The 52,842-nt window shown below is 41.6% G+C and overlaps 1 protein-coding gene across 1 annotated transcript; it reads right to left on the bottom strand.

Moving 5' to 3' along the window:
• Nucleotides 1-7,188: 7,188 nt before the first annotated feature.
• On the bottom strand, nt 7,189-51,219 carry col18a1a (collagen type XVIII alpha 1 chain a). The gene is made up of 40 exons (XM_012879624.3): nt 50,728-51,219; nt 39,124-39,665; nt 36,134-36,214; nt 33,346-33,417; nt 28,862-28,940; nt 26,668-26,792; nt 26,121-26,147; nt 24,921-25,118; nt 24,792-24,818; nt 24,621-24,683; nt 24,459-24,536; nt 24,334-24,381; nt 24,113-24,226; nt 23,856-23,918; nt 23,165-23,209; nt 22,712-22,852; nt 21,772-21,843; nt 21,295-21,321; nt 20,709-20,807; nt 20,263-20,298; nt 19,958-20,047; nt 19,343-19,378; nt 18,903-18,962; nt 18,747-18,824; nt 18,612-18,647; nt 18,483-18,536; nt 18,327-18,398; nt 16,266-16,331; nt 16,141-16,171; nt 15,898-15,951; nt 15,780-15,814; nt 15,563-15,694; nt 13,615-13,774; nt 12,513-12,577; nt 12,258-12,386; nt 12,085-12,117; nt 11,816-11,995; nt 10,354-10,551; nt 8,546-8,661; nt 7,189-8,434 (listed from the first exon to the last, which is right to left on the bottom strand). Exons 1-40 carry the CDS (start codon nt 51,065-51,067, stop codon nt 8,224-8,226), a joined length of 4,113 nt encoding a protein of 1,370 aa, XP_012735078.2. The 5' UTR covers nt 51,068-51,219; the 3' UTR covers nt 7,189-8,223.
• Between the last annotated feature and the right edge of the window lie 1,623 nt (nt 51,220-52,842).

Raw genomic sequence — 52,842 nt, 5'->3', positions numbered from 1 at the left:
GAGAGGCGGGGAACACCCTGGACCGGTCGCCAGTCTATCGCAGGAACCTGAAAATTAACAAGAAATACCTACACAGATAAAAGCTGAAGTATGTTGGTTCTGTTTTCTGAGAGCCCAGAATGGACCCATGCCAGTTTCTAAGAAAGGCTGAGGAATGACTGCACTTGCTAATAAAGCCACAAGCTTAGCACTAGATCATGTTGATGTCCCTGCGTTACATGATCAGAGATATAGGACACACGCAGAGTCAGGGCAGTTTTCACAAAATCCATACGACATGATTGGAACAAATGGTTAGATGGACGCTGACTCTGGATTAACGATTGGCATAAACCACCCGCCTCATTCTTAATCCAAGTTGCCATGTTTACATGACACATTTTTATTATTACTTATGTTCATGTAGACATAGCTAGTGATAGGTTTTAATGGACAGACGGCCATGATCCACAGCTGTTTCTATGCATCAATTCTAGGCTGTTTCTTTATTCTTAGACAGGTCTTACCATGTTCAGTTTTTTTTGTTGTGTTTTTCTATTATTGTTGTTAGGGTAGTCTATGCATACGTAGTTTATTCCTTTGAGTTTCATTCTTTACTTCCCCTGTGTCTGTCCTTATCATTATGGTTTAGACAACTCTGTTAATGTTGTGCTTTATATTGTAGATCCTTTGCTTTTAACACAACTCTGTTTGGAATAATTTTCCTCCCTCGGTTTTCCTGCCCTGTTCAATCCTACAGTTTTTCAGGATTCCCCTAATTAGACTCTCCTGGCTTTTGTAAATTTTTATGTAGTGCTTTCATATATCTTCAGTCCTGCTCCGTATTAAAGCTTGCTGGTTTTCATTGTTCCTTGCTGCTTTCTTCCATTACACCCATGTTGGTTTGGTCCTGTTCTCCTACCATTTTTTGTAAATCCATTTTGATTATTAGATCCTTAACTTACTGCGCGGTTTCTGGTCTGCCTGCATTTGGGAATATGTACTATGACAGAGAGGAGCTAGCAAAGAACAAATAGATACGCAAGGAGATGAATAAAAGCAGGTGTAGTTGTCTCAGAAATTAAAGCTGGCTGTGTTAAGTGGGCATTTCTGTGAACTCTTGCCCATTATCTTTGGACCCTATGAAATAAAACAGTTACACCCTTATGTCAGTTTTTTATGTTGGTGCATTCACACGGGATAACCGAAGCATATAATTTTGCTAAAATTTACGAACATCTCTGCTGCGTTTTGTGTACGTGAGTGGCTGTGTGACAGAAGCAGTGCAGCCAGTGCAACTCTGCTTATAAGCGACTTTGAGCTTTCTGTTTTCATTTGTAAATTTCGTGAGCCAAGGTTTTTGGGCTCGTTTGTGAACATGTTTGGGCTTGTCTTTTTTTTTTTCCCCAACAGAACTCCTCCTGTCTATTGCACTGACTGTGCAACAAGAGCTAAGAGACATCGAGCTGCTGCTGCATTACAGCCAGTTAAAGGTAGAGTCTGCAATGTTTCCAGAATTTCCCCAAGTCCCTTTTTTTACCCGCTCTTCCGCTCCTCAGTGGGATTGTGTAAAAAAAAAAAAAAATCTCCGAAATCTACTCTGGTGTTATTCCTTTCAACTGAGGCCTTCCTCTTCTTCTCATAAACTTGTATACAGTTGGTATATAAAAGTTTATGGGGAGAGCAACGGCGCTACAATGAATGGCTAGCACAGAAGCTAACCGCTAAGCTAACCGGATGCATAATAATAATAACTGAACTTTATTGATCTCACAATGGAGAAATTCACTTCTGCATCTTAACCCATCCCTTGGGGAGCAGTGGGCTGCCACTGTGCGGCGCAATTGGGGGTTAAGGGTCTTGCTCAGGGGTCCAGAATGGCAGCTTGTGGGAGTTGAACTCAGAACCTCTGGGACTGAAGCTCTGTGCTCTGACCACTATGCCACCACTTCAGCTTAGAAGAAAAGCACGCACACTGATGTTACGTGAGCGCGTCAGAGTGATTGGCATATGGGACAACTAATAGATAAGGTGATACCAGGCCTGCAGCTCTCTGCAGATCTAATTTTTAACCTCCTTTTTCTGAATACATAATATATTAACTACTTGCAGAATGAAAGGACCATACTACCCAGTATAGCAAAAAGTGTTTCTGAACAGGATTACCAACTAGAGCTTTAATATCTTTCTGCATACATACCCACCAGCCCACCCCACACCCACACACAACAATTTATACTTTATAGAAACAGGCCTTGTATTGCAGTGCGGTGGGTTTCTTACTGGGCTTCTTTTCCAAAGGTTTTCTAAACACTCCAATGCAGCCTTCATTCTACACCAAAAGCAAATAAAAACCCTGCCCATTTCTGTTCAAATCACAGAGATGCCTATTCACACTGGATTAGTAATAACACAGGACCTTGTAGTTCAGCAAAATATAATAGGTCATTTTCGGGGGAATTCTTACTTAACAAATAACTGACATGGCCGATTCGCACGGGATTAACAACACATATAATTATTACAAATTCCATGTGGTCCTTGGGTAAAACTAATCCCGTCAGAATAGGACTTCAGATTCATTCCTAGATGCATGATAGATGTTACCTGACTCCGCCAGATAGATTTGCTTCGCATATCCATCTGGAAACCTTCCGTTGAAGTAATTTTGGGAAGGGGCGAAAATACTGGTTAGCTGATTGGCCTATGTTGGTGATAGACGGGCCAAATGAACCAATCAGATTCCTCGTCGCTCGTAACAGAGCGACAACGAAAACACAACCACAAGCCAAGCTACTCTTGCTGCTGCAGGTAAAGGCTCGTTAGCTCAGCAAAGAAATACTCTATAATTCCGATAAAACTTGCTTGATAGCCACGCTAACGCTAGTTTCATCGGCTGAAGCCGCCATGTTCTTTAGACTGAACTGTCGCGCTTCCCGTTGCGTCACACCTCAACCCGCCTCAAAGCCAACGCTGATTGGACGTTCGTTTGGTGAACGGCTCCAAATTTTCTTTAATGGAAAGTAGCCAGACTGATCTGCGAGTGAAACCTTGAAAGCTCGCGAGATCAGGATGGTCTCATGAGGCTATGATAGATGTATGTCAGCTGAGGAATGATACGGTTAGTGAGAACAAGGTGATGTTGGAGGTGCCTCGTTCTTAAATGGAGATAAAAGTGTTTGGTAGCAAGTTAAGGTCAAAGATAACCTGCCGGAGGAATCTGGGTGACAGATGAAAAAAAACTGTTTGAGCTGCACAGCTCCTGGTACAGGATGGCACAGGGTTTAAGTTTTTGGATTTTTAGCATCTGGTTCGGTTCTTGGCTATGCCTATCAGCATGGTAACTCATACCCAACACTATTCTAATTTGTCCATCTTCTATTTTATTTAAATTATACTTAACGTCAAAGAGCAACTGAATCACAGAGTACGACAATTCTTTCCTTAAATTAGATTTAACAAACGTGTGTTGGACAGATTCTAAAATCAAGTAGAAAACTCACATACAACAAAATAACAAGGTTTCAAAAGGCATTTCTGTTCTTGGTCCAAGGACACATTTTTGGTCATAAATCCCTTTAAATTCTCTATTGCTCACTGGTTCCACCATATTTAAATGACAGTGTGGCAAAATTCACAACATACAGATGGCCATTTTCATCACTATAGTACAAGTACAAATGAATCATTACTGAAATGGGCTAAAAGGGAAATATACACACTGCAAAGGCTGCAAAATTGGGAATCAAACTCTGTATTGCTGCACCAATAACTGGTAGTGCCAGAATTGTATCCATGTTTTCTGCACTTGTGGATCATGGTTCTCATTTTTGTTTTTGCTGAAGTCCCAAAGCTTTTCCCAAAGCTCTGCTAGATGTCAATAGTCTTATTTCTTATATTTTTCTTATTTCTTATTTCTATAAGAAACAAGATATTATTTCAGATAAGAAATAAGACATTTCTTATTTCTTATCTGTTTTTAAATGTATTGGTTTGGGGTATGTATTTTGTCTTTTCATATCACAGAACTTACATCATGTTTTTATCAAATGCTCATAAGCAAACTAAGATTTACATTTCAATTGTTTACTTTTAAATCACTGCTGCACTTTATCCTGTAATTTACTGTAATTTACTGTAATTTTCCTTAATTTTCAAGCTGTATGCAAACGAAATTTCGTTCTGTACGCACTCTGTGCATACAAAATGACAAATAATGTTGTCTAAGTCTAAGTCATGTTGTCAGGCAAGTTCTATTTAATTTGATTCTTGATTTTACAGGTCTGGCAGTAATCAGGCATTGCTCTGGCTTTTAAAATTAATAATAACAAATAGACTCAATAACAATTTATTGTTTCACCTAATTAATGATATCATCATTTAGATATTTTTAAATTTACTCCTGTGGTCTTTGTCTGACATTTAACATGTTCAAAACATGTAAGGGTGCGAATACCTTTTTCACATAACTGTATAAATTAAAAGAAAACTAAAGCAGTCCCAGAAAAAGTAAAGATATTTATTGATAATGTAAACTTGGAGGTCTTTTTATTCTCTAATTCTCAGGACACAAGCTGTGGTAGATAAATATATTAGAAACTCCGAGAACAAAGCGGCTTTCTACGTTGAGTTAATCTCGGGTTAGTTGTTAGGGAGTCAGAAGCAGTGAGTAAATACAGCTTCCACATCTGACAACTGCAGCGTTTTGTTTCCGCCCTGAATGTAATTAAAGGCACTGAATACGTGGTTGTCGCGTGGTTGTGTCATTACCCTCACTTCACGGTTTCACAGTACTTAGTTATTACTGAACCTCCACTAAATACAGCCGTCCTCAGGCAGCCTGTGTGAATCCAGTCCACAGCTGTGGGTCAGCGTACGCTCCCACTCAACCGACTTTAATAAATAACATGCCATTCAGGGAGTTTTGCGTCTCTTTCCTTCAGATTCACCCAGGCGAGGACAGAGAGGAACTTAACAGGAAGTTATGACGCTGGTTTATTTTGCTGTCAGTCTGCAGGAACACTGAGCCCTCCGCTCAATTAATATAAGCCTTCTAACCGCTCACAGCTGTAAATCTTAACAAGCAGATTGGATAAAACTGAGTGGGAAGTGACAGCTTGTGCTGATTATTTTTAGGTTGTCCTGCTATTTATCATGCAGTGGGCTAATGGATATATTTGAGGCTTGATCCTTAAAATGATGCCTTCAGGCTCCAAAACTTTTAATCCCATGACGGCACGCCGTTATTTCCTCTTGACTGACAAGCACAGATCTTAAAGTTTTAATCTTTTATCAAATGCTCATGAGCAAACTTAGATGAGTCTGGCTGGAGCCAATGCACGAAATAATCTATATTCAGATAATACAGTCAGTCACACAGAAACACAGTAGGGAGTGAATACTACTACTGATCTCTATACAACTATTTATTATAAATTAGATATAAAAAAAGAATAGAATATAGTTCACAAGTATTCGGAAGTGGATGGAATCAAAAGTCTAATTCTTTGTTTGTACCCACAAACTGTCCATCAGTGCTGATTTAAATCAAGATGCTCCAGCAACGAATCTGTAAAAATGCAAAACATTAGTAAATCTGGGATATTAAATGTTTGCAGACTACAGAAGATGGGGATTGGCTAAATTGAGCTAGGGAGAATGTCAACGGAAAATAACAGACTAAACTCTTGGGGGCCAGTGGTGTTGTCACCTACTTTGTCACAATGACATAATGAAATCACAGATTTATGTCCCTTTATATTGGATATTGCAACTTCACAACTCAACCTCACCCTTTTCCTCTAAATAAAAAGTGTTTTTTAATGCATACCAAATGTATGTTGGGAAGACTGTAACTGAAGTCTAATTCATGGAATCGCCGTCTAATCTTACTCATTATTTATACATGGAAAATAAATGTATTTTTCATTAAACAAAAAAAAATCAAAAACATGTCTAATGTGGGAAAAAGTTACGACAGCCTACCTCCACGTTTGGGTGAAGTCTCTGACCTCAGTCTGAGGAAGGTTCTGCCACACTGCTTACTTTCACCTGGGACATGTTTGAGGGATTTCTCGTCCCTTCAGCCTGTTTTCCTATGCTCCGCTCCTATGCTCCGCTTATCTGGAACAAACTTCCAGAAAACTGTAAAAGTGCGGAAAGCCTGAGTTCTTTTAAATCAAGATTAAAAACACATCTGTTTAAAATTGCCTTTGACTGTTCTAGTTAAACAGTTTTACTGTTTTTAATGTTCTTTTTTGTTACTACATTCTATCCCTACTTGCTTTTATTCTATTTTCTATCTACATTTTATTATTATGCTATATCTTAATCATGTAAAGCACTTTGTATTGTCTTGTACTGAATTGTGCTATATAAATAAATTTGCCTTGCCTTGCCTTGTTTCAAGTCACCAGTAAAGCGTCTCCATGAGAACAACATCTGGGTTTTGACTAGGCCTTTCCATTTCATAACTCTACGCCAGTCCGTGTTGGATTTACTGGTCTGTTTTGGGTCTAGTTCACCTTCATCTTTATTTATTTATGTTTTTAACGTTGCCTCACATCTCACTTAAACATTTATGGCAGATTACATGATGGTCAGGTCCTGTAGCAGCAGCTCCCTGCTTCCCTGTTTTGTCCTTTCTTCATACTTACAGAAAACATTTTGTTCTTCACTTTACCCTTTTTGGTCCAAAGATGATTTTTTTCCAGATGTCCTGGTCTTTAGAAAGCAAAGGTTTCATCCTTGCACACCTCCCATGAAACTTAACCGTGTGCAGTCTCTCTCTGGTTGTACAGGTAGTAACTTCCACCTCAACAGGAGCAGCGTTCTGCTGCTGGTCCGCTGACGAGTGTTTGGAGATTTCCTTTAGCATCCTGCGCTCTGGGTGAACCTGCTGGAGTAGCAAGACGTGGGCATGTTGGCAGCTGTCCTCAAATTTAAGACTATTTTCTGTATATTGAAATGGCTGATTCTATATTATTTAGATGTTCACCAAATTGGCAGGCTGCTATAGTCTGCTCTGAATCACTCAGATAGCTGTTTGACAATTTATTCCTGACCACAAACTGCAGTTTTTATTTCAATTTACTGTTGGAAAAAAATAGACGAAGTAAAAGGCAAAGAGTTTATGATCCAATTTAGAAGAATTTTAACACAAAAGCGAATACTTAAAGATTTAAATACAAACTTCTAGATAGAAAATCGCAACAGTAATTGAACAAATCTTTAATTCAGTGCCTGGGTGAAACAGTACAGCACAATTTGTCATCCAAAAAAAAAAAAAAGTATATTCACAGATACAGTTGAAACGTCTGAAACACTGAGGCTACGTCAGCCTGTGAAACGGAAGTGAAAGAGTATGAAACTCTGACCTCAAAAGGCTGGTTTTCCTGAAAAATATTAGCCAGTTTTGCTCATATAAAGACTTAACAAGTTGGTAAAAGGGCAAAATCATTATCTCAGAATAATCATTTTCAAATTTAACAGGAAAATTGCCCCTAGATATCCAAAATGAGTCACTTTAATTCAGTAGAATCTACCAACATCTGAAAAATGTCACCAGAAAAGTCCTTAGTGGTTTATTGTTGTCTGTAAGCAAACCTAGGTGTGTGATAAGGCACAGCTTCTCATCAAAGCCTCTTTTTATGTTGTGTGGAAATAAAATGAGTTTTAATGTTCCATTTTTTTGTTTTATAACTTCATTTAAAAATAAATATCTATTATCATTTTTTTCTTATTTTAAAATAATCCTTATAAATTTGATGCAATCCATCATTACCCCAAATCTAGACTGAAACTGAGAAGAACAAAAATCCAAAAAGCTAAATTCCTAGAAAGAAAAACAAAAAGCTGAGGATGGATAAAGACAAAAGGAAACGTTCCAAACATAGATAACATAAAAATGACCACAAATAACAAACATGTAATATACAGAATTTAAAAACACAAGATTCATTTTGAGAAAGACACCGTTCTGCACTTAAAGGAAAATATGTGCCAATATCCTGGGGGAAAAATGACCAACGGCTTCCTGTTGGAGCCGTTTCTTTGGCGTTTATGGATGCCAGGCAAGAAACTCCTCAGGGGCAGTTCATCCGATGCCACATGTTTACAAGCTGCGTTAGCATAAAAAATTAAAAGGAGAGGGATAAAAAAAAAAATGTATCAGCTGAGTTTACAAAAAATGTGTTAACTAGGGCCCTGAACACAGGGGAATGACAGGAAAGGAGGATGGATGCATCATTTGGAGGGCGACGTGAAGGCGTTCTCGATGCAGAGGACGACGTAGGAGCCGGAGCAGCTGCTGGGCGTCGGCTGCAGGAGGCGGCCGCTCTGCAGGGACGACGCCAGGCCCGTCACAGCGCGCTCGCCCGCCCGCCACGTTTCACAGTAATGATCCATTTGCCGGTGGCCCTTTTCGCTCGATCCATGCCAGACCATCTTCTCTGGCCTGGAGGAGAACACAACAACAACAAAAAAAAGATCAGACAACAACTTTAAATCCGGCGTGAAAACAAACACGGCCGCTGATTAAAATCTGGCCCGGTTAACAAAGACTCACCATGCACTGTCCCTGAGGATGTCTCTACCATCAAAGGAGTATAATGGCACGTTCTCCCTCATTTTGCTGCTGTCCTCGCTGAAGATGGACTCCCAGCTGCTGAACAACACTTGGTTCTGCAAGGAGAATGACGGAAACAGGAAATTAGATTCACATTTTACTCATGAAAAGAAAGTCACATAAATAAAAATCAATTCATTCAAATCCAGTCAGGTTTTAGAAAATAACAGCTCAATAAAAGCCACTGTTAGAATGGTGATTAATCTTATCAATGCAAATGTTTGCAAAAAAAAAAATTGTTCTTCTTTGCCTTGATTTGTCGAAGCTTTTCAAACAGTTGACCTCACTATTTATGGTAACAGTCAGCAATATGTAGGTTTGTTTGTTGTGTTTTCAAATTACTTCCCAGAATGAGCACAAGCTCACTGCAAAAAGAGAACTAAAAATAAGTACAATTTTGTTGAAATTAATGTATTTCCCCTGGATTTGAGCAGGTAAATAAGATTATTTGCCAATGGAATGAGTATCTTTACCCCTAATATAAGATAATTAGATATACTGCACTTGAAATAAGACGAAGGAGATGAATTGTTCCTATTTTAAGTGTAAAAATCTTATTCCATTGGCAAATAATCTTATTTACCTGCTCAAATCTAAGAAAAATACTCTAATTTCAAGAAAAATTTTCTTATTTTTAGCTCTATTTTTGCAGTGCTGTCAACCATTTTAGATCACTTACCTCCTTACTCCTAGTACCCAAAGGAGTTCCTCAGGGCTACATATTAGGTTTCCTGCGTTTCTCTCTCTACATAAAGACTCTCTCTGATAACTTTTTAGAAGCTAGAAGTGTTAGTTAATATTACGTTATGCCGATGACACAATTACTATAATTAATGTTCAGCTCCGTCAGAATTTCTCCCCTCTGCCTTTAATGCTAATAAGTTTAGTCAAGCACAACTTGATTTGGTGCTTAAATACAAGATATTTGAGTTATCTTGTATTTAAGCACCAAATCAAGGCAAAGAATTTCCTAACTTCAGAAGTGTAAAGTTTTTGAAGTATTCAACAATAATTATTGATCAGAATCTATAATTTAAAGTGTCTGTGAATAAAAAATTAAGTGTAGAATGTTTTTTAAATTCTTGTAGAATCCTTGCCTCCTTTCCTCAGGTGAAAAAAAACGTTTATGGTGATTGATTATGGACAATTATGGTGATCTGCTCTTGGTGAATGGACGTGGTCTGTACCTGAAGACGCTGGATACCTTCTACCTTTGTGTTTATTACTGCACATGGAAATCATCCCTGTTTTCTTAAGGCTGCTGCTAAACCTCCTTCCTTGCAGACATTCTCATTAAGTGGATGAAGATGTATAATGCTTGGGCTGTTAGCTTCATATCAGTGTGTTTATATGTATCCATACCACACCCAGAAAGAGGCACACTCTAAATATTTTACTGTTCCCAGACTCAGAAAGGACTAAAACTCCAGGAACCGGTAACTTTAAGGAAGTTGAAGTCCATTTAATACAAGAGAAGAGTTTCCTACTTCAGTGGAACTGCATTTCATGTTTTTCTTTTGTTGTTCACTTGCCTAAATGATTAGAATTTATTTTGTATTTCTTCTGATCCTGTCAGATTTTAGTTATTCTTCTACTGTGTTTGTGACCAGTTCTCTTGGGGAACAGATTTTAATGTTGTTGAGGCTTTTTATGCTGGATAACTAAAGGATGTAATAATGAAAAAAAAACAGCTGAAATAACAGAGATGTGATCAGAGTGTTAGTACATCTGGAGAGGTTTTGTCTCACCTTGAGGTTCATTATAGGGAATCCGTTCCTGTCCGACCTGCGGACGATAGTATAGAGGTCTTGGAGCTTGGAGGACAGGAAGGCTCTGAATGTTCCCTTCAGACCAACAGCACGAGCCTGCTGGAAGCACAGGAAGTCCGCGCCGCGAATGCCTCGCATGTTTCCAGTCTGAGGCGCGTTCAACGCCACGAGGTGGAGCTGAAAAAGAAACATCTTCTCTTAAAGTCCAAACCTTTTGCTTTGCATTTTTAAATATTTCCTCATATTTTAAATTTAGATGATGAGTGATACAGAAGTTTTAGTTATTGTCTAAAATATTATTCTATTGGGAAACAAATGTAAAAATTATTTAAACAATTATGCAGTGCGTTTTCTCCTCCACCAGTTTTTGAAAGGATTACAACAAAATAGCAGAACCTCACATGCAATACTATTTGGTGCGGGAGTTTTAACTAAGTCACAATGCTTTAAATCTAAATTATCTGGAGAGTTTTACTTCCAGAAATCTTTGTTTGTCATTCTTGAAGAAAACGGTTTGCATGTTATTTAAACAGGGTCATTATTTTTAGCTGAACCACAAAATGCTGCCAATAAAACTGTAATTCTACCTGCATTTAAACACTCTGATTCTAAACGGTACAAAAACAGGCTAGTTTGAAATGAACAAAAATCCATAATCTCTAGATAGTCCAGTGTCCTGGGTCCTTACTGGTGCTCTTGTCTCTTTAAGGTTTTCAGACTAAGCTTAAAGAGATTTAACCATCTGTTATGGATCAATATGAAGCTGAAAGAACCAAAAGCTTCAGTTTCTATATTCTGGAAGAGTCCACTGCCTCTCACCTGACCACTGGAGACCCTGAACAGATAAGCGAGTATAAAAAAACGTATGGATGGATGTTCTTGTATTTCAATGCACATTAACGAGGTTCTCCTGTTTTTCTTGCAGCCATTTCCTGCCTGATGAACATCAACACACATTAGCCTGAGTTGCAAGGCAGGTTCTCTTATCTTTCCCATTTTAAAAAGTGTCTATGTGAAAGGGTTCTCTGTGTTTTGTCATATTTTTATCGCAGCGAAACAGTAAGTCACGGTTTACAATTTAATAATTTACTTGACACAAAAAAAATAGGTGTGCTGGTCTTATATTAAATTTATTTAAAGCTATTATTAGGAGAGTCCATGATTGTGACAACATGGATTTTGTTTGAGAAAAAAAGGCTCTGACTTAAATAAACAGACTAAAGTTGGGCTTTTTTCCCTTTTTTAATTGAAATGAAGCGGCATCATTAGAAAATGTAGTTATTTTACAGTTTCTTCCTTTTTTGCCACAGAGTCAATAATGGCTGATGGTCCTGTAGTATCTGGGACTAACTTATCACACACCAACGACCGTTTACAGCCCCGAACATCCCTCTGACCCACAGTGACGTGCTTTAATCTTTGTTTCATCAGATGCACTCACTCCTGATTCTGATGATTCAGCTGCAGCCACGGGGGGGCTGGGCCGCTGCAGCGGGGGCTCGACGGGTCGGAGGACCGCGCTGCTCTGGGAGTAATGACCCGCTCCGTTGTTGGAGGTCTGGTCTGGGGTGTGGGGGTACACAACCACCGGCGGAGGCTGGACTTCTGCCACCTCATTGCCCTTTACATGAAAAGCAAAGAGATTCAGTGATCAGACACGAGTCAGTAAAAGTCACACTGGGCTGTTCTTGTTTGTTCTTCAAAACGCACCAGATCTCCAAAGAAGGTTCTGTAGTCTCCGAGCTGAGGAGTAAAACTGTTGTTTAGCGTTTTATATTAAACTTGTTTTATTATAATAACACAGAGGCATGGTAGCAACTGTTCAAACTGCTTTTCATCTAACTTGGTAGATGGAAATCAAAGCCGGCGTTGAAAAGACATACAAGGACTTGTCGGAGTCCATCCCGCACTCTCAGGTAAAGGTCGGCTTTGTCCATGATGTATATGAGGCTGCCCTCAGGCTGCCTCCTGGCTGTAGCCATCATGATGTCATACGACCTCAACACCGTCACCTGGGGACATCATTTTTTTATAGAACAAAGCAGGAAACAGAAACTGGATTTAACTAAATGCATACATACACAACACATGAAGTGAGAGACATAAGGTGATTGATCAGATATTTAGATGACACGTACCCCAGAGGAGGACCCAGGACTTCCAGGTGGCCCCGGGGGACCAGGAGGTCCAGGGACACTGACAGCTTTAAGTCAAAACACAAAGAGTCAGAAGTAATGAATCATTTGAACATGAACAAAAACTACAGACGGGTTCCATTCAGGACTGTAGATGTAATTTAGTATCAGTTACAATATGGAATATTAACATGTCATTTTCAGTTTAACATACAACACTCTGACGTTATCCTGGCCCATTCTTCTCTACCTTTTGACTCAACAACCCTTTGGACTACAGAAGACTTCATGGTCCACTCAGAGGTTAATGCTGACATGCTGCGTTTGGTTTTCTCCAACCAGGATTCTGTGCATTACGGTCTCCCAAACAGCCACGTTTTCTGTTTCTTTTTAAAATTTTTGTCCTGTAATGACTTCAACATTTAACCTACTAACTGAGGCCTGTAGAGACTGAGATGGAGATGTTGGGTTTTTTGTCATTTCTTCGAGCATTGAATAGGCTGAACTTGGGCTGGACCTGCTTGTTGGTCCACCCCTGGGAAGAATGGCTGCTGTCTGAGATGTATCCCAGTTAGGAATAATTTTATCTGTGTTGGACTTCAGATGGTTTGGAAATGGCCCAATAACCCTTCCCATATTGATGGGCAGCAACAGTTGCTTCTCCGAAGCCATTGCTGATGTCTTTCCATTTTGCTATAGTGCTGAAAACCAGCTGTATGCATCAGATTAATTGACAAAAGATCAATTTATATGGTGGTGGCAGAGGGTGTAATTTATTTGTAATACATTTGCAACACATTTTCTAATAGCCCGGTTAGTTTCTTGGTAAAGAAGTTTGAATCCTTGCAGAACCTTTTTGTTGCTTCCATTGCAGCTCGTCTAACAAGGGACAGCTGCTGCTGAACATATGTGACCCTTGGAAAGGTGAGTCTTGAAAAAACATCAACTTTATTTCTAAGCATCTGTTGTTTCTGCTGCAAACAAACCAGCTCTGTGTTTTACACGTTTTCAACGACTTATGTATCCTGATTAAGGTTTGGTGGGTCAGGACCAGTGTTTTCTACAACCTGGATCTGATATCTGGGCCTCAGGAAAAGCTACTTACGGTAATTGGGCCTGTATGTTCCAGAGAATGAAGAAGAGCCTGGAGGTCCCGGAGGGCCAGGTGGACCTGCTGGACCTGGACGTCCATCATAACCAACCCCCGGTGGTCCAGAAGGTCCTGGGGGTCCAGGAGGGCCCACAATAGAGTCCCCCTTTGGACCCTGGCAGGAAAGGGGAGAACAAATCCAAGTTTAGGTTCTATACAAATTCTGCTGCTAAAACTATGAACAGAAAAAGCGTCATACTGATGACAAAGTTTTCTAGAGCTGATTCTTCTTTGGGTTAGCAGGCTGAACAAAAGCTGGACCTCTCAGAGTTCTGGTGCTGCACCGGGGGGGGGGGGGGGTGGGGGGGGGGGGGGGGGGGGTCAATGGGCCAAGCGTATGGACCAGTAAATCAGAAAGTATTAATGTTATATCACATTATTAACTGATTTTATCTGTTCTTTACTCAGGGTGGGTGACTGTACAACATACCGTTGCAGGGCTCCAGGCCTTATGACAGAAAATCAAGTGATGAGGACATTATTAACAAATTATTTTGATGACAATAAACTGCCAAGCAATCCTCAGTTTGGCCACTACTTTTCTTTTATTGCAGAACTCATTCTTTATCATATTGGACTCTGCAATCTGAGTCAGATGTCGGTATCTACAGCTAGAAGGCTCCATCCGAAGAGTTATATGTTACGTCATCAAAGTTTGAACTCCTGGAAAGCATTGACCAACAAGCATTACATTCCCAACAGTCTAGTGTGATACTAATACCTTACATACCTACAATGATGATACATTTGTGATCCAATGTACAACCCAAGTACATTTTTAAATTTACTGTGGATAATCCTTATGTAGGATCAAAATTCTACATAAAGGCTTGTATATATTTCTAGCCCCATTAGTATTTGGTTGAATGGCTGAAGTTGCATCTTCACACCGTTTTTGCATCCATCAACAAGCTTCTGGCATCATTCTGGCCAATATTTGATCGCCTCCTGATCGCCAGAACTGATTGAGTTTATTTCATCTGGCTGGTTCTCTTGCACAGACCTGGCTTTTAAAAAGTGGCTATACGTTTTCAAAGGTGTTAAGGTCGAAGCAATTGGTGTTGACATGCTTATGCATTCCAGAACCAGTTTGGATCTGGTTTTGGGCTCATGCTCCAATCAATTGTGTCCAAGTTTTAACCATCTAGCCGTAGATTTGAGGGGAAGTTTGAGTTTCTGAGGGTAATCGTCCTTCTTCGATGTTACAGCATCACGATGTTACAGCATCACGAGCAGGAAAGCAAACCCCATTATGTCTGGTGTCCCATTATGCTGACACCAGACATTATAGTTGGTACCATCTGCTTAGGTTTAAAAATGTCACTTTGACTCCTCAAACTTATTTTTGTTGGCATTGTGGTCAATCTGTGTCCTCTCTCTGATGATTTGAGACCTTCAGCTTGTCCATTGGATGGCCGGGAGATTTAAAAATGGCTTCCCTCTGCACAGGAACCAGTTCAGACACTTCTAGTTGATAGCAGGTTTGAACCTTGGTAACTTCTGGATAGTTTCTAAACATCAAAACCAATTTCCTTAGTTTTGATTTGATTAGTTCTGCCAAGCAAATCTATTTTATACTGCAAAGAGAAGCTAGCAGCTACGGTCAATCCTGATGGCTGCCTGGCATTTAACAGGCCTTATCAAGTTAAAACACTTTCTAGAACCTCCAGAACCACTTGCTAACCGATTTAAGCTAATATTTGTTGTTGACTGTTTGTTCAATCTAGAAACTGAAAAAAGATAATCACTAAAGTCATTGATGCTGGCCACAGTTTCATGTGGAACCAAGTCTCAACAGAAAACCGCTGATGATGATCATATAGAGTCTTCACAACAGCACAAACTCTTGATTTTGAGGTGAACATTTAGCATCAGAAAAGTGTGCCGCTCTCTGTGAACTCACTGGTAGGCCCGGGTTTCCTGGAGGTCCTGGAGGGCCCAGTGGTCCTCCAAAACGTGGGTCATAATATCCACCACCTGGCTCTCCCTTCTCTCCCTTCACTCCTGGATCTCCCTGTTCTCCCTTCATCTCATTCTGTTGAAGAGCGTTATGACATTTTATCAGCTTAACACCATCCAGAACATCGTAAAAAACTGACCACTAAGATGAGGTGGGTTACCTTAAATGTGTAAACATCGAAATTTGACACCGTCCCTGTAATGAAGAGGAAAATGCGCTTTAATGATGAAAACACTCCTGAGGAGGGATACGCTGTGAGCTGAATGTTTCTGGATTACCTGGGATCCCAGGAGGTCCGCGGTCTCCACGTTCTCCTTTCTCTCCTTTTACCACTGCAACAGAAAACAACAGTTTACAGCAAAGTTACACACAATCGATTTAGGTGGGAATAAAATCTACAATCTCCTCTTTTTCATCAAAGCGTGTCCTGATTTAATTTAAAGAAAACAGTCTGCAAGTTTTCTTAAAAATACACGTTTATGTGGTTTAAAATGTGTTAATTTTTGAAATCACACCCATACCTTGATAGCTCCTCGAACTTTCATCAAAGCGCTAAAATGACAAAAATTAACACAAGAACAGAAATCAGTTTGGAGGTAGATGATAACTTGACACTTATTACCAGGTGTGGCTCTTATGGACTCACGTTAAAGCGATCCAGAGGAATGGCTGGGCCTGGTGGTCCAGGAGGTCCTGGTGGACCGGGGACACCCTACAAAAAACACAGTAGGTTACTCTTTGGTTGGTGGAGATTCAGAACGAGATGCTCTCAGGAGCCTGATGAGCAACTGCTGCCGTGTTTTTGATGGAAACACACTCCCTCTGGAGAAAGAGCCAAGCGTTGAGGCTGTTGACTTGGTGTGCGTGAGCTCCAGACGGTGGCGCTGGTGAGTAAGGAGTGAGGTGCAAGGATAGACGGATGGAATACGAGCAACGGTTATTCTAACTAAATGAAGATTTTAAAAAAATGTAGTATGTTCCAGGGCAGTCAAACTTTTTTACAGTAGCAGGCCACACACCTTCAGGTAGGAGGGTGCACTTATGCCAGTGCCCGAGCCCCGAAGGGGAGAATTTTGAAAAATAGAGTCTTCCTGATGTATTTTGGAAGCTTTCAAGACAGGTGATTATTTAAATAATCGAGTCAGAGTGCATGTTTTAAATTAAATAAAAAGCAAAAAAAAAAAAATCTATAGAACTGCTATAGACGGCGATTTGCCGCCGTTGACCGGCTACTTTTGACTGCCCTGGTATGTTCTCAATCAGAACCTCAACATGTGTTTGATCCTCATTTTCTATGTTTATTAACAACAGTTAATTTGGCTACAATTGATTGACCTCATCCGATCAGACCAAAATCTGCGGGTACAAGAAGATATATTCCTTGCCTTTGTCCCTGCCTTGTAATCAGTGGCTTCAATGGTTACAAGGTTGTTGGAGAGATTTAGGAATTGTAGTCGTCTTTCTTTTATTCCGCTTCAATGTCAGGGTTAATATGGCTGCTTTGCACAGGCTAACAGGTGTTACTTAGTGTTTATCAGGACTTCTGGCAGTTTGAATCTGATTTAACTAGTGGTAGACGAAGTGCAGTTCACATTTATCTGTCAAAATGTTCCTTTAATACGCAGAACAGAGAGAAACGTTGTTTTATTGGCGATAATAACACAGGCTGTGTGGTGGGGCAGATGTCTGCATTGTTAATTAACACCAAGAATGTCCTGGGTTTGAATCTGGTCTTTCTGTGTGGAGTTTGCATGTTCGGTTCCTCAGCAGATTCTCTAAGCACTTCCTATCAAAGTCCAAAAGCATCTCAGGTTAAATGGCTTCCCTGAACTGCCTTTAAACGGTGGGAATATCTGTCTGCGTGTTTCTCACTCTACCTGCCTGTGATGGACTGGAGGTATGTTGGCGGCGTACTTCATTTCTCTCCCTCTAACAGCTGGAGATAGGCACCAGCCCCCACCCCACCCAACACCATGCAAAGATTAATAGGTTTTCGAAGATGGGTGGAGGGAACGTAGGAAGAATTGCTAATAGTTGTCAGCCTGGTCGCAACAAACACCAAATCACTCGTTTTTTTTTATTTCACAACTGGAACAGCCTCAACTTGGATGTGAAATCCTTCCCAGGTCCAAACAGAACGAAGCACAAGCCAGGCCCGTTCTACACGTTACTGTTGCCTTATTCCAACATCTTCATCATTTATAGCTATTGCATGACCTCCATGTTGTGGTAGCCGATGCACATTATATTCAGCGGTCTATCTTGCAGAGAAAGCGCTACTCATTAGTGCCACCTTATGGTAGCTGCCGGGAATTACAACAAGGGCACAAAGTTCACAACAGAAACTTATAGATTATTATATATGCATACATTTATACACGTATAAATGTCTATGTCTGTTTACTACCACCATGAAAAAGAAGCGATGAATTATGACCAGGCCCCGCAGCAGAGGCTCTGCTAACCATCGCCACCTTGAGGTGGCAGCAGTAAGTTACAAACAGCGGGTGGACTGGTTTCAGCAGTGAATGTGAACCAAGTGTTAGACACTTTGGTCTATTTAACTTTCAAAAATGTTATCTCTAACACATTAACCAAATCCAAAGTTGTTATGATAAGAAACAGATAAACTGCCTTGTTAATTAGTTGCAAAGTAAAAAGAATGATGTTACCATTTCTATATTAAAGGGAAAATAATGCAACTTACTGGGTAGCCGTAACCCGAACCGCCTCCTGGCTCTCCTTTTTCACCCTTGTATCCATTCACACCTGGTCGACCCTGATGGATAAAAGTTATTGCATATTTTTTATGCACTTTTTAAAGCTTCTGAAACTCAGAAATAAACTTGGAAACTGTACTTACAGGTCTTCCAGGCATTCCTATTTCCCCTTTCAGTCCAGGAGGCCCCTGAGGCCCCTGCAACAAGACAAAATAATGTAATAAAACACGAAAGAATGGAAAAGATTGAAAATCTTCCAAATGCAAACCTACAGCAGGTCCAACAGGTCCTGAAGGTCCCCTGTCTCCCTAAAGAAACAAAGCAGAGATGATTACTTTAAGCACTAGTGCGGCGCCGTAACAAACAGGAACTAGAAGAAATAAACAGAGCGAGATGATGAGACTCACCTTGGGGCCGCCTAAACCGCCCAGAAACAAAGCATTTCCATCAGGTCCAATTATCAAGCCTGGCTCTCCTTTTTCACCCTGAACACACAAGCTGATGATGACCACGACGATGATTACCGCGTTGATTATCAGCTGAACTAAATAACCAGCGTTTACCTTCAGGCCATAACCTGAGGGACCAGGGTCACCTCTGTCCCCCTTCGGTCCAACAGGACCCTGGGAGGAGAATAAAAATATTCAAGTAGGAACTGAATATTACTGCAGTTAAGCACGAGTTATGTTGAGTCAAGAAATGACCTTTTTCCTTGTTCATGAGCTTTAATGTTATGACATAGAAAAACATTTGTTTTTTTTCTGTAAAACAATGTAATTTTTTTCCAAAATTGCCTCCTGAACTCATTATTTTTAAAAATGTCTTCACATACAAACATTCACACCAAAACGCTGTTGTAACTCTGCCAGACCTGTATGTGGCACTCTGAGGCCACCAATGAACAACATAAAAATACAGAATGGTTCTACAAGAACGGCAGAAATGATGAAATGACGAGGAAAGCAAATAAAGTAAAAAATAATTTTAAATCTTAAACACTTACAGGAAATCCAGCTCTACCAGGTAAACCAGAGGCCTCCTAAGAAGAACCAGAAACCAGCTTATATCAGCCTGTTTTGGACCAGTGTTCAATGTTTTCTTCTTAAACATTCAGGATTGGATTTATAGACAGTTTATCATTTCTAACAGCAATCAATGGGCTGATCTCCTCATGATGGAAAAAATACATAATTTTCAGCTGAAATTATTTATTTCTTTGGTCTTTCAATCAGTCATTGGGACTCAAATTCATGTGCTGTGTCCACAAGCTGCAGCTCCATAAAGAAAAACAAAAACTTTATCATTCTATACTATGGCTAAATATTTTTGTCCACCTGTCAGCCAAAGTCAAAGGCAGCAAGCTCAGGACTTTTTAAAAATGTTATTTACTGATCTGTGAACATAATTGCAAAGGTACAACTTTAAACAAGTATTAGAGTTATTTTGCCCTAGTTTGTGTTAATGTTACTTAATAAACCAGAGTCAGAGTGTTTTGTCCATTGAAAGTATCTACACAGAATGAAGTTAAAATACAACACAAGTGAACAGTAAGCAGTCATGACATTAGGAATAGCGGTGGGAATGGGCTGAAGTTTAGACTTGTTTTATGTGAACTCACGCCGTCAGGTGTTTGGTAGATTATCTGTCCTGGTGGTCCTGGCGGACCCGGTGGACCTGGGAGTCCAGTTCCATCCCGACCGGCTTCACCCTTTTAAAAACAAATGAACCAAGCAACAAATAAATGTAATATTCCATCAGCTTCCACATCCAAAACCAAGCTAACCAACTCCTTATGTACCACACAAAACAACAGGAAACATTTCTTAACAATGGTAGATACTGTATAAATAACAACAAGCTTTAGTTAGAATGTTTATCACATTCACCTGCAATAATTTATTCAGGACCAAATATCATATTTACCGTCTCTCCTTTGTCACCTCTGTCACCCTTTTGGCCCTGTGAAGACAACGAGATAGATAATTACTTGATAGATCAGGAGAAGCACCGCTCCGTGTAATAACCTGGTGAATTAGGGGTACATCTGAAAAGCTAAATAGACAAAAAAGGATGTGTTATGTGTGTTATTTCTATCACAAAGAATTATTTAACAATTTATATTGGTCCATCATGTTAAGTACCTTTGATGTGAGGAGTGCATCAAGGTTGAATACTTAGACTTGTTTTGTTTTCTTTATAAACTAAATCTGTGTGTTTTATATAGATTTAGAATCTATATTTTTACAGACAGTTGTAGACATTTAAACATGTTTTTGTCAACTTATTTAAACCTAAAAAGAACAGCTAATTATTGTGCACTCTGTCAGACTAGGTGATTAATGTGTGCATAATCTGATTCAGCACCATACCGGAGGCCCCGGGAATCCGTCCAGGCCTGGCTGTCCGTCTCTTCCTGGAGGACCCTGCTCACCGTTCGGACCTTGTGTACCAGGCAAACCGGGTCTGCCCTGCAAATACAATTTCATATTATAGGCAAAGAGACTCAGGAAAGACACCCATGTTCAGAAAGATTACTTGTGATAGTGGGATGAAAATTAGTTTGTTTTAAATAAATGGAAACGAATCCCTATCGTTAATGGAATTTTCTTTAGGCCAAAATATAGAAATAAGTATAAAAAGAAGATGAAATATGTCAAATTAACAAAAAGGCTAATATTAATTTATCTACTTTGGCATCAGCTTTCCAGCCCCCAACTTTCATGTTTTTAAAACCTAAAGATGATCACTGAATGTTTACAGCAGATTACATCTATAAACTGCCAAAAGCATGAAAAACTCAAATTCATAACCCAGAGCTGCACCTTTATGCTTGTAAACTTACTACAGCATGTCACTAAAACCAGCAGACACCTTTGGCTTTTAGTTTTAATTTTTAGGGCAGGATCAACAACAGTTAATCATTACAAAATGAGTTTACCAGAGCTTGTTACTCACCGGTTGTCCAGGAGAACCAGGAGGACCCTGAAAGCACAACACTTGCTTTGGTTATTTGAGGACTCATAAAATGTTCACACCCAAAAAGGATATTTTACCAATTTTATTTTTGTTTAATTGTTAACAGTCATGCATGGATGTCATGCAATAGATATAAAAAATCCATCTCTGTGTAAGCTGCAGGCCTGTAAAAACTCTGACCAATTGTCAGAGTTCTGGTTCTGGAGATTTTTTTGTATGTGACCCCCCCGATGGGCGGAAGAGCAGGTAAAACGGTGTTTGCGCATGTGCAGGAAACTTCTGGCAAAAATCACAGATTCTACCTTTAAATTAAATGAGACTAAACTTCTTTTTAAAATTTTGATAAAAACGTTCCGCTTCAACAGAGTTAACAGATTTGGTGTAAAGATTGTTCTTCTGTGGCGATTCATATATTCCAGGTTTTCTTTTATAAGAATTTAGGAGAAATGAAAGTACCTGTATTCCTTCTGGTCCTCTGATCCCAGGAAGTCCGTTAGTGAAAATCCCACTGGAGTCCTCCATGTCATCCTGAAGAACCAGAAAAAGATTTATTTCATAAAGTTACTCATTATAGAGTGGTTTTTTTTCTGCAGGTATTACTGGAAACAACCCTTTGTTATATATCCTAAATAATATATTCCATGTTGGCCCGAGTATTATGGGAGGGCAATCTGATTTATCGTCTCAGATATCTAGTATTTCCAATGTTCCACTTGAAGTTTTAACTAAAGGTACCAGAGCAGAAGCATTTAAGTAAACCGATTGCTATTTCCCTCCTCATGACTTTGTGTTTGCTTCTCCTCTTGCAGTGATAAAAAACCCAGATAAAGACAAAAACACCAAAATTTGTGGCTCGATGAAGAAAGGTGTGCTTTTGGGATTTTCATTTGCACAGTGTTTGTGACAGTTGCAAAACGAAAACAGATTTTTTTTTTGCCACAGACTGATTTGGACATTCGTTCAAGAAGAAGAAAGCTCAACTCAACTTCTGGACAGAAAAAGCGTTGGAAGTTCAAACAGCTCACAGAAAGTTGAACTGCACTTGGCTGAACTGGCTTTTTAACAACTTTTATTGTTTTTACACAGCCGTGTGGCATTTACAACTTTCTGCACCTCACCATTCAAGATTTGTTTCATTGTGATCTAACAGAAAAGGCGGGAATCCCCATAGCAACCAGTTACTAGGCATTTTAACCGTCTTTGGCATTTTTTTTTTCTCATGCCATCCTGTTGCCCTCACAGGTTTATGTCTTTCCAAAGTAGGTTCCATCTTGCTTTGCACTGGAGCCTTTCAGCATTTCTGTATGTTACTTCACTAGTTCAGCAGGACCTGAGCTAATCCAGAAACAACAGCACCATAGAGGGCATCTTTACAAACACCTAAAGCAAAACTCACAAATCCAACCCGATGACCCGGTCCTGGAGGCCCTGGAGGTCCTGGAGGCCCAGGACGACCAACTGGTCCCATGGGTCCTGGCAGACCAGCCAGTCCAGGTTCTCCTGCAGGTCCAGAGAAACCAGGTTCTCCTTGAGCTCCCTGTGGAAGAGAAACATGGGTCTTTGAAATTCATTTTGCTTTGTGGAAATCAGTATAATCATTGAAATTAAGATGTTCAACACAAGATAAAACCCTTCTGCACAAAAACAGCCAGGCATGAGACAGCAACTAAACCTCCTAGATTAGTCTACAAATACAAATTGTTGTACCTCAAACACATCTGTGTTGTGCTAACCTATAAATACCCCATTTACTGCATGTGTAATAAAATTGTATAGTTTGTTTTAGTCAATTTTGCAATAAACTTTAAAGCACCTCAAAGTTAAGATGAAAAATAAAAGTGAAAATGACCTTTTGTCCAATTGCTCCTGGGAGTCCCAGCTCGCCTGAATCCCCCTAAAGACGTAAAAAGGACAATGAAAAACTTTATCAGTCACAACAGGACTAAAATCTGAACTTTTTCCAGTGGAAATAACTCATTATAATACTGTTATAACTGAAATATTAAGTTTTATTTATTTTCTGTGAACACAACCTAAAGCTGCAGTAGGAAGTTTTAAGAAAAATGTGGACTTAGTCTGAACATTATGAACAAGCACACCTTACAAAGACAGGTGGGGAGGGGGTGTGAGCAGCACATACACAAGAGTGATTGACTATGTTAACAACCAATCAGAGCCAGGCATTCTTCCATGCTCTGATTGGTTGTTTCTGACCAGGAGCGGTGTATTTCGGCAAATGGCAGTAGGACCACTGGAAGGAGCCAAAGGAGCCGTATTTTAAAACAGATTGTCTGTCTCATATTTACTGTCAGGACATAGTGGGAGTTTTAACAAATACGTAAAAAAAATGCATTTATATAAAAGTTACCTACTGCAGCTTTGAAGAGCTAGTTCTTTCAGTACAAAATGATTTCCAGTGTTTTCTGGATAAGTTTGTTATTGTTAGTACAAGTAAAAAAAAAAAGCAGCATTGTAATTCAAACATTTAAACAGAAATCTCAGTAAAACTCCTGATAGGATCAAAGTTTGAGAACCAGTACCTTTTCTCCCTTAGAACCAGGAGCTCCTGGGAGACCATCAGCACCAGGTACACCAGGCAGACCCTGAAATCCAAAATATTTGGTTGTTGGAACGTGATTTAGTTAGACCGTTCTATCATCAGCGTAACTGTTTAGGCAGTGTGTTGGTTTGGTGAAATTAACAGCAAGAAAACAAGAGAAGATGGGTGAAATGCTCCTGATTACATGATGTGGTTTCTGATTAAAGTGGAGGGTAAGATGGAAACTGTTCCACTTACAGGTTGACCAGGTGCCCCATCCTTTCCCGGGGGTCCCATAGCTCCAGAGTTCACGTCTGAGGGGGGCCCCGGAAGACCGGGGGGACCAGGAGGACCTGGTGGACCTGGAATCGCCTGCATCAACAATATTGAAGACTCACACCCATAAGAACATATTTTCATCTACAACAGAGTCCTGTATGATTCAGGACCACAGAAAGCAATTTCTAACTTCTTCTCACCCGAAGGGATAAATCAGGGAATCCAGAGGCCTCCATGTCCTCGAATGTCTGAAAGAGTTTATTTATCAGCTGCAGGAAGCTGGAGAAAGTTCTGTTTTAACACAACACCACGTAGATGAACTCACAGATCTGAATCCGGTACCCGGGGGCCCTGGAGGCCCTGGGGGTCCCCTGGGGCCGGGCTGGCCGTCTCCACGGTCACCCTGTATGTGCCCAGCCTCGTTAGGACAAGATTCTTCTGCACAAGACTTAAAATCCTTTCAACATTTCACGTAGATCTATCTAACCTTCTCTCCTTTCAGTCCTGGGTCACCTGGGGTTCCCGGAAACCCTGGAGGTCCCTGAGGCCCCTACATAAAAAAAAAAAAAACGTCAAAGCTTCAACATCCAGGTGAAGAAGGTGCAAAGCTAATTTTCAGTTTAGCAGGCGTTATTGTGAAAAAGCAGAAGCTGCTTACAGTTTTTCCATCTTCGCCAGGATCGCCCTGCAGGAATAAAACAAGAAAAGCACATCAGTGACTTTTTCCTTCAGGTTCAGACTGTAAAAAGGAAACTATCTTTAAAAAAAAAAGTAAACGTCCACTCACTGGTTCGCCATCTTCTCCTGGTGGTCCCTGAGGACCTGGAGATCCAGGTGGTCCTCGGGGTCCAGGAACCTTTGAAACAACCGACCCGTCCCTTGAGACTGAATACTCTGTCGCGGGCCCTGCAGGACCAGGGGGTCCTGGTGGTCCTTGAGGGCCCGGTTCACCCTTTGTGCCAGGATATCCAAAGCCTGCGTTGCCCTGGGAGAAGGGAAACGTTTAAGAAGGTCCATACCATGGAGCTCTCATACAGCGCTCACTGGACCAGGAGATGTTCAGTAGCTGAACAGTTGCTAGTTCTTCAGAACCGTCATGCCTTTGTTTGTAGATACTTACAACACACTACAATAATACTATTATCAGTGTTATTATTTAAAAAAATAATTAGTACAATTATTACCTCCAACTCCATTGCTTAGAACTTCGTCTTTCTTTTATGGCAGCTCTCACAATACCGGTAGCACACACAATTTATTCATTTCAAAGTGGCGGACCCAATTGGTTTTGCACGTCTTTTCCATTGCAAACGCAATCTTTGTAGATCGCCCGCAGCACGGCCATTTGTTGTACGTTCAATTATTGTTTGTTTTTTTGTTGGTCCATGCAATTTATCGCTTGTTATTTGGATTGTGGGAAGTTCAGGGGCGTTGTTGGCTAACATCGCTGCCTTGGATTTGATGCGGGTGGCTAAGGGTTGCCAGTGGAGCTCAACGAAGAAAGGGAAGATGAGCTATTTCAAGCTGACTGAAGATGTGCTACATGCTCAAAATCTCCGCAAAGGTGTCACAGCACAGACTGGGTAAGGAAGGGAGCTACAGTCGTCAAGATGGGACATGACCATAGACCACACTAGGAGCTGGGTGGTGTGTTGGGTTAGGCACGTATGGGTTTTTCTTGTGTTTAGCAACACGAAGCGGGACAATCGAGCAGCTGAGGCTACATGATCTTTAAAGGGCAGATGGTCATTGATAATGACACCTAAGTTTCCAGCTACCTCTGACGGAGCAGGAATTAGTTTGTATGTTCATTTTCTAAACACCCCCCGCAAGCTGCCGGGCAAAGATTTAATTAGAATTAAACGAAGCGTCAAACAAAAGTTTTTATTCCACTAAACATTGGATCAGTTTAGCTCTTTTACAAAAGAGTTTATGAATGTTCTTCTCAGACTTCACCGAGAAGAACAGAGAGGGAACTGCAACATACCTTTGCTCCTTTGTCACCAGGTTCTCCCTGAAAATCAAACAAAAAGTGACGTAATGTTGAATCTGCCCTGCAGTGCAGAAACATTTGTTTTTTACTCTCAGCCTCTTATACAGTGGATGTCAAACTACTATATATTTGATACATATGCTCATCTTACAAAGTAAAATTACATTTCATTGAACCATAATCAGGCTTTAATTTTCATTAGCTGAACATAAAATGTTTTCTTGGACTGCAGGAAATAATATTCTAACTAGCAGGAAAATCCCTACGAACAGCAAGAGCATTTCCTCTAATTTCCAGGTTATTTATTCAAAATCAGATCTCTACAATGACCGAAGTCCATAAACACACTAACAGCTACTAATAGGAATAAATATTGCAGTTTGTAATAGAATAAATTATGTATTTTGGTTGTTTGACTTTAGGGCATCCTGCGCCCCCTGCTGTTGATTGGTGACACTGCAGCTACTCTGCTGAATCAGCTCAGGATTTTGCCCTTAGAAGGGAGGCTTGGATAAATATCGTTCTGACTTTTGCGGCTGACCTTGAGTCCACGGGTTCCGCCCTGCGAGCCGGAGCCTGCTTCTCCCTTTGGCCCCATCGGGCCCCTGTCTCCTTTCTCTCCTTTGTCCCCTCTTTCGCCTTTTTCTCCTTTAGCAACGACTGCACCTGGAAAGCATTACCAAGAGACACATCCATTAATATCCACATGAAAACCTTCTATCGGTGATTAATGGCTGTATCCCAAACAAACAAAAGAAAAGAATCCCAACAGGAGAAGTAGCAAAGGAAAGGACCTCCTGCATAATGGAGCAGCAGTCCTGCGGCGCTCGCCTGTAATTCTGTAATTTAGAGGCAAGGTGAAGATTTTCAGGTGGGAGAAGATCTCACATCACACCTGAATGTGACGGCGTCCTGATTTGACCCAATTTGACCCGCCATGCTTCATGTCCCCATAAATGAGACTTTCAGTGAGCATGGGATGAAATTCCTCCTGCTGCTTTATGGAATGAATTCTGGAAACATGACTGATATGACCGTATGTTAGGTTATCAGTCAGAGACATTACGGCAGCATGAAATAAACCAACAGCACCTCATGGTGTTATTAACCTACTTTAAAACATCAGTTTATATAAGAAAGTTTAGATTCTTCCCACTCCAGCTCTTTTTTCTTTGAAGATTTTAGATAAATCTATATATTTTTAAACAACTTTCTGTCACAATGTTCAGTTTTACGTGTCCTCTGACCAAACACAAACATGTTTCAGAACCCTGCATGATTTCACAAACTACTATAAGGATTTAGTCATGAAAAAAAGATTATCTACTCCCTCCTTCAGGGTTTTATGAATCAGGATATATAGATCCTGCATACAAACAGCATTTAGGATCTATACTAAACATTTTTGTATGCCCAAACGTCAAAAATGGCGAACACAAAAACAAAATGATTTATAGAACAACGCACACATGCACACAATTTTCCTTTATAAATCACAGCTACACCTGCAGGTCTGGTACCAGGTTGTGCCTCATGTTCTCCCCTCTACAGGCCGAGATTCCACCAGAAATGGTCGATGCAAAGCACCTCATGAATGCAAATATGTATTTACAGACCCTCTAACACCTCCACCGTCACTGTATTATGTTCCCACTGTATAACAAACTTTTCAACAAACTGTTGTTGAGAAGAACAGAACAAAATTAATAAAAAAGTCTTAAATGTGTATAGTGGGAAGGTGGGGCCATATGCATGTTATTGTCCAAGAGTAACATGTTACTTTGAAGTGGAAAAGTCAGAGTCACACAAGAACGTAGGAATGCATTTCAGTACCCTGTCAGCAGAGGTGGGATAGTCCTTTCTTACATAGTTAGACAGGAGAAGAGCCGAAAAGTTCAGTTTTCAATGTCCTTGAGTTTGTCATCTCAATATGATTATATATTATAACAAAAATAAAAATAAAACAATTAAATCAGATTTGATTTAATGATAATGATAAAAAAATAGTTAGATTTAAATTTTTTCCCCTTCTTTCCATTCAATTTTCTGACGGCCTTCTAGCGCCCCCTGGTGCAGCCCTGCTTTGAAAACTGTTAGCTGGTCATAATCATTGGTAGGGAAATCTTTGATCCCTGAAGACTAGTTCCCCTCTAACACTCCCATCTGTAATGACGTTTACTGTCTAGCACTACGCACGCGAGGCTATTTACATGTTTACAGCAATTACAGCAATCAATCTAAATAAAAATCATGTTGTTTGGTCCCAATTTTATTATGATAAAGTTGTTTAAAAGAAAAAAACGTCTTAAATACAATAGAAATGTATTATAAAATCCTATTTTTTGTCATACGCTGTGCAAAAGGTGAAAAAAATATATTTTGTTTCACAATTTGAAGATTATTTTCTTTCTGTAACTTAACGTTTCTTTGCTGCACTACTCACAGTTTCCACTAGAGGGAGACATTTATCAGGTAATACATTTCGTCAGCTGTACTGATCTCAGTTGTTCCTGCTACACCATGTGATCACAGAGGAGGGAATAAAATCACAATTAGGTTTGTCTTTGGAGCCAAGGATGTGTTTTTTTCCTCTGAAACAGAGAACCCTGAAATTCATGAAAATCAGCTGACAGCAGATCCATTTGATTTGTTGAGCATCTACAGGAAATGTGACTAATCCACGCCTATTAAGTGTAAGAATTTAAAATAAACAAAGAAATGAGATTAAATTGTACCTGTCTCTCTGAAGGCTACCTCCTCCTCTTTCCTGTCCAGTGGCGGCTGTGGGATGGGTTGAAGAGACATCACGGTTTTCTGCAGAAACACAGAACACGGGTCCAGATTTTCAAACGCCAGGGGATGGAGAGGGATTTCGCTCAGCGTTCAGCGGCTCCATCTCTACCTCCCACTGAGAAAAGCTTTTATAAACAATGCTCCATCATGGGAAAAACGTTCCTCCCTGTAAACATTAATCACAAAACCAAATGAGTCACATTCTGCAAACCGCTTTAATGTTTGGAGGCTGGAAGGGAGTTCAGCTTGTACAAACTATCCCAGCTCTGCACAGAACCCATTCAGCACGGCACGCACAAGCGGAGCGGCTAATGCCGCCGCTTTCCTTTCATTTACTGGCAATTAACTCTACATGTGTCGCATAACTATGTTTATCTGCCTGAGGCTGCGAAGGAACACAGATATGATCCCCAGATCATCATCAGATGCCTGGAAAAAAACTGAATGGCACATCTGATTGTTGGCTTACCACCGTTTTCTACCTTGAATGAAACATTTGAGCTTTTACAAGTCAACTGAAAAACAAACTAAACAAACTAAACCTACAGAGTGTGGGAAAAGCTGGTTGCAGACAGCATTCCATGACTCAGTTCTCAGTTTGAGCCAGTCTGTCGGCCACGGTCAGCAGATTGTGAATCCTCCTCAAGCCATTCTGACACTTTTATTTTCTTGGCTCCACATCATGATGCTGCCACCTCCTTGTTTCACAGTATCAGTGTTAACCTTTTTTTTGGAATTATGGTCCAGAAGTTCTAGTTTAATTCCTTCCAATGAAAACACGTTTTCCATTTCCATTCAAGCCAGATATGGATGATTTCTTTGGATATATAATAATTCTGCCTCGTATCCAAACGCACAGACAACGCAGGACATCGTGGTCACATGTAGGCCGTAGCCAGCGGTGGTTGCACATTCCTGCAGCTCGTTCTGCGGTGCTTTCAGGCTCTTGGAAGCCTCCCTACTCGGTTTGTTTCACCGTTTTCTCAGTTTTTTTGCAGAATCTCCAGCCCTGTTCAAGATTTCCTGCCATTATTGATGACAGTCAGTGACATTTGCACTCCTTCTCCTGAATGACGTCTCAGCTGAATGCAATCCCTTTGATTCCTTGTTACCGCTCAGCAAACTATGTTTTTCAGCTAAAAGAAGCAAGAGAGCAAAAAAAAAAAGAGGACATTCCTGCCAGAACTGCATTTCAGATTAAGATTTAGTAGAAGTGAAGGCCGTCTGAGCTGAAAATGACTCAAAATGTGCTTCAGCATAGTATCACGGTGTGTGCACACTGATGCAAGCAGGTTCTGGCAGCTTTTAAATTTATCCAAAATATTTTTTTCACCTTGAAAGATTTTTTTTTATAGAGCTGTCGATATTTGTCACATTAAAATACGGAAAGCATTTAAGTAGTTTATTATGATCCTACATTTTAACAAGTGTTGGACTGTTTTTTATGGTATCTCCAGAATATAGTTATTTTTTTATATATATATTTCACAAACACAGGTAAAACAGGCTGATATGCATCACCCCCTCTAACTTTTGACCTCACCGACTGCCTGCTATGTGAGATGAATGGTTAAATAAATCATAAACGGGTCTATTTCCATGACAGATGTTCAGGGACGTGATCGGCAAACATCATTTGTACTTGAAACAGTTTCTGTGTGATTTGTCTTTCTAATGGCTGCCCTTTGATGCCGTTCACGCTGCAGAGGATATGGGGGGGGGGGGGGGGGGGGGGGGGTTTGGCCCGTTCTGCTCTGAAAGCCCGCTGTGGTTACGTTCGTTTCAGCTTGCAGTCAGCCAACCGATAAACTCACCAGGGCTGAAGGAGGAAATGAGGACGACATTTTTAAATAAAGAGAGGTTCAACGAGGAGGAGGAGGATGGAGATGAGGAGCACCTGAAGCTCAGCAGGGAAACATTCTCCGCTCGATGGCTGATCCTCACTATTTTAACCTGCTTTATGAATTATTGTGATGAAAAATGCTCCGGATCCCTTCCTCCATCCATCATGGCTGCTAATGACAGGCGGGAGGCTCGGATTCTTGGACAGATAGTGTTGATGGATTCACGTCCTCTCAGTCTAACAGCACCGGGTAAAGACGGCGCGCCTCCACAGCCGTGCAGCAGGGCAGTCGTTTAACGTTTGAATCACAGAGAGGACCTGGGAAGATGTTGGCCAGAGACTAAAGATAAAAACACGACAGGCGTTTAGAAAATACGCCACCAGAGGTTAGCAGAACTGTGTGCCAACAAAACTCACTCCAGCAACAGATCAGCTACTTTATTATTTTTTTTGTTCAAATGGAGAGATGACACATCCCTTTTGCCAACAGGACAGATTTTAGTGGCATCTTGTAACATGTTTTGAATTTGGGACCATTCCTCCGAGCAAAATCTATGTAGATCAGTGGTGCTGAAGTCCAGACCTGGATAGCTACAATCCTGCAACCTTTAGACGGATCCTCTCCAACGCATCAGGATCAGATGACTGGATCGTTAGCAGGGCTGATAAGCGTGTGGGACCATGGATGCTAAGAAGAGATGCAGGATGTTAGCTCTTTAAGGCCGGGGCTCGAGCATCCCTGCTGGAGTCCCGGTTCTTCTCTGATGCTCTCGGCTCTTTAGCTCAGTCCACAGATCTTCAGCATTTAGATCGGGGAACTGAGATGACCCTGAAGGTAAGCTGATTTTGTGTCTGCTGATCCATGCCTGTGCTGGTGGGGTCCCATGTTTTGGCTCGGTATCCCGCAGAGAAACCAGATGACGTTCCGTTTTCAGTTTTCTGTTGGAGTTTTTGTAGATTTTTATTTAAAATATCCCAGTAACTAAAATACTTTGTCATCCAACGTCTTCTAACAAGGTTCCTCGGGACTTTGGAGGAGAATCAGGCCGTCAGCATCACATATCCTCCACCGTACGCAGCAGAGGACTTAGGCTATTTTCCCACATATCCATCCTGCGTCACACACTGGAGTGTTTGATCCTGGAAAACTCCATCTGAGTCTTATCTGATCAAAACTCATAGTGTCAGTTAAAGTCCCAGTAAAGTTTAGTTGTTTTCTCCCAAAGCGCCAGTGTGCAGATGGAGTCTTCTTGGCAACCCCAGAAGGCCTCTCTTTGCTGCTGATTCTAGAAGATTTGACCCACCCACTGTCCTCCTCACTGTGTGGCGGGAGATAAACCTGCGTACTCCTCCTAACATGTTTGCCACACTTCCTGCCCTTCGTTCATCACTCTGATTGTTGAAATTGGCCAGTTTATGGCAGGAGCTGCATATTAAATGCAGTCGGATTAATTAATTGTGTAGAAACTGGTGATAATTGGGTTTTGCTCCCGTTTGTAGAACCGTCTCATAAGATATTCTGCAAAACGAGCAGCATTCCTTAAACCTGAACCCACAGTTTGTAAAATAACGGCTTCAAAGCATTCCCGGTTTGGGCTTCGTGCTTAAGGGGGGGGCACACTGATCTGGCGCTGACCCGTTAAAGACTCGCTCCACCATCCATCACCGCGAATTCCAGCACGATGAAATGGAAAGTCTCACCTCTGCGCTCGGTCTCTGCCCGGACTCGCCTTAATTGCACGGGCCGGGCGACGGAGCGGAGGATGGGGCGGGATGTGCGAACAGATCCTCATCAGACGGAGGAACATTGGCAGGTGGACATTAAGAGCCAGCTGTTTTCCTCCGACACCACGCTCCATCCAACACGCTGCAGAGCAAATAAACCAGAGGAGACGTCCCACATGAACCAGCCGACCTTCTCCTCAAACGCCCCGCTGCAGCTTTACGTCCCCCTCTGTTGGTTCCTGGACGCAGGTTGATGGAGAAACCAGTGGAAATAACAAAGCCTGGAGGCGTTGGTGAGGGGGGGGGGGGGGGGGCCTCCGACTCGGATCGGATCCAAATTGACATCTGGTTTTCCCAGCTCCTCTATAGCTGTGAATGCATCATGCTCGCTTTGTACTGGCGGGAAGAACGCCTGCAAGAACGTCTGTGGGCTGGAGGAGAGGAGCCGGCTGTCTGCGGCGTGAAAGCGCAAAAAGGGCAGAAAGCAAAGGAGATAAAAATCAGACCAACATGCAGATAAAGTCCTTCAGGGAAGCTTTGACGAGCGGCAGCTAAGAACTTAGGGGGCGATCCTGGGAGCGTGAGCAGAAACTCGTCCCAGACTGACGGTAAAGGAAAAATGTCTCCAAATGTAAAAGACAGATGCATCTCGATTTTCAGGGTTGGATGTTTATTCATACAGCGAGGCCGGGTCTGCTGTTCATAGCTCCATGCACGGCCTGCTGAACCGACGGCTTTAAGCGCTTCCATCCAGTCCTAACATCTGATGAGGAGTTTCTAAAGCCATGTCAGAGCGACTGTTGCAGGACAATAACTCAGATAAGTTTAAATGGAAAGAGAAAAACACATTTTCCCTACCGTGTGTTGCGGGTTCTCCCTGTAAGGCTTCGGCCGTCTGGTTTCTCCGTAGCCACTTCCTTCTCCTGAAGCCTGAGGGACACATCAGATGTTTAATTCAGGCTTTACAGAACATTTCTCCTGCTTAATACCGTCAGCTACGTCGGTAAGGCTATCCTACGTCCGCTCCCCTCATATCCGACTAAATATAGTCGACCAAAAGCAGCTGGACTTTATTCTTTACGCTCACGAGACTCACCGCTACTGTCTGAAAGCTGGTGAGCTGACATTTCAGTATTCTGCCCCCACAACGTGGAAGTTAGAGGAACAAGTCAGTTTAGACTTTTGATCTAAGGTTTGAAAATGTTTTTAATTGTCTTATGAAATTGTTATGAAACTGTCTATAATGATCTGAATTATTGCGATCTGTGCCGCTGTCTGGACCAGGACTCTCTTAATAAAGAGACTAGTAATCTCAGTGGGACTTTCCTGGTTAAATAAAGGTTAGATAAAAAAAATTAAAATAAAAGATGCAGATTATTCTGTGAATCAGACAAATTGGCAGCTGATGCCGTTTGTAATCGCTGTGATAGTGTTTCCTGTCATGTCTGCTCACATCTCTGGCTGATTCAGGTTAAAGTGATCTTTTAAATTTGACCAACGCGTATTTTCTAAAATTAGGGTGATGACCAGGAGAACCTTCCAAACTCAGAGAAAACCACTAAGGAATCCTGGTGAGGAATTACAAGAAGGGTTTAATTGCTGTAATACCAATAAAGGTTTTCCACTAATTATTGAGAAGGGTTACATTTTAATGATCAAACGGTGTGTCCAAGTAGATTTATTTATTTATAAGTCATCATCCTTTTGAAATGTTTTATCATGTTTTAAGAGATTTCTGCCTAATTTCCTCTGCGAAACAAACCTCTTGATTTAAAAAAAAAAGAAAAAAGAATTTTAATTTAAATCAGCTGCAAGTAAGAGTCATTTTGGGATTAACTGTAAATATACAAAAAGCAATGACAATGATTTGATCTCTTTTCCAGATTTTGTCTGCTTTTGCTTTTTTTTTTTTTTTTGGACAAACTTTAAATCACCAAACTATTTTTAATAGAAAACAAGGATACCAGGGAAAAATAAACACTTTTTTCTTAATTCAGTTTAGGAAAAGAAAGTTACCTAAAGTTTTTTTATGGCTTTGGAGCTTGATTGAGGCCTAATACCAGCGTTGTGGTGCTAGGAGCTGCTGCCTGCTTGTGGAGGAGCAAATATTCCCCGTTTAGGAAGGTGTAACTTCATAAGAACCTGATTAAATGGCTTCTTCGCTGCACTGGCACCACATGGAGTGGCACATTAGAGGGACTGATGCACCAGGGGCTGTGTAGTAAACCGATACAAATCGTTAAGATTAAATAAAAAGGATGAAGGTTTGAGTTAAACACTGAGCTGAAAACCCTGAATGATCACTAAAGATTTCATGACAAGTGATGAAGTCTGACTCTTTAGGTGTTGTTTAGTGGTTCCAACAAGCAGAGCAGCTGCCATTGTTTCACTAACTAAGAGCTCCGGCTGCTGGTGGACCGCAGTGAGGCTCATGTGTCTATGTGTGGGTGGTCCGGGTCAGGAGAGCTCCTCTCTGGTCTTCAGGTTAGACGTTTGCTCACTTCCAAACGCTCAGCCTCCATTTTTATGGTGGCTTCATTTTACTGTACAGTGCTGTGACAAAAGAGCCCTGAAAGAACTCCTATATTTTATCTTAAATGTTTCTGATCACTTAACCGATGTTATATCAGACAAATATATAACCTGAGTAGACGAGCAGTTTTCAAATGATGATTCGACTTATAGAGGGAAAATATAACCAACCAGGCCCAGTCCAGAGCTTTAGCTGTTATCCTGGGTTCTTCTATGACCTCTGGGATGAGTTCATGATGCTTTCCTGGAGTGGTTTTACTTTGCTGGCCACTCCTGAAGATGTTCCCCATTGTTCATTGTTTCTGTGATTTGTGGAAAATGGCTCCAGCTGTCGTTTTCTGGAGTCCCACAGACCCAGAAATATCTTTGTAAGCCATTTCTAAACCACTGGATGTTCTTCAGAGCTCTAAGATGTCTTTAGATCAGGGAATGATGTGTTGCTTAATGCAGCCTCTTCCTACTTCATGACTCAGTATACACGATTTATTGATTCTCCAGGTTAGGCAGTGACCAGGCTTACAAAAAAGCTAATTTATGATTTAAAGGGGGATGGGGGGTTGGTAACAGTTCTCCACGTAGGACCAGGTTGGTTTGGAAAGCTAAACCGTGTGTCTTTTTATAACTCTGATCATTTCATTCTGATATATAAGTTGGTTTGACCACCTGAAAACCTTTAATGTGACAAATAATATTAAGCAAAAACCAAGAAATTACACCTTACCTATAGTTTAAGAATTTATTTCCAGGTTAAAAGGAAAAAAATAAGCTTTTGATCCCCCAGGATTAAAAAGACTGTTGGCAACAGACTGAATAAATGAAGTAAAGTTACCAGTAAACGTGGAGCGTGCTGCAATACGTTGTATATTATTATAATTACGGACTGTTACGCTGTAACCTGTTATACAGTAGAACATCAAGTTCAGAACAGTATCTGGAGCTTAAGCTGCAGCACATGGACCCTTTAACCCGATTACACCCAGGCCAGAGTCAGAAAGATGTTATTTAACTATAAATGCCTCCCTTAACCTTGTAAAGTAAAATCCATCAGAGTGAGGCCAGAAAATGAAGCGCATACTGTCAGATATCTCCAAAGACGTGATCAGACGGAGCTCACCATATCCGAGTCGTCGTCCTCCTCGCAGAGGCGCTCCGCAGCGCGGGGGTCTCCCACCACCCTCAGCTCGCTGATGGCTCCCTGAAACACAACACGCCTCTGCCGTTTCATCTCCACTCACACGTTATAATCATTCACACACAACAACAACCACGGCCATAGAAACCTGGATGTTTGTCTCTGAACTCGTTGCTTTCTGGGAATTTCCCCCCGCCTCTGCTAAATCAGAGGGCCCATTGAAGTCGCTGCTTTTGGCCCGTTTCTGTGTCAAGTGCTGCTATCTGCGCCTCAAACGTCCAATCTGTTAATCTGATGCCGCGGAAAGCTCCCACACTCGCAGCATCAGTCATGTCTCCTCAGAGGAGCCGTCAGCAGCGTCTGATGTTTTTGAAGTTGACTCCTTGGGACACATTTATGTCCAGAGTGACGCGTTCAAAGGGTTTTAGAAGTTAGCCCAGTTAGCCCGGTCCAGTCAGAACCCTCTCTGTGCTGACCTCTGACGGCAGTGTTCAGGCCTTCTGTCCGAGGATCAGATGAACGGCTCCTTTTATCGCAGCGCGTCAGATCTTCAACATAAATCTTAAGATATTGCAAATATTAAGATGTTCAAAGATTTTGGCCAAAACGCTATTCTAGTTGGGAAAAAATAACTTCACAGGCTTGCTGGAGTTAAGACGTAACTAGAATCTGGAGATAAACTTCTTTAAATCAGTAAAATAATCCCAAATATCTGCAATTTCTGTATTCTAGACTCTTCCAGACTCACAATTTCATATATTTTATTCACTTTTCTGTCCATTTATGACCTGCAAATGATTATGTGTAATATAATTTGATATTACATTATATATATATATAGATAGATAGATAGATAGATAGATAGATAGATAGATAGATAGATAGATAGATAGATAGATAGATAGATAGATAGATAGATAGATAGATAGATAGATAGATAGATAGATAGATAGATATAGATATTGCAATAGAATAACAAATGCCCATTTTGTTTTAGCTAAAATAGTATTAACAGCACAAACCCAATATGGGATATATGTAATATTTAAATAAAAAATATTGTTACGTTATTTAAAAAAAGCAGATTTAAAGCTGTAATTCCAAATGTATGTATGTTTGGTCCACTGAGTTTTCCATTTACACTTTATTTATACACAGACAAAACAGAAGGCTTTCTAACAGCTTACCTTACATATTTTATTCATGTTATAATGAGCTGCTATAAACTAAAAAGGTTTTAGAACAAACTGAGGCCACTTCATAAAGAAAATACACCAATATTTCACCAACATGGACGAACCAAACTATTTTCCTGTCGTCTGTGGGCCCCAGGGTCAGGTTGGAACCTGTCAGTGAAGGAACTGGTACGTCTTTAAGAAACTTTACAGAGAAAGTTCTTCCTCATCCTCTAAAGTTCAACTATACTTCACCAAAACTGAGAATTTACGCTGAGTCGCATCAGCGTGCAGCACAAGCAGTGATCTCCAGCCATGGAGGGAGTCTAGACTTGGCTTTTATGTTTTTGTTACAATGCAGCATAGCAGTAGTTTTCATTCATTTACTTGGATTGGCGTCTTGTCTGTTAAACAGTTAATAAAACCAGGATTTGAATAAAGTGATTCTTTCAGTGACCAATCTTTTGTTCTTTTTTAACTTAAACACCTCATGTTAATATGAATTTGCATGATTATTTATAAATGATCAAAACACTATATTTCACCTTCTGATAAGTTTTTCTTTTCTGCTCTACAGCTTAACTTTAGAATTAGTTTTCATAATAATTCATCCTGTTTGTACCTCTGGTGTCTTCTGTTTTTGCCTCTGTCACACATGTATTTCTCAATTATGGGACTGAAAATGTATTTTCTATTCTATTCTATTCTATTCTATTCTAGTCTTTATGTATTTTTGCTTTTTCACAGCAGAAATTGTAAAACATTTAAATAAGAGTAACATATTCACAACTTTAGTCTTAAAAATACAATTTATACTAATATTTAAAAACAGAGAATTAAACTGATTGGAAATCTGTTTGCAGCAGCAAATTTGGAAATTACCAAATATATTTATTGTTTTATCTATTTAAAAAAGGCTGAATGTCACTTGGCTTCATGTGAGTCTGTCACTGATGTCTGGTTGATTTAGATTGTTTTGTGCTATGTTCATATTTTAGGGGTTTTAGCAGTTTTTATATCTGCCTCTTGTTTTAGCTGTTGCGTAGCACTTCCCCTATCATGAAATATTGATAAATGCCATTAAAACTAATTTACATAGGACTTTTACAATGAAATCAGAGTTTTTAACAAAGGATTAAGAACATAATGTATTTTTTTAACTTTTGCAAAGTTGTTTTTAGAATATTATCAGAAAGTATGGCCCATTTATATACTCCAGAAAAACATGAAATGTCCATCTAGTTACCCATCCAGGTTGCATATTAAAAGCCTGGCCTCTGTCAAAATCTGTCATTGATTCAAATCAATGTTTGCATGTAAATAAAAGCAAATGAATAAAAAGAACTGAGAACTACGAGTCTGGAAGAGTCGGGAGAATTTGCAGGAACCCTTAACAGAACATGCAACTAAAAACATGTCATCTTATCTTCCAGAGGTGATGGAAACAACAACGTTCCCATGGCTGAATAATCAGACGACACCTTTACTGGACCAGCGCAGCCCAAACGGCTGAGTCAGCTGACTGATGGTAATGACAGTAAACAGGGAGGGCTTTCAGCTGAAGTGGACCGCGGGGGAGAGCAGCAGCAAGTTTGGTGTCGACCCGTTTTAGGCGAGTGGATCACATGAGAGTCATCAGCTGCACGTATCTATTATGGCAACAGAAAACCCAAACAGTGAACTGGACTGAACCAAAGGTTCTGTCTCATCACAGAGAACCAGGAAGCTCCTGCACGCCGTTGGTAGTTTTGGATTTCACCAGAAGTGAATGAAACGTAACCGGATTGACGTCCATACCTGAAACTTCTCAGGATGTTCCCCTCCGGCTTGACCCACGAACACCCCGGCACCGTTCTCCAGCTCCATCTCATCCGGGGACCTCTCGATGCGCGTCGCCCGGTGTTCCCCGTCACAGTTGAGGTGGAACATCACTTTGTCGTCCTTCACCGCCACGGCAAAGCGGTTCCAGGTGTCCTTCATGGAAGGCACGCGGAACCTGGCCGCCTCGTGGGACCGCTCGGCGCCGGGCTCGCTGTAGTATAAAACCACGTCCTGCTCGGCGCCCTGCACCGCTGACAGTTTGACCCCGACGTGCACGACCTTCTGCGAGGCGTCTGTGATGGAGAAGATGATGCCGCCGTGGTCTGAGGTGGGCTTCAGGTTGAAGATGAGGGCAAAGTCTCTGTAGAAGGGGTTGGGGAGGTGTGCGCGGGCGAGCTGGCCCGTGGTGGAGTCCGGGCCGAAGAGGTAGGCGGGGCTGTTGTCCGGGCCGACCACCTGGGGGATCTTATCGGGGGGAGGGTCTCCGATCAGCTGCAGCAGCGAGACGCCGTCGTCTTCTGGAGGACAGAAACAGGAAGTCAGTTTGGAGTCTGAGCAGAGCGGATGGATGTTAGGGTGGGGGGGGGGGGGCTGCATGGCAGAGTCTGGTGTTAGATCACAGGTAGGGCTTTGGGTCAGGACCAAACATGGCGGATGCAAAAACAACACAGAAAACACACTGAGGGGAAATCAAAAATCTTGTTAAAGGCTTTAAAAAGCAGCTCTGCTCATAGGATCACAGACAAACCAGTGATTTTCTACTTTAATCTATCGCCATCATCAGAAGAAAAGACGAAATCAACAAAAACTCAACACACATCTACCTGGTTTATCGCCCAGAGGGACAGATTCACCTGAGCTGCATTAGAGAAGTTAATTATCTTTACAGAATCTGTTTATTTCAGTTCTGCCTGTTCCACAATCACAGGGTTCCTGGTCTGGCTTGATTTAGAACATCGTTTACATCGTTTACAACGTTTACGTGATTACAGAGGTGATAGAAACTATGACCCGTTTCTGATGGAGCTGCAGCGCCGCAGGTCCGGTTCATCCTTCCTGTTCTCCTGCTCTAAAGCCACCACCGGCTTTCAGCAGAGGGTACTTCTTCACCCCAAACTGAAAGTGACTCCATCAGCTCCAGCTGTAGCTAATCACAGAGAGCAGGCGTGTTACTAATTGATGGTTGTTAGTTTGATTCCCACATTCCCCACTTAACCACAAGCTTTCTACCAACCTGCCCCTCGGTGGATGAGCCGTATAGAAGGGGGAATCTGAGAGGTTAGTACGCGAAGAAGAGCCCTATGGTTTATTTCTCATCAAGGAATGAGAAGGTATTATGCATAATTATGTGAAATATGTCATTTAAATGTGGTTGAAATGCAGTTTAACCAGTAAAGCCGTGTTGGAGGAACAGCGGCCTTGGTGGAAAGGTTCAAAAGTAGACGCAGGCTTCCAATCTGGTTTGCACACATCTAGCACTAAAAAATGCCTTTATGAATATGACCCACAGTCTGTTACAAACACGCACTGATTTATTTTAAAGATTAATCTCCAAAATAATCAGTTCAGTATCCACATTCTGCTCAACGGAGAGGTTTACCCTGCATGATTTGGATGAGATGTTCCAAAAATAGACGAGATGTTCCAAAGTCTGGAGTCTGATTCTGACCCAGATCTTTATTACTTAACTGTTTTAACCAGCCAGCTTTCTCTAAATTATGAATTAGCACCATAAAAATAAACCTCTTTTTTAAATTGTGACTAATGTGCTCTATTTTAGTTTGGCATTACGAGGCCATTTGATGCATTACGAGCAGTTTTGTGTCGATCATCATGTTGACATAAAGTCCGCGCTGAAGCTGCAACCTGCTCCTTTATAGAGCTTAACAGTAAGAGACATTAGTTGATGAAACATCATCTTAAACATTATTAATGTGTTTTTTTGACCCGAGCACATAATGGACCTGTCCATCAAAGAGACACACAGGAAAAATAGAACCACTGCACGCAACATTTACCGTGACAGTCATGTTTTCTGACTGTGGGAGGAAGCCGGAGTACCTGGAGAGAACCCACACATGCACAGGGAGAACATGCAAACTCCATGCAGAAAGAACCCAGGGTGGGATTTGAACCCAGGACCTACTGTAACACTGTGAGCCCATTTCTGAGGATAAAGTTATTTTTTGTTGATTTCAGAAAAGAATATGGTCCTTAATTAACAGAGCATTCTTTAAAATGGTCACAAATTATATGTATTTTTGATTGGATTTACGTACATGAAGGGAAAGTGCCCAAAATAATTCTGTGCTGTCAAAATGACTCCCTAGATACGACAGGCTGTGTTTGATTTCTATAACTACGTTATTGCTGTCGTGTTATCGTATAAGTCGGCACTTTGTGAGCGTTGCACAATCCTGAGTCAAATTCCTCGTATGTGAAGACATACCTGGTAAAGAAAGCCGACGTGATTCTGATGAGGTAAACTGCATTTTAAAGGCGTTTTTATGCCTTTTCTAGATCAGCTGCTGATTTGGTTGCAACAACTAAAGTTTGCCAATAATGATCTCCAAGGCGAATTATTGCAAATGTCAAGCAAAATAAAAACTGACAAAGCCCAGGCGTTCCTCCCAGATCTCAGCTCTTATGCAGCTCGTCCTCTTCTCAGCATGAAGCCGAGGATCTGAGTGGAAAATATGAACTGAACCCATAATTGAGGCCATTGTTGTCAAACCCAAAGCTGTCAGGAATAGTGTTGAGAAGCGAAGCGTATTTCTCTTCCTGCATTTATCTCCATCAACCTGTCGCTGCTGAAGAAAAGCATCCACCCTGCATGATGCAGAGTCTGTTCACTGCTGTTTGCTGGCCAAGCATTTAAACTCCCACTCAAACACAGCAGAGCTTGAGTCTGTAACGTAGGAGAAAAGCTTTAATGGATATTTATTCTTCTGCACCTGGACTTGAAGCGTTTCTCTGCCCTCGCTCCCTGACTCTGATCACGTCATAGCATAAAAAGCGGTTCCCCTTCAAAAACAACATTTTCACGTGTTGGAACAAATGACTGTTTTTGGGTGGGGTGTGACGTACGCTGTGCGCTTTGAAGAAGTGTTTGAGGCTACGTCCTGGTGAGAGACGAGCGTCTGTGTCTGTGCAGCCGTCCAGCGGCCATGACGGCAGGAGAGCTGTTGGTTTTGTTCAGAGACGTAGAACGCTCCGAACAGAACGTCGTCCTTTCCGCTGTGAAACCATAAAAATCGGCCGCGCACTGTCAGAGGAATAAAGACGCTTTCATTTGAGCCTGAACTGACAGAGAGGCCAGTCAGGCTGCAACAGGACAGCAGATGTTGGCTTCTGACTGAGGATTGTGCTGCTTCCCTGTTTTAAATACATCTGCATTCATTCTCACCCCTGATAAAAATGTGGAAAAAGCCCTAAAAATGAATCTTTTATTGCAGGAAGATAATGTCAGACTGAAAAACTGCTTCTGCTTGTTTACCGTCAGGCTTGCTGTGAGTGGTGGAAGACCAACTTGGGCCCGTCTGGTGAGGAACCCGCTGCTTGGAGCAGTTTCCTGACTTATGAAGATCTCTCCCAAATTCAAAGCCTTCATCAGGAACACCAGTCAGATGGTTTCTGGTACCACGGTTTTACAAAGTTGCTCAAATATTCCAACATACAGTAGAGATAGTTTAAAGTCCTTAAATTAAGATTAGTGACAGTTTTCTCCAGGACACTAAAAGGTCTTATACTCTCCACAACAGCCATGTTTACTGAACTCTCAATATATTTAACTGGTTTATCCATATTTTAATTAAAAATGTCACTAATTCTGTGTAGAGTTTTTAACAACTATTGTTTTTGAATCCATCGTTGTTTTTTAAGATAATTTCCTCCTACTAAACTAAAATGACTTAATTAGATCATTTTGTCTCTTTACGTTTCAAATGTATTTTTCTTTCAGCAGCAACGCTGCATTCTGCACTGATCAGGCTTCAACTGCCTGAAATCACTGATATTTGATGAACTAACTGGGATTAAACTTAGCTTTAATTCAACATCTTAAAGGCAGATTAAAACGTGACGCAGGTTTCCTGGCGGAGGAATTGGTTTTGGATCCAACAGAAATTTAAGGAATTACACAATTATCCCCATTTGTACATCACCTGCCTCTAACATTATCTGATTTTCACTAAATCCCAAATCAAAGGGATTGAAGAGCATGCTGTTGGTGTTTACAGATGGCAAAAAGAGGGAATTTTCCTTTTCTCTGCATTCAATAAACAGGATTTAAGGAAGAACCCACAACTAACCTGACAAAGTGCTCTATCAATCATTTTCAGGGCCTCATCCTCCAAAACGCCTTGTAAAAACACATCCACCTGAAGGTTGTGGAGCATTCGGGTACGCCTCGACTGCTGCGTGAATGGCAGGAACCAATAAACAGTCATTTGCACTGAGCGGAGCAGATGTTTACGCAGATAAACTCAGAATGGGGGACCTCCAGGGTCCCAGCGAGGGGCCTGTGCTCGCATGTTTCAACCTGGCTGCCCAGGAGCCCATTCATAACTGAAGGAGAGCCGGAAAACCGCTAAAGCACATCGTAGTCCAGCTCCGATTGCAGCATTTCAAATTCTGGTGTAAAAGTTGAGGCTTTGAAAACCTTAAAAACTTCTGGTTCTTTCTAACTTTTCAACAGAGACACGAGTAACGGAGAGCACGCCTCTGTGATTGCAGCAGGTAATCAGCTTTAGTCTCCTCTCTGCCGACCCTTTCTTCTACAGTTCACACGTGTAATTAACTTTAATACTTCAGCCAACGCGTCATACGTGCATGCAATTCTTTTAGGAAACTTTCTAAACCTGTCATTACAGGAAGCGTCGCTCCCCCAGAACAGATGTGCAATGTTGGCGAAAACACGAAACGTTTCTATGAGCGGAGAAATCTGTAATTTGTATAGTTTGCCCGTTGTGAGGCTGTGATTAGGAAATTTCAAAGGTGAAATCTACCGGAGGTCAGAAAGTTCAACCGGTTCGGCTGTTTGCACAGGACTCTGTTACAGAATGGGCTCCAATGAGCTGGCGGTTCCAGCCCCTCTCAGAGATCAAAAGTGTGAGCGACACAAAGCTTTCATCATTAGCATTTTAAGTGCAATCTGAATTCGGGTCCCCATAATGGCCTTTGTTGAACAATGACTGCTTCAAGGTCAGCTGGGCACCACAAATAAAAGAGCTGCTGATGAAAGGAGCTGCCGGGTTTATGGTGACAGTTTGTCTTGTCGAGCTGGCCGCCTACCAACCAGGAAGGCAGCTCTTTGTCTCGCCCCCGCATTCCAGGACAGGGAGCTGCAGCCTGCCGTGCCACATCGGTCAGGAGGTCCATACGTCAGGACACCGTGCGCATTCCTGGCAAATCAGGTTTGAGTGTAATTCATCAGCGTTTCAAACATCTCTGTAGGTGTCACTGCTTTTACCCTGCGAGGGGCTGCGCCGTCTGACCCCGAGAGTCAAAGGTCCGCCCAGAAAACCGGGTGACCAGAGCAATACAGCAGCAGATACAAACTGTGGACCCCTGAGCTCCAGCCTGGCTGAGTACTACTGTACCGTGCGTCTTCTGATGGAGAACGCTTCACGTCCGATCATCTAAATCTCTTTTCTTGAACATGAATGTGAGGACGCTGCTCTACAATATAAAGGCCTCCATGGCCACCAGATCCCAGCCCAACAAGAGATTCTCACCTCTGCAGTAAAGAAAACAGATCCGCAGCAACTCTGTGTTGGTGTCATGTTAGCGTGGACGTGAGGAGTGGCTCCAAGTCCTTGTTGAATGTATGTCATGACGAGTGAAGGCAGCTCTGATGAGGTCCAACCCAGGACTAACAAGGTGTGCCTCATAAAATGTTAGGTGAGCTCATAAGCAGACCCCCAGCAAAGCGAGTTGAAGTGGCACAGTGTGGAAATGAGGATAAGACACAAGCTATCTTCATCTCCTACATGTTAAAGCTTGCAGAAGAGGAAGCGTTATAACCCTCTAAATGCACCTACTTAACCACAAAGTTAAAAGTACTGAGCAGCAAACGTCAGCTCCCCCATTAGCACCGCTGGTTTTTCAAACTCAGACCCAAAGCACAACGAGCTGGAATTAGGTTCTGGTTTGGCATTGTGACAACGGGACATTTTCACTTCCTTTCTTGACGTCTGGACTCAGTAAAACCAGCTCTGTTTCAAATCCTATAGCAGACTTCACTAGTCACTTATCCCTTCTCTTTAAGAACTCATTAAATAGTTGTTTCATGCTTCGTTTTGTGTCCAAACTAAAATCAACTTAATAACCGCAGGTCCAATTTCTAAGTTGTGTCCATCCCCCAAAAGCAGTAAAACGGCTCATATTGTTTTTTTAATTGATTGTTCCTATACCTTCCCTACTCTCCACCAGACTCCACCAAGCATCACTAGTCTGGAGTGGACAGCACCGGCAGCAAATACCAGGACGGGTTCAGAAAACTAAAAATATGCTTTTCGGTATATTTTCAGTCTGCTTAAGCAGAGAGAAACAAATAAAAAGTGGCGACTATAGAACTGATTGCCACGGTAGTGCCACGGATGTATGTATGTATGTATGTATGTATGTATGTATGTATGTATGTATGGATGTATGTATGGATGGATGGATGGATGGATGTATGGATGGATGGATGGATGTATGTATGGATGTATGTATGGATGGATGGATGGATGGATGCTTTGTGAACCTTTTTAGGTGTCAAACAAAGTGTCATTTGCCCATGTTTGCCAACAGGGCTGCTGCAGCTCTACTAAATACAGATTCTTCTCTGATCCCTTCTCTGTAAGAACTCATTAAATAGTTGTTTCATGCTTTGTTTTGTGTCCAAACTAAAATCAACTTAATAACCGCAGGTCCAATTTTAAGTTGTATCCATCCCCCAAAAGCAGTAAAACGACTCATATTGTTTTTTTAATTGATTGTTCCTATACCTTCCCTACTCTCCACCAGACTCCACCAAGCATTAAAATTCAGGTTAATGATGTCTGCTGGAACGTCAGGCCACGGTCCAACTCAAAACGTCTCAAAACTTCAGCTATAGCTTCACCACAATATTTTCTGCAACACAAGCCAGAGAGGTGAACGGGTGTGACGCAGCAGTGTCTCTGCGGACATAATTGGAAGCTCAACAAGAGCCGAGTCAGGACGACTCCCTGCCAAGAACCACCATCAAGCACCAGACCACCTCTGAAAAATATATTACCTTCAGCCCAGAAGAACCAGAACCCAAACAATTAGTCAGCTCACTAAAAACAGACAAAAAAGTTAAAAACAAAGGCTCCAGAACACACACGGCTGTGGACACAACCTGAACATGTCAATTAAGGAGAAGACTAATGGTTTCCTCCATGGGGTATGGTCTCAAACCCTCTGAGATAAATTGCAGTTGACCTTTAGACCCTGATATGAATGACTGCTCATCTTTTAAGAGCGAGGCCGGTAACCATGGGAAAAGGTAATTAAAGGAGCCGTTGAGCCCTAACAATCCTGACCCCTGACAGTGAAGGGATCACGCCTGATGTGATTCCCACTGATTAGTCCACAAAAAATATATCCGCCGTCGTCCTGGAGAAGCTACGGCGTTTTGTTCAAACCGATCTAAAGTAATAACTCATGGCAAAGCCGCCGCATCAGGGAACGCTGCTCCAGCCCACAGCCAGGTAATCAAGCTTTCTGTAGGAAATGAAACATGTCTGAGGTTTGGTCATCATCAGGGTGGAGGGTCAGAGGACATCTCAGTGGGTGGACACCATCAAGAAGTCATGAGACTAATAATCATGAGAACCAAAGCTTTCCTTGGGGTTGGAGGCAAACATTAACAGAGTTTTGTAAAACATTATCTCTGATGTAACTAAAACAGCTTAATATTCCCCTTTTTAAATAATTACCAGCCGCTCCAGAAGCCCACATAGTTAACATAAAGCCAAAACCAATACTGCATTTTTTTTCCCTTTAACCATTCAATTATTGAAGTTTAGCTTCAGGTGAGCCTCCAGACTGTCAGTAGCCTCTGTATTAAACAAAAGAAATGGAAAAGCGTTGCGTGGAAAACTAAGTACAGCCTCACTATTTCCACTAAGAGTAAGAGAACAGAACGATGATCCAAACGGAGCAGCTGATGTACTGCAGAATGTTGCGATGGCCCAGTGAAAGCTCAGATCTCAACCTGATTGCTGCGGCGGGACCTTCAGAGAAACCTCGAGGAAAGGAAGCAACGTTGGAAGAAGAGTGGAGCAAAAGTCCCGTAGAATGATGTGAGAGACATTGAGTCAGGCAGGAAACCTCTGCCTTATATTTAGAGCTGCTGAAGGACCTTCTAGAAGCTGCGTTTGATGAATAATTTGTATAATCTGTTGTAGGTTATTATTATTTTTTCAATTGAGGATTAAATAGTTTTAAAATGCAGGTGAAAACTGGATCTGCTTTAGTATTGACGTTTTATAAAACCTTGTGCACTTTCTGTCATTTCATATTCACCGGTGTCTGGATAACCTGAAACTTTATCACCTGAGGCATCTTTGTCCCAAAGGAAAGCATCGTTTACCGGCCGACACCTGCCGGTGTGTCCACAACCGCAACATCTAACCACTTAGGGAGTCTTAGTGCTAACCTTACCGTAATCCTTCTATAAGCTCAAACTATTTCACACCAAGTCAAATGTGTCTGGAGCCAGACATCTCTCTTACTCCTGGAAGCAGAAACATGATGTCCACTCGGGTCTGTCAGTGAAGCGCGGTGTCTGACAGATAACGCTGCTGTAAAAAGACCTTCTCCAGCTCTCAGGGATATGAACCGCCGTGGTGGGCCAGGACGAGGGCAGATAGCCAGAGCAAGAATAGACTTTCCCTCATGAAACTGTTTGATACAAAACTATAAAAATCTGAGTCTTCTCACATGAATCACTTTTCTGGACTAAACAACTGAGTCAGGCTTTCTCTGTTAAGTCACGAGGGACTCATCTGCATCCTAGCTGGTCCTGTTATTACTGAGGGACATACGACAGAACTATATCTGCAAAGTTATGATGTCTTCATCTAAATCTTGCGCACCATTCTTCACGTCTTACTGTAGAGTTTATGTTTACAGCTGAATAGTTTCATTTTATCTGGAATTCCTTAACCTAACAAATACCCCTACGATCATTAGGTGATTTGGGGTAAATAAAGAACAAATTCAAGCATAATAATCAGGAACAACGGCACATAACAATATGGACATGTTACAAAGAAAAAACAGCCTTGCCAGTTTGTGAATTTAATTTATAACGAATCTGAACTTTACCAGGTTCTAACATCTAATCTAGGTCTGGATAATTAATTGCACTTGTGATATAATCACAATTTTATTAAACACAATTTCCAAATCCTCACAAGTCTGCGATTTTGGTTATTATTGATTAAATATGCCGATCTAACAGCAACTTTAAGAGCCTCATATCAGAACATCATGTCAGTCACTCTCCGGTCACATTTGAGTGATCTGCAGGTTTCATACTGTATTCCCAGAGACATTTCAGGCTTTTTCCTCTTGGAGTCATATTTTTCTTGTGTTTTTTTTTTGTTTGTTTGTTTTCACTGGATCCTGGACCACTGGATCTTCATTGTTTCGCCTGGAGATGCTAATAGCCATTAGCTGCTTCCTTGTTTTAACCCCTGCTGCACATGCACCGTACGCTCTTCCATTAAAATCGTAAATAAACACTAAAGGCTTCATTTGCCAACAAATTAATCAAAAACAAAGCATAAAACACCAACATAACAACTGATACGCCAGCAGGACGTGGTAATCTTTCATAAGAACTTTGTATGCAACCAGAGTGAGCTACTGATGTATAAAAAAAAAAGTCAAATAACTTGTGTATGCACCTTTAACACTGGCCAACAGCTTTTATTGGCACCTCTACTTGTGAAAAATTACAGTCTTTGCTATTGCTTGTAAGAAATGACTGTTTAGTGATACGATGCGTATCCAACACAAGGCTCCTACAGCCAAAAAGTCCCTATGCTGATGTCTCATCCTAATATAAAAATAATATGTACTTTCTTGACATAACTAGCGGAGAAAGTTTGTTAAAGTTGAGTCTGACCTGATACACGATACATGCTGAGGAAATCACAAGACAGAAACACACACATACAACAAGAGCAGTCAGGATCCAAGCTTGTTAGGCTGCAGACAACGTTTCCTGAAGGCTAATTAGTCAAATTAATTAGGCCAGGTAATTAATAGCCTAAATATTGTTAATATTTTTCACTCAGTGATGACAAGTGTCAGTTTAGCTGGTTGGGGATAAGTTACAGGGTAGAAGAAGATTTTAAAACTGGTTCAAAACGAATCCAGATATAAGATTCCTTTTGAGCCAGTGGTTACCTTTCTGGTTACACACTGATAAGCACTGATACCCGTCATCCTCCTCATCTGGCAGAGCATGGCACTCCACAGGGAGGCGACCCTCGTCCAGCAGCGTCCAACAACTGTCACGTAACACTTCGCAGAGACCTCGGCAGGGCAACATGGCCGCAGGGCTGCACTCTGGTACCAGGAGGAGACAGAGAAACCGCTCCACGCCGTGGTGGCAACGTGACCGCAGCAGCCATGCCCACTCATCCAGGAGGGCTCGGACCTCCTCCACGCTGCTGTGGTTGAAGTAATTTGGCACGGCAAACCTTTCCCCCGGCACGGAGGAGCAGAAGGGCAGAACAGAATCTAGCTTCAAGCATCGTGAGGAATGATTGGCAAGCACTGATTTAGCTACTTTTGTGAGGTTTTCAGCTGGTGCCTCAACACCTTCAGCCGCCTGGTTGAATAAAAATGCCTGGCTAGTCTGGTGTTCCCTTACTGATGGTGGAGCGGCACCTGGAACAGTTTTTAAAACTGGTCCGTGACTGGATTTTTCATGCTGAATGGCTGTGGTTGGCACATCAGTGTCTGTTTCAATGCTGTATATCTGTGTTTGTGGCGTTTGAGTTGTTTCTGTTAGAGAAAAACTCTGGTTAGGAAGTGGATGTTGAGTTTTCTGCAGAACCTGAGGTAACGGGCGGTCGTTAGCACCCGCTGGTAAGTGGGGAGCTTTTACTTCCTCAACAGTAGTCTGTAAAAAGATGCCACTAGCAGGTGAATCTTGACTTTCATTAGGACTGTTTAAGCCATCGCCAATAACACCACTGCTGTTTTCTTTGTTTTGGGGAGTTTGAAGGAGGAAAGGCAGAATCTGATTAAGAGGCGGTGATTTGCGGTTACCTTGATAACTGCCCAGGTAAATAGCTGAACCTTCCTTGTGCCGCTGTAGTTTTTGACGTTTCAAACTGTCTCCGCTAACAGCGCGTCCATTATCATTTAGCATTACCTGTTCCTTCTCAAGGTCAGATCCCAAAACCATCTCAGTTCCTGTCAGAAAAACAGATTTGGAGCTGGGCAAAAGGCCAGACCCGGAGTCCCGTTCGTATTCAGTGCTGGATGTAAGACTTAAAAGATCTGATTCTCCAGAACCCGCACCCTTTAATGAAGATGTGTCATTACCAGGTGTACTTCTGTCTGGTGACCTTCCTGCAGCAGCCGTTTCTGCTCCATGTCCCGTCTCTGGTGCCTCTGAAGGAACTACAGCCATCAGCTGAAGGGCTTCGGTCGTCTCATCCCAAGTCTGCCCAGTCTTTTGGATCACATGTTCATCAATGATCTCTGCTCCTACCGTGGGGCCGCTCTCAGACGGTGGCTCCCCACTGACCGCCACGCTGCCAGAACCCTCCGTCTCCAACCTGTTGGCCAATGTTGTATCAGCCGCACGCCAGGACCACAACCAAGCCTCAGAGTGGACCACCCACAGGGTCAGAAGAGGTAAAACGTTAAACCAGGTCCTCATTATGGTCGCAGCGTCCAACCACGTCCACCAGATCAATCGGGCTTCCAAGAGCGAGCTATCACATGTCCCTACGACCCTCACACACTCCTTCCCTCTGCTCTGTCGCCACACACACTCCGGCAGACGCACAGACAGCCCAAGTGAAGAGGAGGGCGTCCATTCAGGAGAGTGAAGAGGGCAGAGCAGGAGAAGGAGGAGGAGGTGCCCCAGCAATATGTATACTAACTCCTCCTCCTCCTTTTGTGGCAGCAGTGAAAAGCGATCTCTCCTGCTGAGTGATGCCTCAGAATTACAGCAGCCTGCCTTTTCAGTTTGCAATCCTGATGCTTTCAGCGAGCTCCAGAGACGGGCAATTTGTCCCCCCCACCCCCCTTACCTGCCGTCTTTGTTGAATTATGTTAATTAGAAAACTATAGATATAGACATATGCTGATTCAGGTTTTCAACACAAGTTATTAGCTACATTATAGACTCTGAGGACAGTTTGACTGTGCCAACGACCTGCCAATGGACAGATGAGGCTGCCAATGACAGGTAAAATCTCTCTGCAGTCATGCATTCAATTGTTTAAACATACAACCAAACCGGTGATTTACACAATTATTTTTAGAGTTATATGCCTCATGTTCATTTATGCATTTTAGCATAGAGTTTGAATGTTCAGTTCAATTAAATTTTATATATATAGCGCCAATTCATGAAACATGTCATCTTGAGGCACTTTACAAAGTTAAATTCAATCATATTATACAGATTGGTCAAAATTTTCCTATATAAGGGAACCAGTTGACTGCTTCAAAGTCCCGACAAGCAGCATTCACTCCTCCTGAAAGAGTGTAGAGCCACAGGGAGAGTCGTCTGCATTGTACATGGCTTTGCAGCAATCCCTCATACTGAGCAAGCATGAAGCGACAGCGAATGTTTAGTATTAAGATGTTTAAATCCAACCCTAACTTCTGTATATTTTCATTCCTGCAGGTTCTAATGTTTCACAGCAGTCTTGATCAATCAGTCTTCAGAATTTCAGGAGAGTTTTTTACACTTTGGTTTAATTTCTACCAACTTTCAGTCCAAACTTTTTCACCTGACTGACAAACAGAAGAAGTGACATGCATAGAAACTCTCCCAGGTAAATGAACGGCATCCTAAAGTCACGTCTTTCAAAAACAAGAAACAATCCAGAAAAGGAGAAGAATACGACCCTACAGATTGTTTTACATCGTCTTTATCTGACACGCCGCGTTAGTTTGGCACCAGATGGTACGCATGACGGGACACATGTCCTTCCGAAATGTTTTGTTTTTGTCTCATTGGTCCAAACAACATTTCCTCAAAAGTCATGGGGCTCATCAAGATTTTTATTTATTGTGGTAAACGTGACAGACATTTCCAAATCATGATCTCTGACCCTAACTTTAGATAATGTTCTGGCCTCTTCTGGGGCCACCTGGATGAATTGTTGATGCTCTTTGGAAAGGTTCTCCACTGCTCCGTGTTTTCAGCATGTCTGGATAACGGTTCTCACTGTGTTTCTCTGTAGCCCCCAAAGCCTTAGAAATGGTTTTATAACCTTTTCCAGACTGAAAGATGCCAGTGAGTTAATTTATCATCTATTGTTGAATCATGTGTTGCTTCCTGAGTCTGTTGAGAGTGACTTTTTAGCTTCTCAGGGAGTATTTGCACGTCCATGTATATTACACAGGTTTCTACATCGTAATCATCTGCTGTTTTTTCTTGAAGCTGAACATTTCATATTAACCTAATTATGCCTTCCT

The sequence above is a fragment of the Fundulus heteroclitus genome, chromosome 7, assembly GCF_011125445.2.
Source record: "Fundulus heteroclitus isolate FHET01 chromosome 7, MU-UCD_Fhet_4.1, whole genome shotgun sequence".
Classification (NCBI taxonomy): domain Eukaryota; kingdom Metazoa; phylum Chordata; class Actinopteri; order Cyprinodontiformes; family Fundulidae; genus Fundulus; species Fundulus heteroclitus.
This window is presented reverse-complemented; position numbering and strand designations above follow the sequence as displayed.

Bases quoted from the DNA above. Each gene is read 5' to 3' on its own strand.
- col18a1a (XM_012879624.3), bottom strand. From the start codon at position 51,067: ATGAGGACCTGGTTTAACGTTTTACCTCTTCTGACCCTGTGGGTGGTC. The intron at 23,919-24,112 runs GTAAGTGGAACA...TTTGGATTTCAG, and splicing joins ATGGGGCACCTGGTCAACCT to GGTCTGCCTGGTGTACCTGG. The intron at 12,578-13,614 runs GTAAGTAGCTTT...TTTGACTTAAAG, and splicing joins AACATACAGGCCCAATTACC to CTGTCAGTGTCCCTGGACCT.